Source organism: Lathyrus oleraceus, chromosome 6, assembly GCF_024323335.1.
Source record: "Lathyrus oleraceus cultivar Zhongwan6 chromosome 6, CAAS_Psat_ZW6_1.0, whole genome shotgun sequence".
In the NCBI taxonomy this organism is placed as follows: Eukaryota; Viridiplantae; Streptophyta; class Magnoliopsida; order Fabales; family Fabaceae; genus Lathyrus; species Lathyrus oleraceus.
Genome location: NC_066584.1, coordinates 306,713,039 through 306,785,127, shown reverse-complemented (window position 1 = coordinate 306,785,127; position 72,089 = coordinate 306,713,039). Strand labels below are relative to the sequence as shown.

Sequence of the window (72,089 nt, the reverse complement as noted above, 5' to 3'; positions counted from 1 at the left end):
ATGCATGATTTTGACCAGTTATACCAATAGTATCTCGTTTCACTCTCATTATACTTTCTTTGAAAGCCTCATATTTTTGCTTAACCATACTCTTATCTGTAACAAACTCAACATTCTCTGAAAAATCTTCCCTTTCATTCTCCGAATCGGAAAAGTACGCCTCGGGACACCTACACAAAATTCTGTATCTTGTGCAGAAAGGAAGCCACCACTTTGCAAATCTCCAAGCCTCCTTCATACCATTCAATGTAATAGACGAACCACCATCATCAGAAACATAGACATGAAGTTTCTCATGTGGATAATCCATTGCCATAGCTGATAAAACAGTGTTCATAACATCTAAAGTAGGTTCCTTAGTTGGGTCTGCAGTGCATATGAAGACATCAATGTTAGGAAGCTTGTTGTTTTCTGGTAGTCTTTCCGGAAAGACGGATCGTGTGATCGGGTTCCATCGAAAGGCTTGATCAAGAAACCAAATGAAAGAGAGAATGATTTCGGATGAGAACACTAGAAAGTAAGGTAGAAATGGAGTTTGTATTGTTTTTGAGTGTTGAAAGAAGAAAGTGAGTCTATAGTAGAATAAGAAAGAGAGAGCAATGGAATGGAAGAGTGTGTGTAACCTGTTGATGAAAAGTAAAGATTTGTTGACATGGATGACACTTAGAGGAAGAGACTCTTCCATTGAGCTCACAGTAGAGTTAATGGTTTATGATGGAGTGTATATTGAATCTTGTTACTCTTATATTTATATAAGTGAAGTAAGAGTTGGAATAGTTGATGCTGTGTTTGTGGTTCTCCTTGAAGCCGCCTATGATCATTTGGTCTTTTCAAATTTTATTGTTCTTTCAAAGGAAAAGTTCAAATTTCGTATTCCCCAAGTCTAAGATAAGTAGTCAAGAAATGAGTTCATTTTATTGGTAGATATTTTTAATTTTTTTATTTATAAATTCTTTGATTCTCTTGAGTCTAATATTCATTTAAAATTTATATTTATTTTCAAATAAGCTCATATAACAAAGTCACATGATATTGAAATGATGAATATATCTTTAACTAAACTCCTTAGAGCAGATACTCAGCAATATATATTTTTATAATGAATGTGTATAACTTTAACTTATTAAACTAAAAATGAAATAATATTAAGGGTATAAATATGTTTTTAATCTCTTCAAATATATTATCACCTTTTATTTTTAGATCTAAAAAATTTCTTTAAATTTTAGTTTTTTAAATTTGTTGTGTTATCAATTTTAGTCTCCGATTTTATATAAAATTAGTCGTTATTCAAATTATTTGTAAAAAATTAGTTCGATTGTGACAAACGCCGCATTAGAAATAAATAAAAAATTATTAGAAAGATTGAGTTTCTTGAACAAACATAAGAAACATTTTAAGTTTTATGAAAAAGAGAGACGAGGGAAGAAGAATAAGAATTTGTTAAAACCGTTTTTCTATTCACTTTTTTTTAATAAGGGCAAAAAAGATAATAAGTGAATGACAACAATCAACGTGTAACACTCTTACAACAACATGAGAGATCAACCTATTTATAGACTACAAGCTAACTTAAGCACTAAGTTAACTTAAACAACAAGCTAACTTATACAACTGCATGCTTGAACAGACTTCAACTACAACATGCATAACTTTTGTCGAAACATGAAGTTATCCCTGTCGAGACTAGAGTTTGATCCAAAATACCACAAATCTCCACCTAGGAACAAACTCTACAACATTAAGGAAACATATTAGCTTTCATCATGCAACTTCATTAACTACATACATTGGAAGAACTTGCTACTTGGCAATGACTTGGTGATCATATATGTAGCATTGTGATCCATCAAAACCTTCATCACTTTGACTTCTCCACTTTAGATTTTCTCTCTGACGAAATGCAGCCTAATATCAATGTGATTTGTTCCCTCATGATAGATTGGATTTTTTGACAGATGTATGACACTTTGACTATCACATTTAATAGTGATAGGTTGACCTTGGAGTTTCAGTTCCTTGACAAACCCTTCAAACCACAATGCTTCTTTCATAGCTTCACTGAGGGCAATATATTCAGCTTCAGTGGTTGATAAGGCAACGACCTTCTGAAGAGAAGTTTTCCAACTAATTATTGTACCAAACATAGTGGAAACATATCCAGAAAGAGATTTTCTGGTATCCATACATCATGCATAGTTAGAGTCCACAAATCCTCTAACTTCGGATTCGCCATCACTCAGGGATCCTTTTATGTATCTCAGAATCCACTTCAGAGCTTGCTAGTGTTCCTTCCCAGGATTGGCCACATACCTGCTTACAAGGCTCACTCCGTACGCTATGTATGACCTCGTATAGACCATAACATACATCAAAGAACCTATTATACTAGCATACAAAATACTATTCATATATTCTCTTTTGAATTCAGTACTAAGACTTTGAGTCGTACTCAGCTTGAATTGAGGATTTGTTGGTGTTACAACGGGCTTTAAATTCGACATACCAAATTTATTGAGAATCTTCTTCAGGTATGTCTCTTGATATAAGCATAATCTTGACTGATTTTTATCTCTCTGGATGTCAATCCCAATAATCCTGGTGACAACTTCCATATCCTTCATATCAAACTTCTTATCGAGTTCAACCTTTATCTTTATAACATCTTTGACGCTGTTGTTTTCTATGAGGATGTCATCCACATAAAGTTACTGGCTCCTAATGAAACCTATGTATGTCATGAACTTGTCGAATATCATATTCCATTATGGAGGAGATTGTTTCAGGCCATAAAATGACCTATTCAACTTGCAAACATAATCTTCCTTTCCTCTCTCTGCATGCCCTTCATGCTGCCTCATTAGGATTGTTTTCATATGGATCACCATTCAAGAAGGCTGTCTTCACATCCATTTATTCAAGTTTTAGGTCGAAATTTTCCATCATGGCTAACAACATTCTAATGGATTTGTGCTTTATAACAGGTGAGAACACATCATTAAAGCTGACTCCTTCTTTCCTGAGTGAACCCCCTAGCAACCAACTTTGCTTTAAATCTCTTCGACATCACTCATTTGATTCCTCCCTTAACCTTGAAAATCCACTTACAGATGACTAATCTGACACTTGTAGGTTTCTCGATCAGCTCTTAAGTATGGCTATCATGAAGAGATTTCATCTCATCATCCATGGCTTTCAGTCATCCAGTCTTGTTTCGACTCCTCACAACTTCCTTATTGCCTCTAGGTTTTTCATCAAGAACCTCACTTGCAGATATTAAAGGGAATGCTATAAGATCTACATAACCAAGTTTATGAGGTGGCTTTATGACTCTTCTCGACCTGTCTCTTGCTAGCAGGTAGTCGTTATCAGTCTCCTCATCTTCATCAGCACTTATGCTTCTTCTTCAACTTCATTTGGGTTATACAACTCAACATCAATATGCTCCACCTGAACATGAATCTCTTCTTGTTTCAACTCTTCTTTAGAGATCTTGGCATTTCGACTAGCACCATCAATTTTCTTGAACTCTATTTATGCTTCATTTAAAACTACATCACGACTTGTGATACACCTTCTGTGACCTGGTTCTAGGCACCACAACCTATAAGCTTTAACTCCCACAGGATACCCAAGGAACATGCATCTGAAAGCTCTAGGTTTGACTTTGTCTTGCCTAATGTGAGAATAAGTTACACAACCAAATACTCTAAGTCTGTCGAGATTAGATGAATGTCACGACCAAACTTAGTTAGGTGTTTTCATCCTCAGGGAAGTCGAGGGACACCTATTTATCAGGTATGTTGCAGTCACTGCAGCCTTAGCCAAAAACACCTTTTTCAATCATGCACTAACCAACATGCATCTAACCCTTTCAAGGATTGTTCGATTGAATCTCTTAGCGAGGCCATTTTGTTGAGGATTACCTACAATAGTCTTGTGCATTACAATACCAGACATACTATAGTAACTACCAAAAGCTTCATTGCATAACTTAAGGCCATTATCAATTCTCAACCTCTTGACCTTTTCGCCAGTCTAATTTTCGACAAGAGTCTTCCAACTTTTGAAATTTTCAAAAGTTTCATCCTTAATCTTCTGGATGAACACCTATAACTTTATGGAATAATCATTAATTATGGATAAAAAATACTTTGCACCTGTGTGTGAAGGATTCTTTACATACCCCCAAAGATCAACATGAATGTAATCAAGGGATCCATATGTTCTTTGTTTGCCTTTGTTAAACTTCACTCTGTAGGATTTACCAAACACACTAGGTTCACAGAATTCCAGCTTTTTGACTTTGTCACCACCTAGTAAATTATGTTTCCCCAGTTCAACAAGACCTATTTCACTAACGCGGCCCAATCTCATGTGCCACAATTATGTCTTTGAAACAAGTTTCGTGGAGGCAAAATATGTTGATCCACTTACAACCTCAACCTCAAGGGTATACAAGCCTTGTTTCTTCATGCCTCTCAAGACTTCCTTGGACCCTTTCACGAATCTCAAGATACCTTGCTCTCCCTTGAACACATATCCTTTCTTGTCGAATTCACCAAGAGAAATCAAATTTCTCTTAAGGTCAGGTACATACCTGATATCCGTCAATATCCTTATTCATATTCCTATATTTTTGTAGGCTTTGTTGTTTCCCAACAATATCCTTATAAGACTTCTGCTGACCTCTACCATTCTTATTGTCAAACCTGCCATCTATCTTCGAGAATTTCCCTTTAACGGATAAGCCTTTACCAACAGATGATGGCTTATGCTCCTTTCATTTGTTCAAATCCTTAGAGTACAAATTGAACTTGTTCAAAGGTCAGGAAATCTCTTTCATACAAGAGAGTTTCTTTGAAATAAGCATGAGACTCTGGTAAAGAACATAACAATCATAATGCTTGATCTTCATAATCAATATTAAACTCGATATTCTCTAGATCAAGAATTAACTTCTTTAACATATCCAACTGCTCAATCAAGACTCTATCTTCACTCATCTTGAATGAATGCAAACTTGCTTTAGGTACAAACGATTTACTCGGAATTTAGTCATGTACAACTCTTCGAGTTTGCTCCATACACCTACTATCGTTTTCAACTTCAAGACCTTCCAAAGAACCTTATCATCAAAGCTCAATATAATGGCATTGTGAGCTTTCTCAATCATAGTTGTCTTCTTATTCTCTATTAGGGCAACATTCATCTTCTTTGATCCTTTCAACGCTTATAATAAACCCTATTGAACCAGTAGAGCTTGCATTTTCAAGCGCCACAAACCAAAATCATTCACATCAATGAATTTCTCAATCTCATACTTGATGGCATCTTGATCCACGTTCATTGCACCAGTTTGTTGTGACAAACTCCGCACCAGGAACAAATAAAAAACTATGAGAAAGATTGAGTTTCTTGAACAAACACAAGAAACCCTTTTAGTTTTACGAAAGAGGGAGAATATGGAAGAAGAAGAATAATAAGAATTGGTTAAAACCGTTTTTCTATGCACTTTTCCATTTAGGGTAAAAAAGGTTACAAGTGAATATCAACAACCAACCATTAATCCCCTCTCAACGACCTGAGAGAGCAGCGTATTTATAAACTACAAGCTAACTTAAACCCTAAGATAACTTAAGCACTAAGCTAACTTAAGGAACAAGCTAACTTATACAATTGCATGCTTGAACAAACTTCGACTATAACATGCACAACTTCTATCAAAACTTGAAGTTATCATTGTTGAGACTAGAGTTCAATCCAAAATACCACAAGTTCTATAAATAGTATTAATATGTAAAATAATCTTCACATTATTTCTCAACCTATTTCGTTCTATACAAAGTGTTATCATATTCTATTCAATATCCAACTTCTATTCACATGGATCTTTCCAATCCTTCCCACATTGCAAATAATCAACCATACCCTTCTCATTTTACGATCAAATCCATCAAATTCACCTTGATCAAGATTCATTTTCTTCTTTGGTCTTCTGGGATCTTTTTTATAATTTGATGGTTGAACATCAAGGTAATATGCCTTAACCCATAAATTTGATCCATTGACAGGATAAATGCCAAGGTTGTATACTACCCGATATCTAGACTTTTGTTTTGTATATTTCAAAGATGAACTCATCCACTCTAAGGTTCATACTCTTCATTTATGTAATTGCATGAATCCATGTCAAGGCTGTGAGATGCCATTTTCTTCTACATGAGCATACAAATTCCTTGAAGTTGATTGAAAACTTGTCTCTTGAATTTTCAATGTGCCTCACCTTAAACATGTGCTCAGTTGATATCCTATAACAGGTTACATTGAATCAAATTATAGGACAAAAATGTTGACAGTAACATATGAGAAACAAGTAATGAACAATGACTTGTTTCTCATATGTTACTTTTGATATTTTTAATGTCAAAAGTTTGGAAAACCCATCCTATTAGTCTCCCACCTTTCCATTACGTAATGTTCTGGTTTCATCTAACATAGTCATCAATGACTTAGCCATTGCTTCAAGAATCTCACTATTAAGTGCTTCTGACATGTTGTTAAGTAAAGAGTCACATTTTGTCTATGTTTTAAATTGTGATTTACTTCAGAACCTGGGAAGAGTCTTCATCATATGTTTAAGCATCTTCATTCACCATTCTTATTCCTCTATTTCTCTTTCCCGAGCCTGTGGGTAATTTGATATTGCTACCTTCCAAATTATTTCCTTCAACTTTCCTATATATTTCTTCCTAAAGTTGATGTACAATTAACACACACAAAACCTTTCCTTGACATTAGGTAGAAGCTCATCAATAGTGGGTAATAGACCCTATAATACAACACAAATACAACATAGATACAAGATTAAAGTGAATACAACATAAATAAAAAACAATCACCTTTTGTTAGTATGACATGAAACTGTAGGTATGACACTCAATCCTACCTCCAAGATCATCAATCAGAAGTTCCAAAAACCATGTCAAGTTATCCTTTGTTTCCCCTTCAACAACAACAAAAGCTATTGGAAGCATTTGATCATTATGATTTATTCCTATGAGTGCCAATATTTTTCCTCCATAAAGACCCTTTAAAAAACACCCATCAAGATCGATCAAAAGTGTACAAAGCTTGAAACTATCCTTACATGTTGCATATCACATGTACAATATTTTGAAATGAGGCCTTTTATCAACAACTTCTTCTTGTAAAGGTTGAACATTTACTTGTCTGTTCAAGATTTGTTTATAGAATTTCATGACAATAGTCATAAATTCTATTATAATGCTCTTGGATGAACAATGTACCATGTCTCTAGCTGCACATATTGCCCTAATTTCCTTTATCTTGTGTACCTCTACATTCCATTTCCTTTGATACTTTTCCTTTATATTCTTAATCTTCATCTTAGGATTATTTTTTAAGGAATTTTTATTCCTCTTACACAACCACTTTGTATTCATCATCCCAACATTATAATCTCTACTACAATTATGGTTGTCAAATACTTTCCTCTATTTCTAAGGCCCTTCTTTGGAAACTTGGCACAATTAGATTCACACTCAGAACCATATTTACATATAACCCTAACCCTTTGTTTGTCATTTTAATGAACTTTTGGATCCTACCGAATTGGACAACATAATTTGTTATTGCTTTCTTAAAATCATAATTGGTAGTAAAATATGTTCCTAACTTCCATTTAAAATTTGCCTTGTCTTTATGTGACTTGAAAACTGGATACTTCTTCCAGTTTGTTCCACTAGTGTCATCAGTTTCACATCCACTTTCCAACTCCTCACTATCATTTTCACTTTCATTAATTTCCCATTAGTGTTTCTAGTTTTTGCTAGTATCCTTTTAAGCATTGTCAAAGTTAAGCATATTATCCATTTCCTCTTCCATAAAATTATCACTATCATCAAATGCAATATCTAATGCATTATAATAATTGAAACTCACATCCTCACTCACTTAACCAACCATATCATCCTCATTCATCACATATATATTACCCTCATGATTTTCCATTCTATCTTGCATCTCACCGTCTTGGACCTCCCCATTTTGCACCCCACCATCTTGCATCTCACCATCCTGAACCTTAACACCCTGAACCTCACCATCATCCCTATATACTTATTGATAAAGTTTAGAAATAAAATATTATTCCTCAAGATTTACAATATCCTCAGGATTTAACTCTTCTCCCTCAATAGGATCATCATAATACTTGGTCTGAGACAATGGATCTTGTTCATAAACATAAACACCCAAGTGCATCTTACATAAATCTGCAATATCTAGTTCACCTTTGTCATTAATCAAAACATGCATCCCAAATATTGGGTCGCTGTACCATATAGTATCTCTTTTCCTACATCCTAGTTCCTTAACTATACATACCAACTCAAAATAACTCAACTTATCAACATCATATTTTTATTTGGTAATTGTTCCTTCATATATAGTTAGTTCATTATCCACAAATAACCTATCATGATGAATAAACAAATGAAATAATTCTTTCATTTTTACTTATGTTCAACAAGACCTAAATTAGAAAGGGGAGAAAATGGGAGACAAACTAAAATGACCTTTGTAAAAATCCTAAATCCTAAAACAAATGTATGCAAAACCCCTAAAACCTAAATTAGAAAGGAGCAAGAAATTACTAACATCGTGAAATTTATACTTTTTCTAAGCTTCAATTTCACATACGCACTTGTGTTCTCCATGGTCTTCATCGTCTTCTCCATTAGCGCTCGTGTCTTATGGTGTTTTGAATGGAAAAATGCAAATGGTATAAAATGTATTCTCCCTAAACCTTTATTCAAATGTGTTTTTTTTATAACTTAATTTTCACATCAATACCATGTGGATAATAAATGGCCATTAGATTTGATTTTAACTAAAAAAGCTAATACAAAGGACAAACATGACATGATTTGAATAAATAACAGACCAAAATCATTTTTCAAAAGTTAAAGGACCAAAATGTACATTGAATTAAAGATAATATATTGTTAATTAACCATTAGATTATATTCAATTTAAAGATTATAATTTGGAGTAAACTAAAAAAACTTACTCTTGGAGTAAGTTGATATATATATATATATATATATATATTATATATATATATATATATATATATATATATATATATATATATATATATATATATATATATATATATATATATATATATATATATATATTCTATAAGATTTAAATTTAAGTTATTATTAACTAATTATTAAATTAAAATACTTTTGTATTTGCAAGACTTTGAACTAATGAGTTCTAATAGAGATAAACCGTGTGTTTTATCTTTTTGAAAAGTACAGATAATTGTTTAGAATTGTCACATATAAATATTTTGGACGTGACAAAGTTTGTATGATATGGACCAAGAGGTGACACAAAAATCCGCGTTTTTAATTTAATATATAATAAATAGATTGAATTGTGGCTACAATTGATCACCAAAAATGAAACAACATTAGTCTTCTTAATGATTTTTGTTTTTCTTAAAATTAATTTTAAATATTCTGATTTTTTTAAAAGTTGTCGATTTATAAAAATATAAATATTTTTTTTACTTGTTTACATTTACATAAACATAAATAAATGATTCCATTAAGAATTAAATCTTAAACGAGTCATTTACCTACATTTAACTCAACTAACACTTGACAACAATATTCTAAAAATCGGATCGGAGATCGAACCGGTGAAACTTTCAGTTTAAGGGTTAATTGGTTCAACCGATTAAACCTACAGTCAAACCGTTTATTAAATAAACTAATAATATGAAACTAAATTTCATAGATATGTCACACATAACCATACGTTCATAACTTAATAAAATAAATACTTCAAAAATCTATCACAAAATTAATACAACAATATCGATAATACATATAATAACATAGCATAGATATACACTTCAATTCAACCTTCATTTAAGAATAATTTGACCAAATTAAAGAATTACAATAAAATAAGTTAAACTAATTCAAACCAATATTAAAATAATAGAATATAATAACTAAAATAAGGTTTAAATAATTAAGAATACCTAAATTAAATAAGATAGAATACTAAAGATAAATAACACATTATACTTCATTAAACAAACAAAAAAAAACGAATTTGAGTTGAATTACGACAAATAAGTTTTAATTGACAACAACAATCAATATTGACTTGAGCGACAATCAATATTATGTTGGATATCTCTATGTTTAAAAGAGACGGCATGATGATGATGGAGTGTGGTTGAAAGAAAAACTATAATAGAGTGACATAATTTAGATGTTTGTGTGGTTGTAAAAAAAACATGAATTTTGTGTGTGTGTTTGGGAAATTATGTTAAATTTTGATATTGAAATATTAAAATTTTAAAAAAATTAACAAAATGGTTAATTTGATGCATTTTTTTAACCGAACGGTTTTACAAAACCGGCTCCGGTTCTTTGGTTCGAATGGTTTTGGAAGGTTCAATCTGGTTTTTCCGGTTTTACTCCGGTTTTGACCCACTAACGATTTTGAAAAGTTCATCCAACCAAATTTATCTCCGGTTCCTGGTCCAACCGGTTGAACCGTCCGGTTCGGTCTGGTTTTTAAAACATTGCTTGATAGTTTAGCAATATTTTTATAGAATAACCAATATTTTCAATTTTTTTACCACAATATATCAAACTACTTATGTTTCAAACAAATAAATTTCGTAGCAAAGAGGATGCGACACACACACACTGACGCATGCACTAAAAAAAGCATATAGGTGCTGCACCCACTGGTGCATGCACCACCAATGCGCCAATATGCCCGTCGCATGTGTTGTAGGCGAACTAGGAGGCGTTAATAGGTCTGTGCCTATGTGTACTTGCATTTTTTTATAAATAATTCCTTCATTCCCCACCATTTTCTGCATATCTTCTCATTTAATTCTTAAGTTTTTCTTCAATTCTTTTAACATGATTATTAAAAGAGATATGTATGTTTGTTATTCGATTCTCAAGTCTCTGTTGAAGATCAGGCTTTGGAACACCCAGACTTTCGAGCATCTTGAGAGGAGCTTGATCTGTTGGTTAGACAGAGAGATTAAATCCAGTGAAAAAATTAGAAGATCTGATAGGCTTGTTTCGGTGTTCAACATTACAGATATGAATAACGAAGCAAATCATGCGTGAGAGTCATTTAAAGTTGACAATGATGTCTGTGTTATGATACGCATACTAGAGGATATTGTTTTGATGGTTGTAATCTCTTATATATGTTGCAGTGTTAAGTCCTTTTATTTGTTCTTTAGTTTCTTTTTTTATGTGTATTCGTGTTTGTTTTGTTGTAACCGAAAGTTGTATTAAATATTAAATTTCATGGTTACAAAAAAACACACATATCAAGAGTGCATACAATAATTATGTTGTGGAGCTTGTTCCATGATTGGAGCAATGTTCCCGTGTGTGTCCGGGATGACGACATACCACATAATTTTACCATTTTGTCAGCCAAATCCATTTGGTTCTAATACGCGTGGTATTAGGGTGACCTTTTTTCTTCTTTCATATATTTTCGTTGTCCCAAACTATGTCCCCTTTTTCTTCCTTAACATGATAACCAACCCACCTACACCAACAACATTACCAAACCACATACACTCAACAACCGACCAAACATAATTACCAAACCACATACACCCAAACTCATGATCAATTCATGCCACACACCAAAACATAACACAAAGAACATGGCACATACCACCAACAAACATATGTTGCCACCACATCTTACCATTGCACCAATTAGGCATATGATACCACTACATCCTACCATAGAAAGATATACCCAAACATCACACCACCAAAGCACCCAAACATCATATCACCAAAGCACCCAACCAACACATACCCGTCAAAACACAACGAAACCATTACTTCATTTCTAAAATGAATCAATGTTCCAATTCAACTAAACATCCCACCCAACCAACACGATCAAACTACGACGATATGAGTACCAAACTCGATTACGACAACACGTCCTAATATATCTGACATGAGATGCTTGATTTCATGGATAACACTAATATCCCATGAACCTCACATCGAACACCTCAGGCGAATCCTATGAGACATGAAACACCTCAAAGAAATCGTAGAAGGCTTAAACAGAAAAGGACAACGCCGAGGTGTGGAACCGATGACTGTTATGATTAAGCGGGTCGCTAAAATATATTTACAAAATTTTCCCGCATGTAATTCTATTTAAATTAAGTAATATTAGTATTTACTATTTTCATTTCCTAATTTTTAAAAATTATTTTATTGTAAATTTAATTTAAAATTTAAAAAAATACAAATACACATAAATGTCAAACCTATTAACGCTTCACCTTTGACCTATGAAATTCTGGTATGCAGATATCAGATGTCCTATGAGATGTCAAGACACCGATATCTGAACAATAACAGGACAACTTACATATAGAGGGACATAAAATAACAGAACACACAAAGTTGTTAACCCAGTTCGGTGTGCAACTACACCTATATCTGGGGGCTACCAAGCCATGGAGGAAATTCACTAAATAATATTAGTTTATAGGCCTTCTGCAAACTATCTCCAATTTACAGAAAACAATCTAATCACTACCCGTGCCTAACATCTACCTAAGACACTCCTAGGTGTGAGACCCTTCTCACCCCCTATCAATCACAACAGTGATATTTAAACACTTACAAGAAATTCAGAAGACGCACTTCAAGGACACACAATCACTCAATGCTTAAAAACTTATGAGTACTTGACAATGCTTACAACCAATTAACACAATCCTACTCATATATCAAGGTGATATTTGAGAGGCTCACAAATTACATAAACACTCAAACCCTAATGCAGTCAACTATCTTCTCTTCTTCGTAAGTAATTAGGTTTTGAGAAATTCTATTTATAGCCATAGAATGCATTGGATTTGGGCCTTATATTCCACGAGCACCAGTTGCACAACATTAGGTTATCAATCAAAAGTTTCCTAAAATGTCTTAACATTTAGGAAACAGGGTCTGTTAACCACAATTCGAATCTCTGATTCCTCAATCACGAACGTAACACGAGAATGCTTAATATTCCTAGAATATTCTGTAGACAGTTAACCCTGCAAACGTTACCAATGTAAAAACGTGTTTCAGACAATATGTCACAACCACATGTTAGGACATCTTGTTCAACATGTTGTAGTTAAGTTAGTTTTACCAAAATTACTGTCAATCAAAACAACCAGGAATTAATAATCTCCCCCTTTGGAAAATTTTGGCTAAAATAACCAAGTACACCTTGCACACATGCACCATAGTTTAGGTTAAAACCATGGGACTGAAACATTAACATAACAAAATCAAACACACATATATATTATAGGGATACTCAGGCAATCACATCAGTTAGAGTCAGTAGTCAGTACTCCCCCTGTTTTACATAATCAGGACTCCCCCTCAAGGGAACATCCACAACAAAATGAATTATCCAAGTTCACACATCAAATGCTTATGTAGCAGAAGAACAACAAGCTACACAAATAAGCGAAACCAAGGATCTCCAAAAAAACTGCAGACAAGATGTTAAAACATTTGGTTTGACATTAGCACAAGCACCAGTAGTAGTAGCAACATCCACTAAAGCACAAATCAGGCATGACAATAAATCATGCACACACATCCTATTTTACCTCACATATCAGAGGCATATGCAGTGGTCAAAACCACTCCCTTAGTCAAGTTGATGTCACAACACCTTGTTAGACATCACAACACCTGTAACTCATATCTTCTTAAGCGGTCATGCAGTGGTTAGTGGTTAGCACATAACAATACTCCCCTTTTTTAGCCATAATCTGACAAAGGTAAGCATCTAACCAGAAACAAAAACAAAATCATATTCATAAAGTGAGAGATCCCACACAAGGGGGCACACAAGGGTGACCAAAAACCACAAAAAAATAAACAGAACAAAACAAGACTGCAATCAGATATCTTCCTGACTATCTGAGTTAGTTATTTCATACTCTCCTCCTTCATCTTCTTTCTCTGCATCAGTATCATCTTCACCATCATAATCTTCATCACCAGTTGCTTCATTAGCATCACCACCCTGTAAAACTTCCTTCTTCTCCTCTTCCATCATCACCTTCATCAAAGTCTCCAGTTTAATCTTTGTTGCAATGCTAGATCTGATGGAGTCCTCCAGTTCTTTACAAGTTTCCTTCAGCTGAGCAATGACACTCTTCTTGGGTGTGGCAGGGCCAGAAGCCTGAGAGGATGTCATAACAATGTCTGGGAAATGAGTTCCTTCAAAGAGTCTGTAGTGGAGTGACAAGGGAGAATCCTTTTTCTTCACATTATCAATGGGCAGCAAAATCCAGGATGTTGATTTAGGATGATTCCACAAATGAGAGATGGAAAGCAAGTGTGCATTTTTACAGCAGTATAGAAGGCTTGTTTCAACACTTGTTCAAAGATGTATTTTCCAAAGTCAAATTCTCTTTTTGAACCAACAAAAATTTTTTTTACCAAGACTAGTAGAGATTGTTGACGTATGATTAGTGGGCACCCAATTAGCAGTACCAATCCTATGTAGGATGGCATATTTTACACTCAACTTACCAACATACATCTTCCCTTTGGTTGGCCAATGTCTAAACTGCTTAGTCGTGATCTCTTTGCACACCTGATCATCAGTGACTTCCAGTTGAGCCTGAGGTTCATCTGGTCTTCCTAGGAATTTATTGATCACATCTGGGGAGAATGATACGACATTTCCTCTCACATATACCTTTCCATAGTCAGAACTCTTCGTATCATTACATCCATCAGGATAGTCACCACAAACTCCTTTACTAAGTTTTCATAGCATGGTCCGAAATGTGTGACAGTTTTCATCAGCCCTACAACTTCTATCAGTTCCATTACCTCCTTACACTTAAGGGCATCTTTCCCCAATTCCCTTTCTAGGGCTACCCTCCTCTGAATGACATACTTCCACCTTTCTGAATTCTTCACATAATGTAAAGAAGCATTGTCCAATGGAGCTTTGGACCTAGAATCACGAGGTTTCTTGTTGGTAGATCTTTTAATAGGGATGATGTCCTGGACATCCTGTGCAACATCAAACTCAGATTCACTAGAGGAGACAACTTTCCTCTTTCTAGTAGGGGTAATAACTTTACTCTAGGGGTGGACATAAACCGCCCACCCGGCCCAACCCGGTGAAACCCGGAAAAAAAAGAATTTGGGCGAGTTGGATCGGGCCAACGGGTCAACCGGGTTACCAAACCGGGTTACAGGGGGTTCAAAAGAACGGGCCGGGTACCAAAAATGGACCCACGGGTACCCAGACCCGCCCATCCACGAAACACCGCTCTTTCCTTTCCATATTCTCACTTCTCTCACTCTCGTTTTTCCTTTCCATCTCTTGTTCTCACTTCTCTCACTCTCGTTTTTCCTTTCCATATTCCCTCACTCTCCCGTTCCCTCACTCCACTCGTTCCAGATCTTTCACTCTTTCATTCCAGTTAGTAAGTCTTAGTTTCACACACTCTCCGTTAAATCACTCTTAGTTAGAATTTTTTTAATTAGGGTTTCTGAATCTAAGGTTTTTAATTTAGGGTTTATGATGATTGTTGTTGTTACAGGTGATTAAAGGCTTTGGACCAGTTCTCTCACTCTACAGGTGATTAGAGTTTGTGTTTTTTTTGTTTATATTGTTGTTGTTTCGATGAATCTGTTTGTTCTCTCTAACTCTCTAACTTAAAAACTTGATTTGTGCATAATATTTGATTACTTTGGGTTGATCTTTGGAAACTGGAATGTGACTTTTGCTACCCCTGCATGAACCGTGATTTTTGGAACTTAGGTAAAGACACAACTCATGATTTTGCTCTGTTTTCACTCTGTTCCTTCATCTCTTTCCCGCAACATAAGCTATTATACATTATGCTTTGTTATTTGTTTGAAATATTGAGTTTTATGTCGGTTTCTTTTTTGGTTTATGTTAGAAATATTGAGTTTTATGTCAGTTTTTTTTCCTGCTATGTTATCTGATATTGAGTTGAAAATAGACGAATTAAATTAAGAATTTTTCACTTTATTATAACTATATAATAATTTTGATTTAATTGAATAATTAAATTTACCTGCTTGTTTAGGCAAAGAACTCCAGCATCCATGGCCATATTTTGTTATATGCCTTAGTAATTTTTCATCTTCTTCTGGTGACCATAGTCCTTTCCTAAGCTTCTGCTTGTAGCAGCAAGAGTGTCTTCCCATTTGTGAGTTTTCAAGTTTGTTTAATGAAGCAATGATTTAGTGATAGAGAGAATTGAAGGAAGGAAAATGAAGTGGCAACTAAGAAAATGAGTTGAGTTAATATAGGAGAGTGAGTGAGAAAGAAAGAGAGACAAGTCATAGTCAATAAGGTTCTTCCAATTTTCTTTATTCTTTATTTTTTTATTTAATATTTTACATATAAATAACACTGATATTTCTGAAAAAAGACGTATTTATTGTGTTAATTTCAGACATTTATATCGATATTTATAATTACGTTTAATTTATTTATTTATTTAAAATTATCACTGATATTGTCTGCTGGTGAAGTTTTTTTTTTTTAATTTTAAGTGTGTCGGTTTTCATAGTATATGATATAGTATATATGTGAGCAGTTGATCTAAGTGATAGAGATTGGGCAATGAGAAATAGGATTTGATATTGTATAAAGTGTTTGAGTTGAAAATAAGAGGGAAGGTGAGAAAATGGATTTCATAATGATGTTATAAATTTTACATTAATACATTGATGGCAACAATATGTATTACCTAATGATGTTATTGATGTTATTGATATTTGATTTGGATAGATGGATCAACGTCAAAGTAGCACGGAAAGAGTCTTAGAGCAAGAGCAATGCAATTGTAAGTGTATTTGACTTCGTGTATTTTACTGTTCTGTTATGTATTGTTATTTACTGTTCTGTTATATATTGGTATGGCATTAGGAGATTTGCATAGATTTGCTATTTACTGTTATGTTATGCGTTTTTATATTGTTAAGTCACTGTTTTGTAAATTAATTATTTATAAAAAAAAAGTGGATTCATGTGGATACTGTTCTGTTATGTATACTGCTATGTATACTGTTCTTTTATGCATAACTGCTATTTACTGCTATGTATAACTGCTATGCATAACTGCTATTTACTGCTATTTACTGTTATGCATAACTGCTATAACTGCTATTGCTATGACATTGCTATAACTGCTATTTGCCAGCACTGTGCTATCACTGCTATTTGCCAGCACTTCTATTGTTGTCTCTGTTTTATGAATTGGAACCGTTATTTGTTGATTGGTAGTTCTTGATTGGCTTCTTCATTATTTCAGTGACTGGTGAGCCTAATCAAAATCTACCAATTAATGAAGTAGGTTCAGCTATGCAACCTATCAAGAAGAGGAAATCTAGTGCAAGTGGTTCTAGGCAAACATCTGCTTGTTGGGAACATTTTATTAGATTACCCGATGACCTAGTTGATGCACCCACTGCAGCCTGCAAACACTGCCATAAAAAATACTTATGTGACCCTAGGACTCACGGCACCACTAATTTGAACCACCATATTTTAAAATGTTCTAAGAAGCCCCTTGTCGTGTCAACTGACTCCACACAAACTATTCTAACATACCCAAGTGTAGATGGTAAACTGGTTCAAGTTAGCTCTAGATTTGACAAGAAAGCTTGTAGAAATGCTTTGTCAGTTTTTGTAGTTCTAGATGAGCAGCCATTTAGTGCAGTAGAGGGTGAAGGGTTTAAATTTTATTCCAAAGTAATGCAGCCCCAATTTACCATCCCATCTAGGCGTACGGTAGCTAGGGAATATTTTCAGCTATACTTGGATGAAAAACAAAAGTTAAAGGCCTTTTTTAAGTCTGATTGCAATAGGGTAGCACTTACTACTGATTGCTGAACTTCTATACAAAATCTCAACTACTTGACCCTTACGGCACACTTTGTGGATAACGAATGGAAGTATCAAAAAAGAATTATAAGCTTTACCGTAATTCCAAACCACAAAGGTGAAACTGTAGGTAGGAAGATTGAAGAAGTGTTAAGGGATTGGGGAATTAGGAATGTGTCAACCATAACTGTTGATAATGCCACTTCAAATGATGTTGTTGTGACATATCTAAAGAGAAAAATAGAAAATATGAATGGGTTAATGGGGGATGGAGAGTGTTTTCATATGAGGTGTTCAGCTCACATTTTGAACTTGGTGGTAAATGAGGGTTTGAAAGATAAACATTTATCTGTAACTAGTGTTAGAGATGCTGTTAGATTTGTTAAGTCCTCACCTCATAGGGCAGCCAAGTTTAAAGAATGCATTGAATTTGCTGGAATAACTTGCAAAAAATTAGTATGTCTTGATGTTTCAACTCGTTGGAATGCGACATATTTAATGCTAGAGGTTGCGGAGAAGTTTCAACTCACTTTTGAAAAGCTTGAGGATGAAGAGTCGAGCTATAGGGAGTTATTTGGAAAAGCTAATCCCCCTAGTAATGATGATTGGGACATTGCTAGGGCTTTTAGCGCTTTCCTAAAGTTATTCTATGAAGCAACTAAGACTTTTTCCACCTCTCAAAATGTGAGTTTGCATACTTGTTTTCACCAAGTGTCTGCCATTTATTGTGAGTTAAAGCAAGCCACTTTGAACTTAAATGATTTTTTTGCAAGTGTGGGTGGAGATATGATGGAAAAATATAATAGATATTGGGGAAGTCTTGATAAGATGAACAAGATGATATATTTTGGTATTATTCTTGATCCAAGATACAAGTTGAGTTACATTGAGTGGGCGTTTAAGGACATGTATGGAGTTGGATCAAAGTTTGGTAGTGACTTGGTAAAATCTATAAAAGAGAATTTACAAAAGTTGTATGATTGGTATAAGCAAGCTTATGACCAAGAGCATAATTCCATACATCCTCTTGGTAGTGGTGGAAATAATGTCTCCAATGATGAAACAAATGCATCTGTTGCCCGTTCACCACTTATGGCTAGAGCCGATGCTTTTGAGCAACATTTAGAGGAGCAAGACTCGATTGATCAACAAAATGAGCTTGAGGTGTATAATTCTAGTAAGTGTGTCAAAAGGGATCCTAACTTTGACATTCTTGTGTGGTGGAAACGTAATTCAATCGAATATCCTATTTTATCTACAATGGCTAAAGATATTTTAGCCACACCAGTGTCTACTGTTGCTTCTGAAAGTGCTTTTAGCACAGGAGGGAGGGTCATAGAAACCTATAGGAGTTCTCTAACTGCTGAAATGGCCGAGGCTTTAATTTGCACCCAGAATTGGTTAAGGCCTTCTTTTACCTATTTCAAAGATATGAATCTCATGGAAGATTTTGAGCTTTCAGAAGATATTGTAACATGTGAATTTATTACTGAATTTCTAATAAATATGATGTAATGTTGTATAATTATGCCTTATTAAAAATTGTTTATTTAATTATTTTAGAGTTTCAACAAATGTCTTTAGCAGCAAAAGGAGTATCAGGTGTCTCATCATCACAGTCTCAGCCACAACCTTCGGGTTGTGCTTGAAATGGATGTATGTATATCATTATTTACTTATTACTTTATTATTATTTTTGTTAACTAATGTTTATGTTGTCCAATTTTCTAGGTCAACTATGTTTTTTGATTTTTTGGAGTCATGCATGATTTTTTGTTGATGGTGATTCTCCACCTGTTTTACTTCAAATTGAAATATTTCATTTGTTGATATTTGTTTATTAATTAAGGCCTTCTTTTAACTAATGTTTATGTTGTCCAATTTCTCAGGTCAACTATGATTTTTGATTTTTTGGAGTCATGCATGACCTATATATATGAGTTTTTAGCCAGTAAGTACCATTGATCTAACTTACTGAAGTGATGAAACGGTTTATTAATCAAAGAGTTTTGTTCTCTCTCTTTTGCCAATGGATTTCCATCTGTCAGTAATGCAGTCCTATGTGCTAAAGCTTCAATGCTATTACAAGTAAGCTTGGTTTTCAAATTTCACAGAATTTTCATTAAATTAGTGAAAAAAGTATCAGACAAAAAATTGTGTTTTATTGCGATATGATTTTAGACAGATAAATCTCAAACTCCTATTATATTGTAAGCATATATTTCAGTATCCACTGCATATTCTTGATTTTGGCATGATTTGTTAGGGGACATATAAGAACTTCTTTGGTCATTGATTGATATTCTAATATGCAGTTCCTGAACATGCCTTGGTTAATACTGATTTGCATTTCTTTTATGTGCTCAGGCTCAGGCTCGTCTGACCAAGGCAGCTGTAGATGCTGTGAAACAGTTGCTGCCTGCTTATGCGAATAATGATCTGTCAAGTGTTTGTACATGGGCTGATCGCGTCAAGTTTGCTCTTCGTTGGACGTCTGCTTTGCATTTCAAGAAACTTGCATTGAAGGTATGACATTGAACTTAATTCAGAAGCAACTATGTTCAGAGTCTTCTTTTTTTGGTTCTTAATGTTGTTGAAGGGTGCTTAATTCTCTTTTGGTTGCTGCACATTTGTTTACTCATTCTGGAATATGTCGTAGAAATAATATTATGGAATTGCTTTTGTTTGTTCTGTCATATCTATGAGCCTCTTTTGCTTTCACTCAAGTCGTATCTCACTAGATGGGTTGAGCTACATGGATCTAATGCCACCATTAGGATGTATAAAAACCAATAAATTCATGTGTTGGTTTCTCGTATAGTTTTCTTTGGTATAAACATGCACTAAAGATTAACACATTCAGACCAGTCTATTGTGTTGGCATAAAAAAACTGGCATATTGAACGTAAACTTTACGGATACTGCTGTCATTCTGGAATCTTAGATGATTACAGCATGTTTTGTTTTTCATCATGTGCATGAGTACTCTGAACATTCTATGAGTTACATGTTCTGGCTTATCTTTTTGGGGTATTTCTCCATTACCAATTTAGTGGAAATTTCTCTAGGTTATGGCTGAAAATCTATCAGAAGAAGAGATTAAAGGTCTCAAGGCAATGTTTGCAAACATGGACACTAATGGTAGTGGCACCATCACCTATGAAGAATTGAAGACAGGTTTGGCTCGAATTAGATCAAGACTGTCCGAGACTGAAGTGAAGCAACTTATGGAAGCTGTAAGTCGTTACAAATCCATTACAAAAGCATAACTAGTTGAACGCATGACTATTATATTAAACTCAACAAGAATTGTCTTTTCGTGTATAATGTTTCTCAGGCCGATGTTGATGGAAATGGGTCGATTGACTATCTTGAATTCATACCGTCCACAATGCATAAGCACAGACTTGAACGGGATGAGCATCTTTACAAGGCATTTCAGTATTTTGATAAGGACAATAGCGGGTGAGTATTGCAAGATAGATGGTATATTATTACCAATATTTTGAAAAAATCTAATCATTTTTGTTTGAACATCTAAATAACGACTTTTTTTCTTTAAAATGACACATCTTTTTTATATTTTCACTGTTATATCACTGCCATTATTGTAGTTGAGTTCTTCAATGAATGTTGGTGACAAACTTTCTATGAGAATTTTGTTTTTATGTTGTTTCTAATTTCACAAACAGGCATATTACTAGAGAAGAATTAGAGACTGCCATGACAAAGCATGGAATAGTTGATGAAGCAACAATAAAGGATATAATTTCTGAGGTGGATACAGATAATGTAAGTTAGTCCTAATTTAATCAGGGTAGCTCTGTTGCAGACTTAATAATGTATGAGGATGTGCAAACTTAATAATGTATTTTGTTCATGTGTTAAATTTGAGCTTTGATTTGTAAGTCATGCCCATGATCTGATGCACTAGCTGTGAGTCACACTTCTGCATAAAACTAGATTTATTAGATTTTATGACTGTCATGAAACAATGTCTTGCAGATGATTACTTTCTATCATGTTTGCCTATCATCAGTTTGCGATTAGCTCAAGGAGGAGTTTGATTGGCGGCAACCCTCAATCGTATTTTTCAGTGATGCAATGCAACAACATTTTCTATTGTAATCTTTTGAATGCATGGTTTTATAGCTTAATAGAACTGGAAGTTTGACGACACTTTGATGGGCTTTATGTAGTTGGTTTGTGTGTTTTGCAACATCACTTTGTTTGCTATTATGCTTGAAGTTAAAGCTTGTTCATGCGAAGGTGTAACTGAATTTGCTTTGTCAGAGGTCTTGAATATATAACTTATATTATCTGAAACTTCTTTTTGTAGCCATTTTGCCAATAGGCCGGCTTATGACAAAAACGTTCATGCCACATCACTTTGTTTGATCGACCTATTGACTCAATATTCGTTTGACTACTGTGTTTATGTTTTAATATTTGTTTTAAATGGATTACTTAGTTTTGTCCTCTGCAGTCTGCATATATAAGTTTGTTTTTAACCCGAATAAACCGCTAAAACAAACCCGTAATCTGCACAAACCGAACCCGTCCAAACCGTGTTGATACTGGGCGGAAATGGGCCTTCATATTTGAACCGTGGGTTGGACTGGGTGAGGGTTTTGGGCCCGAAACCGCCCGGCCCGACCCGTTGTCCAGCCCTACTTTACTCTATGACCTAGTGGGTCCAACATGATATTTTCCTGTGGAGCTTCTAGAAGGAGTACCTTTCAACCCATCAACTTTTCTCTTTACTTCCTTTGAGGGAGAATCTTCAAAAAGCAACAGCCTTTACTTTACGTCTCCGCAGTCTCTTGGCAATACTAGGAGTAACAATGTTTGTAAGGGGTTATTCATCATAAGTAAGTTCTTCAACATTGACAACAAGCTCAACTTTCTTTTTGCTTCTTCTCTCAAGAGCAATATGATCAGGAACATTTTCCTCAATTTTTTCACTTGAGTCATTGTCAGGGCATGAATCTTTTGCCAAAGATGTTTGAACATTTGGCAAAACATCAGAGTTTATTTCCTTTAAAACAAATGCAACAAACTTCCTGAGTTCCTTATCAGTGATACTTCTTTATGCTTCAGTGAGATTTTCAAAGCCTTCAACATGCATACTAGGGTTTCTTAATTCAGACCCTTTAAATCTAGATTCTTCTTTAACGACATTTTCATCTGTACTCGGGATTATAGGTTCAGAAGACTTACCAGAAGTTTAGACAATTTTAGACATAAATGGTGTAGCTTTCTTCTGGGGGGGGGGGGGTGAACCGTGGACAAAGGAGCAACATCTAGAATCAGATCTGCCAGGTTGATCATTTGAAATGATGCGTTTGCCCTAGACGATGGTGAGGAAGATCCACTAGTTTCAGCTGGGACATGCATATAAGTGGATGAAGAATATTGAGGCATGTTGGTAGACGCTTGAGGCAGATGGAATGGGGAAAGGTCTTTGAGAGAGAGAGAGAGAGAGAGAGAGAGAGAGAGAGAGAGAGAGAGAGAGAGAGAGAGAGAGAGAGAGAGTCTAGATGATTGTAAGAGAATGAGGCGTTTGAGTGTAAAAGGTAGTAAAGTTTTGTCCAAACAGGTACACAATGAGGTAAGGGTTTTAGGTAAGCGTATCCAGTGTAATGATGAGAGATATGCTCTTGTCTAACACTTAATTAGTTATAATTTCTCTAAATGCTCATTAACATAAATCCCAAGTTTTCCTCTTAGTTTTTCAAATTTACTTGCATCTAAGGCTTTGGTAAAAATATCTGCAAGCTGATTCTCCATGCTGACATGCTCAAGTGTTATGACATTGTCTTTAACAAGTTCTCTGATAAAATGATGCCTGATGTCAATATATTTCGTTCTACTATGTTGAATAGGATTTTTAGAGATATTAATAGCACTCAAGTTGTCACAGGATAATGTCATGACATCTTGTGTGACATTATATTTTGTCAACATTTGTTTCATCCACATTAGTTGAGAGCAGTTGCTGCCTGATGCTATGTACTCAACTTCAGCAGTGGATATGGATACACAATTTTGTTTCTTGCTAAACCATGAAATCAAATTATTTCCCAAGAAGGAACATCCTCCAGAGGTACTTTTCCTATCATCAACACTCCCAGCCCAATCAACATCATAATATCCAACTAACATAGAATTTGAATCATGGGAGTATAACATTTCATACTCACTTATGCCATTCACATACTTTAGAATCCTCTTTACTTGATTGATGTGACTTACTTTGGGTTTAACTTGATATCTAACACACACACCAACAACAAAAGTTATATCTGGTCTGCTTGCAGTAAGATATAGAAGGCTGTCAATCATGCTTCTATATAAGCTATGGTCAACACTTAAGCCTTTTTCATCTTTAGATAACTTCAAGTGGGTAGGTGCAGGAGTTCTTTTGTGACTAGCATTCTCCAATCCAAATTTCTTCACAATAATCTTAGCATATTTGCTTTGTCACAGAAAGATGGAGTCTTCCATCTGTTTGACTTGGAGCCCAAGAAAGTATGTCAGTTCTCCTACCAAACTCATTTCAAACTCAGATTGCATTTGCTTGACAAAATGTTGGACCATCTCATCTAACATCCCTCCAAACACAATGTCATCCACATGAACCTGTGCTATCATAATTTTTCCATCCTTTTCTTTGACAAAGAGGGTTTTATCAATTCCACCCTTTCTATATCCATGATTGATGAGAAACTCAGTCAACCTTTCATACCAAGCTCTTGGGGCTTGCTTTAAACGACACAATGCCTTTTTTTTAATTTGTACACATGATTTGGGAATGTAGGATCAATAAATTATTTTGTCTGTTCAACATACACATCTTCATTTAAATAGCCATTTAGGAAGGCACTTTTAACATCCATTTGGAATAATTTGAACTTTAAAAGACATGCCATTCCAAGTAACAATCTGATAGACTCCAAGCGAGCAACTGGAGCAAAGGTTTCATCAAAGTTTACTCCTTCCATTTGAGTGTATCCTTGAGCAACAAGTCTGGATTTGTTTCTAGTGACAACCCCTTGTTCATCAGACTTGTTCTTATATAGCCATCTAGTGCCAATAACATTTGTTCCTACAGGTCTAGGAACCAAATCCCACACCTCATTTCTTTTGAATTGACCAAGTTCATCTTGCATAGCATTAATCCATAATTCATCAGTCAAAGCTTCCTTGATAGTCTTAGGTTCAAATATAGAGACAAAACAGGCACTTGATACAACTTCCCTTGATCTGGTGATAATTCCTTCATTTATATTTCCTATAATAAGCTCCTTAGGGTGATCTTTCTGAATTCTGATGGTGGACCCTTTGTTAGTTGAATCATTCTCTGTAGGTTCAGTATTAGTGTTTGTGTCTGCAACATCTTATGGGACATCATTGATTGATGTTTCAACATCATTTGTGACATCAACTTCGTTAGTTGAGTCCTTCACTACAATGTTTATGGATTCCATCATTACCTTGGTTCTGGAGTTGAAGACTCTGTAAGCTTTGCTGTTTGTAGAGTACCCTAGAAAGATTCCCTCATCACTTTTAGGATCCATCTTTCTCCTCTGCTCACGATCTGCCAGAATATAACATTTACTTCCAAATACATTGAAATATTTCACAGTTGGCTTTCTTCCTTTCCATAGCTCATACAGTGTGGCAAAAGTCCCAGATCTGATAGTTACTCTATTAAGAATATAGCAGGCAATGTTCATGGCTTCAGCCCAAAAATGATATGGGAGTTTCTTAGCATGCAGCATGACCCTGGCACATTCTTGAATGGTTCTATTTTTATGCTCAACCAAACCATTTTGTTATGGGGTGATGGGTGAAGAGAACTCATGAATAATTCCTTCAGAGATGCAGAATTCCTCAAACTTGCTTTTCTCAAATTCCTTCCCATGATCACTTCTAATCCTGATAATACCACAATCCTTCTCTCTTTGAATCTTTTGACAGAGTTCTTTAAACACTTCTGATTTTTCTTTAATGAAGTTCACCCATGTGAACCTAAAGAAGTCATCAACAACAACATAAGTATACCTCTTTCCTCCTAGAATTTCAACTTGCATAGGTCCCATCAAGTCCATATGAAGTAGCTCCAATTTTTTTGAGGTGGTCAGATGTTGAAACTTCTTGTGGGACATCTTTGTTTGTTTCCCAATTTGACATTCACCGCAGATTCTTCCTTCATCAATTTTCAGTTTGGGAATTCCTCTGTCTGCTTCCTTTGACATCATTTTCTTCATACCTTTCAGATGTAAGTGACCAAGCTTTCGATGCTATAACTTAGTCTCTTCTTCTTTTGACATTAGGCAAGTGGGGAGACAATCAATTTCTTGAGGAGTCCACAAATATCATTTATCTTTTGATCTGGCTCCCTTCATGATAGCTTCATCCTTCTCATTTTTTACCATACATTCAAATTTATTCAAGTTTACCTTTATACCTTGGTCACAGAGTTGGCTAATACTTATAAGATTAGTAGTCAGTCTTTTAACAAATAGAACATCATCTAGACTAGAAAATCCTGGATAGTCCAGCTTACCAATCCCTTTTATTTCTCCTTTTGATCCATCTCCAAAGGTGACATAGCTAGTGGAATAATACTTAATAGTCACCAAAAGTTTCTTGACACCAGTCATGTGTCTAGAGAAGCCACTATCACAATACCAGTCCTCTCTGGATGATGCTCTGAGGGAGGTGTGAGCTATGAGACATGACATACCATTTTTGGGAATCCATCTTTTCTTTGGCTTCACCATGGTTTGCTTTCTTCTGAGTTGTGAAGCAGGTTTAGGATAGCCATGCAATTTATAGCAGTAAGGTTTTATACGGCCAAAGTTCCCACAATGATGACACTTCCATCTTTTGATCTTGCTTCCTGGATAAACCTCTTGACACCCTTGTTGATGTTAGGACATTTGATTTGACATATGTTATTTCAATTGTCCTTTGGATGGAACAAAGTTCATTGCAAGACCTTTTCCTTTGTTCATTCCTCCTTGATAGTCATAACCTAAACCTTGAACATTTCTAGTATTCTTGTGAAGGCAAGCCTCTAAATGGTTTTGATGAAGACAACATTATTCATTCAAGATGTTATGCATGCTCAAAAAGGAAATGGATCAAGACATTGAAGCGAGAACAAGATTTCATATTATTTAAAGTCTTGAAGGTATATCTTGGATTGTTAAAAGAGAAGAGCTTCAAAGATAATTCAAGCATCAAAGTGATCAAGCCACATATGCATGAGGAACTTTTTGATCAAGCTTCTTTTTCAAGTCAACCGTTTGCAAGATTGTTGATTCACTTCTTAGGTATATCTAACTCACTCTTAGATTAGTATACAAGTGTTCAACAATCATGATCTGCATTTGCATTTTTTAAACATAACCATTTGTTAACACATTGAAATGCAAGACACAATTTTCTTAAAGTATTTTTCTGCATTTCAACAGTGTTAACCGGTTAACCATATGGGTTAACCGGTTAACAGTCCAATTTTCTGAAATCCTGTGTTAACGTTGTATGCGTTAACCAGTTAACCCATATGGTTAACCGGTTAACACTGTTCGTTGCAGTGAAAATGTTTTTGAAAAAATATATCTTTTCATCAATGTTCATGAGGAAAATGATACCTCTTTGAAAAGGTGTTTTGGCAATATAAATTCTTGAATTTTCAAAATGAATTTTCACCTCCAAGAATTTTCATACAAACTTCAAATAATCACTCTTTCATATTTTCCTTCAATATTTTTCAAAAAGTGTTCATAATAAAAGTTTCATCTCATTCTATTTTTGAACACTTGTATATTATCTTTTGAGTGAATTATTTATCTAAGGAGAAGATCAATCAAGAGAAGATTGATAATACTACACTTTGTTAAAATCATTCATAGGAATTATTTCTATTTGACTTGTGATCCAGGATTGTTGGACACAAGGGTTGGTGTTGAAGAGGATTGTTCTTCATACACTTGTTTACCTATAGGTTAGATAGTAGGCATCACCGTTTGTGTGAATAGGCTGTACCATAATTCTAACTATAGTGAAATCTCTTTCGTGTGGAAAGGGGAGTGGATGTACCTTCGGATTGTGAAGGGAACCACTATAATTTCCGGTGTCTTTTTACTTTCCGCAATTTATTTTTCCGCACTTAAACGAAAAATAATCAAAAACCGGAAACAAGATCGAAGAATCTTTAACCACCTAATTCACCCCCCCCCCTCTTAGGCGCATTTATAACTTACAATTCTTACCAGTTTGAAGAATTTCATCCAGTACATCTAAACTACTGTTAAGCATTCTCACAGACTTAGTCATATTGTCAATTCTAGAATTGAGCAGTACAACTTCCTCCTTCAGATCAAAGATGATAGAGAGATGCTCCACTTTCTCATCCTATAGTTGAGCAATAGTTTTCTTTTGATCTTCTCCCAGTTTACAGACTTCTTTACTTCTCATGCACAATTCTTTGTAGGATTCAACGAGTTCTTCAAAGGTTAGTTCCTCACTATCAGAGTCTTCATCTGAGTCACAAATTCTAGTCAGGGCAGTAACCTGTTTGGTAGGTTCCACTTCTGGATCACTTTAAGAATCATCTTCTAACCAAGAGACACATAGACCCTTCTTCTGCTTTTTGAGAAATACGGGGCATTCAGCCCTTATGTGACCAGACCCTTCACATCCATGGCACTGTATTCCTTTTCCTTGGTTGGTTTTTTCTTCAGTTTTGGACCTTCTGCCAAACTCCTAATTTTTGGAGCTATCAAATGACTTGTTCTTGACATTATCTCTTGTCTTCCAGTCCATCTTCTTCACCACTTTGTTGAATTGTATCCCAAGTAAGACAATGTCATTAAATATCCCTTCATCAGTATCCAGGTCACAATCATCTTTAAGGTCTTCAATATTAGAAATAAAGGCTATACTTTTCTTCTTTTCTGAATTTTCACCGATTCTTAACTCAAAGGTTTAAAGGGATCCCATCAGTTCATCAACTTTCATGTTGTTGTTATTTTGAGCTTCTTCAATGCTAGTAACTGTCGCATCCGCGAAAAAACAACCGGCGGGCTAAAACGAAAAAAAACAAACACAGAGCCGCCACCGTGCGTTATTTATCCCAAAGGAGGGAAAGGAAACACTCAGAGTAAACCTGGGAAAAGCAAGGTCTCGCGACCAAAGAGAAAGGGTAAGGGAGTCGGTTACGCGAGGGGAAGGTATTAGCACCCCTCACGTCCGTCGTACTCGACGGGATCCACGCTCTAAAGAAAGAAAAAGGTTGCTAAACAAACACATCACACACACACACCGAAACAACACAGGTGGGGTTAAGAGGAAGAGAGCTCGATAGGATGTCGCATCCTATGCCTACGTATCTCGTCTGGAACGAGAATCAGAGCTGCCGTAGTTCGGCTCACGCACGCCAAACAAGACACACACAAACACAGGCAAACATGGAGCCTGAATGCCAACCACTGGACTTACATCAGCATCCGAACCAAACACACGCACACTGGAACCCGAATGCCACTCGATGGACTTACATCATCTTCCAAGCACACAACAACCAAACAAGCTAATAGGGAGTCGGGAACTCGAGCCTATAACCGTCAAGCACACACACAAAAAGAAAAAAAAGTGCCCGGAGAGACCTCGCACGGTCTCCTGCCTACATACCTCGTCTGGCGCGAGGATCAGGGCGATGTAGTTCCCCTGAAAGGGAAAGAAATTCTAGCCAAAAACCAAGGGGAGACACACTACCAGGGAGATGTACTCGAGCCTAGTGTTATCATGCATCATTGCCCTATGTTGTGGTTTCTACCTACTTGCACAACAGCAAGCTAATCCTATCCAGGAAGAAAGCAAGCATGCAAGCATCAATCAAAATAAAACAAACATTTCACATAGCACACACTATATCCAGTCAAGTGAGGCTCAAACAAGGGTGCGACTGCCGAAGCAAGTCATCTGTACAAGGTATCGTTCGCTCTTAACCTTGCCATTGAGAGGCTAAGGTGAAGCTGATGAAAGGTGAGTGAAGATTAGACTTCACAGCTCTTATCCCTGGCCAGGGAGAGCTTCAGACAAAGGAGCGTGGGTCCATAATGGAGGGACCCTTCTACGCTCAAGACTCTAACTCGACTGTGCAACAGCACAAGATCTTGGGTTTGTGTCCCAATGCATCAACACAGTGGTGTGAGCAGAGGGACGACTCAACAGAATAGCGGGGAATAGATTGCATATCCCTTGGGTTCCGCCAATTGCCTCATAGAGGTCTTTACCTGCTTGGCACAAAAGTAAACAATCACAAACATCGCCTCTTAAGGAGGACTTCAGACAGTTGTCTGGCTAAATAACAAGCCAGGTCTTCCAGACTACATGGAGACAAGAGAGTCTACCTCAACTGGTTTATACAACCAAGCAGCAGCAAGCAAGTTCTTAAAGAACTGTAAGCAACTTAATGTACCTGAAATCAATCAAGTATCATCAGTACTCAGACAAACCAACAGTAAACAACAAATGTTAATCTGTACAGTCAAACACAAATTAATGCACACAAGTGCAAGCCATGAGCCCAAGCTCAAGCATCAAACCCTACAACACAAAACAAGTTAGTTTACAACATCAAACAAAACTCAATTTAATCAGCTTGCAATTTTCTCCTTAAGGCTTTTGCATTTCAACCTGAAAATCCAAACCAAATGTGAGAAACTAGACCACTAGGCCAAGCCTAGGGTCCAAAGGGGATGAAAAAATCAAAACAGCAAGTGAAAATTATCCAAAATCACATTCAAACAATTTAGAAACAAATGCAATTGGTTCCATGCTCATATCAATCACCATTATCATTTTATGCACAAAATAGCATCCAACATGCAATTTGCAACTTCAAAAGACCAAACAGAACTATCTCAATCAAAAGCATACCAAAACAATTCAATTAATTCCACAAAAATTCACACCTAAACAGAACATATTCAATGGATAGCATGTCAATTTTCAGCTCAATTGGACAAGAGGAAGTAGGTTAATGAAAATCAAGAAGTCCAGACACATTTATACAAGCCAAAACAAGGCATCCACACAAACATCAACTTCCAAAAATCATAAAACAGTGACAACAATTAAGAAATGAATGGGATCAAAACCACAATGACCTGTAATGTGTCTACAATCCACATACCAAATTTCACATTCATCCAGTACAATATGAGAATTTCACAAACAAAATGCCAACATGTGTCACACAATGTTACCAAATGAGCACACAGGGAAGAAAATATTCAATCAATTATAAAATGCAACCAATAAATCCAGCAAAATTCACATGTAATCTTAACATACAAATGATCATTCACACAAAATTTCAGCTCAAATCAACATCCCTAAGCATTTTAAATAAAATCATGAAGTTGACCTAGCTTGGTGTGACACAAATTGTCACACCTCTAATCAAAAATTCATATCTAATCAACCAAGTATCCAAAAATCACAAATTCTACATGAAAATCACCATCAACATGTCCAGAACAAGCACAAAAAATTTCATTCATTTATTTGAAGGCATCATCATTTCATGAGAGATATGGCATGGTATACACAAATGTGACACATACAATCAATCCCTAAGCCAATTAATTTTCTACACATGAAAAAATTCCACAAAAATCATGATTAAATTCTACACATCATCAGGAGTATCATGAAAAAAATCTCACCAAAATTGGATAAAAAATGAGTGAGTTAGGGATTTTACAAGTTCATGTATCAAAATGAAATAAAATAAGAAAAAGAAAATGAAATAATAATAAATTAAATACAACAATGGCACGGTCGTAATTTTAAAGCATCTGGCCAAAACGACGCCGTTCTGAATAGAAGCCTTGGCGTGTTTTGATTGGCCAGTGGAGGCGCCAAAAAACATTCAAACTCTGGCCAGGCAATTGTTGGATCAAACACGAGTTTCAGCGTGTTCTTCATCAAGAACAAACTCAACAATTCCAGAAAATGAAAATCCACAAATCTTAACCAAAATTGATAAACCATATATCATGAGAACCGTATGAACGTGTACATTGTAACACCCCGATAAAAATAAGATAATTATTTAATTTAAGTTAATATTATATTTATTAATTTAATTAAATAATTGGAATTTTTGGATTATTATTATTATTATTATTATTGGAATAATAATTATTGGAAAATATATAAGTTGGAAATAAGGAAAAAGAGTTCTATTTTGGTAAAAAGAGCTTTCACGTGAAAACAGAGAAGCGGCTCAAAAAGAGGAAAAGGGCAAAGAGGCAGAGCAAGAGGAAGAAGGTTGGAGAAGAGAAGAGCTTGAGGCTAAAGGATTGCCGGATTAACTCAGGTAAGGGGGGTTTATCGTCGTTTAATGGGTATTATGGGTTAACATGTAATGGGTAGTGATAAACCGTTGAATTGACCCTAATTGGGATGATGAGTGCTGAAAAATTGTGATGAATAAATTGTGTTAAAGCCGTAATTGAATCTGTAATTAGATGGGTAGTGATTTTCCGAACGTATAGCTTTTTACGGAATCGGAATCGGAGGTCCGGAAGTCCTCCAACGGCGGAAAATGCGGAGAATTCTGCATTCTGCTTCGTGTTAGCGCAGGAACAGCTTTCTGTCTTGCGTTAACCGGTTAACCCAGGGTGTTAACCGGTTAACACTGTTAGGAACTATGAAGTATTGCTGTTTTGCTTGCGTTAACCGGCTAACCCAGGGCGTTAACCGGTTAACACTGTTGTGATTTCTGAGAAATTGCTGTTCTGTCTGCGTTAACCCAGGGCGTTAACCGGTTAACACTGTTAAAATTGGCCAGGAAGCGTGTTCTGTCCTGCGTTAACCGGTTAACCCAGGGCGTTAACCGGTTAACACTGTTGGAAATTGGAAAAATTGATATTTTAATGTTGTGAACATAATTGGTGATTGACCTATATCGGTGTGTGATATAGTAGGGATTATTTCCCGTTGTTTTGAGTAGGATAGGTGTTAGTAGAGTGTGCTAATACTGTGACTGAATTATTTGGCATGACATAATATGATTATGTGATAAATATGCTGATGATGTGTGAAAATATGCATAATGTTGTGAATGTATATATTATGTACGTAATTGTGGATGGACTGTTTTATGGCTTAGAGTGTGAGCATATGTCCATCGTGGATTGTTGTTGATGTTGCATGCTAGGTGATTTGGCATAGCATAATGTGGCCTTTATGGTGGTAGCTAATTCCCATGGTGAGGAATTAGTGATGTTAGTCATTTTGGACTGTTGTTGATGTTTGCATGCTAGGTGATAGCGTGCATAGCATGGCCCTCGGGGTGGTAGCTAATTCCCATGGTGAGGAATTAGTGATGTGAGTCACTAGGTCTCAAATGAGTGGGACTAGTGAGCTTGGTAGCCGTACCTGGATTTGGTCGGTGAAGTTGAACTATATGTTCACGAATAGTCGGTACCGCATGCATGGAGTCTCATTGCATAATGTATGTATGGCGTATAATATGAATGGATGTATTCCAATATTATACGTGTGTTTTGTGTTGGTGTTGAGTATGAATTGAGATTATACGTGTGCTTTATGTTGGTGTTGAGTATGAATTGAGATTATACGTGTGCTTTATGTTGGTGTTGAGTATGATGTTTGAGTTGATGTGCCGTTACTGAATGTGTGTTATGATTAGGGTGATGAAATGTGTTAAATTACTTAACATTGCATGATATTTTATAATGCTTATTATATCGATTGAGGAACTCACCCTTACAACTATTTTTTCAGGTAACGAGCAGTGATTGAGTAGGAGCTAGTGCTTGAAGTCTAGTGTAGTTCCTTAGTGGGTCATGCTCTGGTAGATGTAACATCGGGATGGGATGTTTTAAATGTTTTATTGTTGGTTGTGAACCAGTTTACATGTAATATGCTACATGTTTTGCATGATTGAATTAATCTCTATCCGCTGCGTATTGTGCAAATGCTTTATGTCTTGAATTAATAAAAGAGCATGACAGTTATCATGGTGAATGGTGTGAAGTGTTTGTGTGACACCCTTAATTGCATATCTACTCTGATTGATATATGTTGTTATTTTAATTAAATATTTGGGGTATTTTAGAAGGGTGTTACATTAGTGGTATCAGAGCATAGTCGGTCGAGTCGAGTCGTAATTATTCTGTTTCCCTGTACGTGATAGGTGTTGTGCAACCCTATCAGTACTTATTGTTTTAGCTTGTTGGGTTTTCAGAATAGAGATGGCTGGAAGAGGTAGAGATGATGCTGCGATTGCTGAGGCTCTGGGTATGCTAGCTGGAGTACTTGGAGGGAATCCGAATGTTGTGGGAATGGGAGCTGCTCGTCAACTGAGTGAGTTCCAGAAGAACAATCCTCCAATGTTCAAGGGAGCATACGATCCAGATGGTGCTCAAAAGTGGTTGAAGGAGATTGAGAGGATCTTCCGAGTGACTGAGTGTGCCGATAACCAGAAGGTCAGGTTCGGTACGCATATGCTGTCAGAGGAAGCAGATGATTGGTGGGTTGCTATCCGCACTGAGTTGGAATCTGCTGGGAATGCTGAGATCACTTGGGCTGTGTTCAGAGAGAGATTCCTGAGGAAGTATTTTCCAGAGGATGTTAGAGGAAAGAAAGAGATAGAGTTCTTAGAATTGAAGCAGGGCAACCGGTCTGTTACTGAGTATGCTGCTAAGTTCACAGAGCTGTCGAAGTATTACACTCCCTATGATGAGGCTACTGGGGAATTTTCGAAATGTGTGAAGTTTGAGAACGGGTTGCGTCCCGAGATCAAGCAGGCTATTGGATATCAGCGGATTAGAGTGTTTTCTGATTTGGTTGACTGTTGCAGGATTTTTGAACAGGATACCAAAGCCAGAGCAGAGAGCTATCAGCAGAGGGTTGATAGGAAAGGCAAGAATCAGAATGATCGTGGGAAACCGTATGCAGCTGGCAAAGGTTTCCAGAGACAGAGTGGGATGAAGAGGCCTAGTGGGGGAGACTCCAGTGCCCCTGCTAAGTGTTACAGATGTGGTCAGGCTGGACATCGTTTCCATGAGTGTACCAGTGCTGAGAAGAAGTGTTTCAAGTGTGGCAAAGGTGGTCACTTGGCTGCAGAGTGCCGGTTGAAGACTATGACTTGTTTCAACTGTGGAGAGGTGGGTCATATTAGCCCACAGTGTCCTAAGCCGAAGAAAGAGAACCAGTCGAGAGGCAAGGTCTTTGCTTTATCGGGTTCTGAGACTTTTGCAGATGATCGTTTGATCCGAGGTACGTGTTATATTAATGGCTTTCCTCTTGTAGCTATTATTGACACAGGTGCGACTCATTCCTTTATATCTTTGGATTGTGCTGTGAAACTTAAGTTAGAGATATCTGAGATGCATGGAAGTATGGTGATTGATACTCCTGCGAAGGGTTCAGTGACTACTACTTCAGTTTGTTTAAATTGTACTTTGAGTATTTTTGGTAGAGACTTTGGGATGGACCTAGTGTGTCTTCCACTAGTGCAGATTGATGTTATCTTGGGTATGAACTGGTTGGTGTTTAACCGAGTTTATATCAACTGTTTTGATAAGACTGTGATCTTTCCTGAGATTGAGGAAGGAAAGAGTTTGTTTCTATCAGCAAGGCAGGTGAATGAGGCAGTAGCAGATGGGGCAGAGTTGTTTATGCTGTTAGCGACTTTGGAGGCTAAAGATAAACTGGTGATTTGCGATCTAGCCGTGGTGTGTGATTTTCCTGATGTGTTTCCTGAAGAAGTGAATGAATTACCGCCAGAGCGTGAAGTTGAGTTCTCGATTGATTTGGTACCTGGTACTAGGCCGATATCGATGGCTCCGTACCGTATGTCTGCTGTTGAGTTAACTGAATTGAAGAGCCAGTTGGAAGATCTGTTGGATAAGAAATTTATTCGTCCGAGTGTGTCACCGTGGGGTGCACCAGTGTTATTGGTTAAGAAGAAAGAAGGTACTATGAGGTTGTGTGTGGACTACAGGCAACTGAATAAAGTGACGATCAATAATCGGTATCCTTTGCCGAGGATTGATGATTTGATGGATCAGTTGGTTGGTGCGAGTGTGTTCAGCAAAATAGATTTGAGATCGGGGTATCATCAGATACGTGTGAAAACTGAGGATATTCAGAAGACTGCTTTCAGAACAAGGTATGGACATTATGAGTATTCTGTAATGCCTTTTGGTGTGACTAATGCGCCTGGAATATTTATGGAGTATATGAATAGGATTTTCCATCCGTACCTAGATCAGTTTGTTGTGGTGTTTATTGACGATATTTTGGAGTATTCGAAATCTGAAGAAGAGCATGCTGAACATTTGAGAGTGGTTTTAGAAGTTCTACGAGAAAAGAAGTTATTTGCTAAGCTGTCTAAGTGTGAATTTTGGTTAGAAGAGGTTAGCTTTCTTGGTCATGTGATTTCAAGAGGTGGTGTTGCTGTTGACCCTTCTAAGATAGAAGCGGTATCTAAGTGGGAAGCTCCGAAGTCAGTTTCTGAGATAAGGAGTTTTCTTGGACTTGCAGGATATTATAGGAAGTTCATTGAGGGATTTTCTAAGTTGGCGTTACCGTTGACGATGTTGACTAGAAAGGGGCAAACGTTTGTTTGGGACTCAAAATGTGAAGAAGGTTTCCAAGAGTTAAAGAGAAGGTTAACTATTGCTCCTGTTCTGATATTACCAAGTCCGTCAGATTTATTTGAGGTTTTCTGTGATGCTTCATTGTTGGGTTTGGGTGGTGTGTTGATGCAGAATAAGCAGGTTATAGCTTATGCTTCGAGACAGCTGAGGGTTCATGAGAGGAACTATCCGACACACGATTTAGAGTTGGCAGCTGTGGTATTTGTTCTGAAGTTATGGAGGCATTACTTGTACGGGTCAAGATTTGAGGTTTTCAGTGACCATAAAAGTTTAAAGTATTTGTTTGATCAGAAAGAGCTGAATATGAGACAGAGGAGATGGTTAGAGTTTCTGAAGGATTATGACTTTGGTTTGAATTACCATCCGGGTAAAGCAAACGTAGTGGCTGATGCATTGAGTCGGAAATCATTGCATATGTCTATGTTAATGGTTAGAGAATTGGATTTAATTGAGCAGTTTAGAGACTTGAGTTTGGTGTGTGAGAGTACTCACAATAGTGTTAAATTGGGAATGTTGAAGTTAACGAGTGGTATTCTGGATGAGATTAGAGAGGGTCAGAAATCCGATGTGCTTTTGGTTGATAAGTTGACTCTAGTGAATCAAGGTCAAGGTGGTGAATTCAGAGTTGATGAGAATGGTGTTTTGAAATTTGGTAATCGGGTGTGTATTCCGGATGTTACCGAGCTTAAGAAGAGTATTCTTGAGGAAGGACATCGTAGTGGCCTGAGTATTCATCCTGGGGCTACGAAGATGTATCATGATTTGAAAAAGTTATTTTGGTGGCCGGGAATGAAAAGAGAAATTGCGAGTTTTGTTTATTCTTGTTTGACTTGTCAGAAGTCAAAGATTGAGCATCAGAAGCCGTCTGGGCTAATGCAACCGTTGGCTATTCCAGAGTGGAAGTGGGATAGTATCAGTATGGATTTTGTTTCTGGTTTACTGAGGACAATTAAGAATTTTGAAGCTATTTGGGTGATTGTCGACAGATTGACAAAATCGGCTCATTTCATTCCGATCAGAATGGATTATCCGTTAGAGAGATTAGCCGAGTTGTATATTGAGAAGATTGTAAGTTTGCATGGTATTCCGTCGAGTATTGTTTCAGACAAAGATCCTAGATTTACATCGAAGTTCTGGGAAGGTTTGCAGAGGGCTTTGGGAACTAAGCTGAGATTGAGTTCTGCATATCATCCGCAGACTGATGGTCAGACTGAGAGGACGATTCAGTCACTGGAGGATCTTTTGAGAGCATGTGTTTTGGAAAAGGGAGGTGCTTGGGATTGTTATTTGCCTTTGATTGAGTTTACCTACAACAATAGTTTTCATTCGAGCATTGGTATGGCACCGTTTGAAGCTTTGTATGGTAGGAGATGTCGGACACCTTTATGTTGGTATGAGTCCGGTGAGAGTGCTGTAGTTGGATCGGAGATTGTTCAACAAACTACGGAAAAGATTAAGATGATTCAGGAGAAGATGAGGATTGCTCAGAGTCGTCAGAAGAGTTATCACGACAAGAGGAGGAAGGCACTTGAGTTCCAAGAGGGAGATCATGTGTTTCTTCGTGTTACTCCGATAACTGGGGTTGGTCGAGCTTTGAAGTCGAAGAAGTTGACACCTCGATTTGTTGGTCCTTATCAGATTTTGGAGAGGATAGGGGAGGTAGCCTATCGTATCGCTTTACCGCCGTCACTTGCAAATTTGCATGAGGTCTTCCATGTGTCTCAGTTGAGGAGGTACATTCCTGATCCGTCGCATGTGGTCCAAATAGATGATGTACAGGTGAGAGATAACCTGACTGTTGAAACATCACCTATGAGGATCGAGGATCGAGAGTTGAAGCAGTTGCGGGGTAAAGAGATTGCCTTGGTGAAGGTAGCTTGGGGAGGACCAGCAGGTGGCAATGTGACTTGGGAACTTGAGAGTCAGATGAAGGAGTCTTATCCGGAGTTATTCGCTTGAGGTATGTTTTCGAGGACGAAAACTCTTTTAGTGGGGGAGAGTTGTAACACCCCGATAAAAATAAGATAATTATTTAATTTAAGTTAATATTATATTTATTAATTTAATTAAATAATTGGAATTTTTGGATTATTATTATTATTATTATTATTGGAATAATAATTATTGGAAAATATATAAGTTGGAAATAAGGAAAAAGAGTTCTATTTTGGTAAAAAGAGCTTTCACGTGAAAACAGAGAAGCGGCTCAAAAAGAGGAAAAGGGCAAAGAGGCAGAGCAAGAGGAAGAAGGTTGGAGAAGAGAAGAGCTTGAGGCTAAAGGATTGCCGGATTAACTCAGGTAAGGGGGGTTTATCGTCGTTTAATGGGTATTATGGGTTAACATGTAATGGGTAGTGATAAACCGTTGAATTGACCCTAATTGGGATGATGAGTGCTGAAAAATTGTGATGAATAAATTGTGTTAAAGCCGTAATTGAATCTGTAATTAGATGGGTAGTGATTTTCCGAACGTATAGCTTTTTACGGAATCGGAATCGGAGGTCCGGAAGTCCTCCAACGGCGGAAAATGCGGAGAATTCTGCATTCTGCTTCGTGTTAGCGCAGGAACAGCTTTCTGTCTTGCGTTAACCGGTTAACCCAGGGTGTTAACCGGTTAACACTGTTAGGAACTATGAAGTATTGCTGTTTTGATTGCGTTAACCGGTTAACCCAGGGCGTTAACCGGTTAACACTGTTGTGATTTCTGAGAAATTGCTGTTCTGTCTGCGTTAACCGGTTAACCCAGGGCGTTAACCGGTTAACACTGTTAAAATTGGCCAGGAAGCGTGTTCTGTCCTGCGTTAACCAGTTAACCCAGGGCGTTAACCGGTTAACACTGTTGGAAATTGGAAAAATTGATATTTTAATGTTGTGAACATAATTGGTGATTGGCCTATATCGGTGTGTGTTATAGTAGGGATTATTTCCCGTTGTTTTGAGTAGGATAGGTGTTAGTAGAGTGTGCTAATACTGTGACTGAATTATTTGGCATGACATAATATGATTATGTGATAAATATGCTGATGATGTGTGAAAATATGCATAATGTTGTGAATGTATATATTATGTACGTAATTGTGGATGGACTGTTTTATGGCTTAGAGTGTGAGCATATGTCCATCGTGGATTGTTGTTGATGTTGCATGCTAGGTGATTTGGCATAGCATAATGTGGCCTTTATGGTGGTAGCTAATTCCCATGGTGAGGAATTAGTGATGTTAGTCATTTTGGACTGTTGTTGATGTTTGCATGCTAGGTGATTAGCGTGCATAGCATGGCCCTCCCATGGTGAGGAATTAGTGATGTGAGTCACTAGGTCTCAAATGAGTGGGACTAGTGAGCTTGGTAGCCGTACCTGGATTTGGTCGGTGAAGTTGAACTATATGTTCACGAATAGTCGGTACCGCATGCATGGAGTCTCATTGCATAATGTATGTATGGCGTATAATATGAATGGATGTATTCCAATATTATACGTGTGTTTTGTGTTGGTGTTGAGTATGAATTGAGATTATACGTGTGCTTTATGTTGGTGTTGAGTATGAATTGAGATTATACGTGTGCTTTATGTTGGTGTTGAGTATGATGTTTGAGTTGATGTGCCGTTACTGAATGTGTGTTATGATTAGGGTGATGAAATGTGTTAAATTACTTAACATTGCATGATATTTTATAATGCTTATTATATCGATTGAGGAACTCACCCTTACAACTATTTTTTCAGGTAACGAGCAGTGATTGAGTAGGAGCTAGTGCTTGAAGTCTAGTGTAGTTCCTTAGTGGGTCATGCTCTGGTAGATGTAACATCGGGATGGGATGTTTTAAATGTTTTATTGTTGGTTGTGAACCAGTTTACATGTAATATGCTACATGTTTTGCATGATTGAATTAATCTCTATCCGCTGCGTATTATGCAAATGCTTTATGTCTTGAATTAATAAAAGAGCATGACAGTTATCATGGTGAATGGTGTGAAGTGTTTGTGTGACACCCTTAATTGCATATCTACTCTGATTGATATATGTTGTTATTTTAATTAAATATTTGGGGTATTTTAGAAGGGTGTTACATACATGACGAATACATAACTATTTTAACCTAATTCCTAACATACAAACGGGATCGAGCAAAAAACAAAATGCGCATCAAACTTTAAATCGTGATTTCTCTCACCACAGTTAACCAATTCACAAACTATTCATATCATGATGATCTACATTGAATGAACTACAAGAACCACCTAATAACTTAAGCAAAGGAGAGTTTCGAATTTTGCACCTTATGATGAAGCAGTGATGAATCTGGATGTTTCCTCGAGCAAAAGCCAAAAACAGATGATGATTATGGATAAGGAAGTTGATTGGAACTCGTACTTTAGCTCAAGATCGCTTCAATTGCAAGAATTATCAAATCACCATTGATGAGCACAACATGAACAGTCACGATTCTCGAGGTTTTTGGCAATGGCTTGGCAAAACAGTTGTAGATCTTGGCTTGTGGATCACGAATCAAAAAGAATCAAGCAATTTGATGAAGAAATGATGGAGAAATCTTGAAAAATGCTTGATGAAGATTGAAGAGAATTTGAGAAAATGGAGGGAAATTTTGTTGCAATTCTTGGGAAATGAAATGTAATTAACAAATTCTGTTACAGTTAACCATTTATACCTCACACTAATCCATCTCTTAATCTCAATTATCCAAATTTGAAGTGATTAGCATAATTGCCTTTTATGTGAAAGTCCAAAAATGACCTTTGTGAATTGGCAATGTAACAGTGCATTAACAGCTCACACAACTTCTATTTTGCATTTGGAGTGTGTTGGCATTGGTCTCATGTCCAAATTCCAAGTAAATCTCAATTTCACTATCTCACACCAAAAATGCACTTAAATCCACTTGAAATTTGACTTTTTGCATTGACCATTTTTGATGAATTTGGACCATACACCATGAAAGTACATGTGAAATGGGGTTTGCTCATAAAAAGATCATCCATTTTGGACATTCCATGTGAAAGTTATGCCACTTTAATTATAGGTATTTTTGGAAAATGAATGGATCATAACTTGTCAACCATACATGAGAATTTCAAGTTCTTGGACTTTTTAGAAAGGTGAAAGCAAGATCTACAACTTTCATGTTGGACAAATTTTCATTTGAAGCTTTTTTGGACACGTAATTTTGTGGTGAAAAACTTTCCATTTTTGGAAACTTCCATTACAAGTCACTTTCTATTTTTGGCAATTCTTGTCCTGACTTTATTTTCTTCATTCTTGAGCTTTGAAATGTCAAATGAAGCTTGTTTCAACATGAATGAAGTGTATCCAACTCTCTCCCACCTCCAAATCCATAAAATCAAGCACAGTTGATCACAGTTGACTTTTTTCAACTGATAGATGAATTTGGCAATGCACTGATCAATCTGAGCCCCAATCTTCTGATGAAATGGCTCAATGGTGAAACCCTAGCCTCCATAAGCTCAATATAATCACATGATGATCCCCATATCCAGTGTAGACCCCATCTCCTTGCCATGCCCTGATTGGCCCAATGCAACTGATTAGGGTTGACCAGTGGTCAAAACCCTAATCCCAAGGTATATGATCAATCTTCTGAATCTCTTGGATGATATCAAGACCATGATGATGATGGTGTATCATTTCAACCAAGATCAAGACCAATCTCCTTGAGAAACCCTAATTTGGACCACAACCCTCAGACAGTTAATGATCCAGTCCAATGAAACCCTAGCTTGCACCATGACCTCTTCATCTTCTGATCAAGACTTAGGAGGATGCCTTGCACAATGTAACCACATGATATGCAATATGCAATGCCTAATGACCTAAAAATGATATGCAATATGTTAAGCCAGTCCCAAGAGAGGAGGGCAAATTTTGAGGTGTTACAGTAACCTTCATGTCAAATCTCTTTTGAAGAGACCTGAGGATTTTTCTGACCAGCTTGGCTTCTGACATCTTCTCCCCTAGATCACTTGAGGCATTGGCTATCTCAATGACATTCATGTGAAAGTCATGGATGCTCTCATCCTCCTTCATTCTTAAGTTCTCAAACTTAGTGATCAGAATTTGAAATCTTGACATCTTAACCTTGGAGGTTCCTTCATGAGTAGTCTTCAAGATCTCCCAAGCATCTTTAGCAACAATGCGATTGTTTATTAGTCTAAAGATGTTCGTGTCCACTCCATTGAATATAGCATTCAAAGCTTTGAAGTTTCCCTGAGCTAATTTGTCATCTTCATCATCCCAGTCTTCCTCAGGCTTCAACTCTTTAGTGATCTTACCATCTTTATCTCTAATCATTGGTTGATCCCATTCTTTGACCACAGATTTCCAAGCCTTGCTGTCCATGGATTTGATGAAAGCTGTAACACCCCTTTTTCTACCCCAAAATACTTAACATATAATCAGAGTAAATAAGCACGCATATAAACAAAAAGGCGTCACATCGACGTTTTCAAAAACTAAAAGCTTTCAAAAACCAACTTTCATTCATCATCGATATACAATACACCTGGTCATTTAAAATAACATATTTCAATTATCATGAATATTCAGGAATATGCGTTCGCAGCGGAAAATAATGAATACTCATGTATTTCATAAAATGATCCATGTCCCATACCATGATCATCTCTCAATAATCTCCTCAAGATAAGATAAAACCATATCCAGAATATTTGACACTATGGCCTCTCAACCAGCAAATGCAATTAAACATGTTCGCAAGTAATAACATAATACATATCCAAATAAGATATGAGTTCAATACTACTAATCTACCCCGTGTTACATGACCAGAGCATTGACTCACTACCTAGTCTCTAAAACCAAAACACAGAAATTCTCCGGCTAAATCTCGAGTGAGCTACCGTCCACTTACTTCAGCAATACTACTCTTGAATATCTGCATGATGCCCATGTAAAGGCAACATTCAAACAGAAGGGTGAGAATTCAAATCATTATGAAGAAGTATAATAAGGCACAATGATTAAATCAACAATTAACGAAATTCATCACACCCTGTATAACCATGTCAATAATATTAACCAACATTTATTTCACATGTTTCAAACATCCATCACAACTCAAGGAGTACAATATTAAAATCCAATACTCTATTCCCAAATATACACATAACTACAATTATCACACAATCACATATTTTGCCAAGTTATGTATCCAAACATCACCAAATTCAATTACCATATCCCATACACACCTCACAATCACATCAATGCATACATTCAATTATCACATAACTCTAATGTGACTCAATGCAAGACATGTGACTCTATGCATGTGGTACCGTAATGTGAACCCAACGTTTCACCGCTTTCTGATTCAATATCTAGAACCCAAGCCACGCTTTCGACCCGGACAAGATCAAAGCCACTACGTCTATTTCCAATTAAGGATCAACGTCTGCTACGCCTATTTCCAATTAAGGATCAACGTCTATGTGAACCCACAGTTTCACCGCTTTCCGATTAAATATCTAGAATCCAAGCCACTACGTCTATTTCCAATTAAGGATCAACGTCTGCTACGCCTATTTCCAATTAAGGATCAACGTCTATGTGAACCCACAGTTTTACCGCTTTCCGATTCAATATTTAGAATCCAAGCCACTACATCTATTTCCAATTAAGGATCAACGTCTACTACGCCTATTTCCAATTAAGGATCAACGTCTATTAACATGTGAACCCACAGTTTCACCGCTTCCCATAAAGCCGACCATGCCATGAATGAATGTACAAATACCAACACATATGCAATTAAGATAATCTCTACCATCTTAACATTCCACATATCACCATAATTCAACTCTATGAATTATCCACCAATGGTACATATACACATTCATAACAATATATCATTCACAAATATAGGCTAATTATCAAATACGCACACTTCGATTTCATTTCAAACTGAATACAACCTTTAAAGTCTCAATTTTTCATTTTTCAACAGTGTTAACCGGTTAACGCTTTGAGGTAACCGGTTAACGCGAAACAGAATGCACTTCCTGGTAGATTTTCAACAGTGTTAACCGGTTAACGGTTTTGGTTAACCGGTTAACACAAAACAGAATGGACTTTCTGCGCAGATTTTAACAAGTAACCGGTTAACGCTTTTGGTTAACCGGTTAACACAAAACAGAATGCAGAATTTACTGCGCTTTTCATCGTTGGAGGCCTTTCGGACCTCCGATTTCGATTCCGTAAAAAGCCAAACGCTCAGAAAATTATAACTCATACAATACTCTAAGTGTATAAAGTTAATTTACATTTTTAACACAATCAAATCACCATAAATCAAGAATACTCATAAAAACCTAACAATTCCAAAAACCATGAAATTTAGGGATTTCAACCTAAACATATTTCTACCCATTGACCCAATCATACTAACCCATAATAATAAGGATTCTCCCCCTTACCTCTTCAATTTTCTGAAAACCTTAGCTTCTCTCTTGTTCTTCCCCTCTTCTCCTTACTTTTCCTCTTTTCTTTCTCTGTTGCCGTCAAATAACCAAATGAATCCTACTTCTCACTCTCCTACCTCTTACTATTCTAGTATTATATTTGGGCTTAAATAATGATACCTCTAATTTAATTAATAGGCCCAATAAGACATAGTATTATAATATCTCTATTTAATTCAAATAAATTAAACCAACACAGTATACACACCAAGTTAATTAATTCAATTATTCAATTATATCTCATATCAACTAAATAATTGATTAACACACCAAATTAATCAATATAATCAATTATTACACTTCCTAACAACCAATTAATTAATTAACACTCCAAATAAATAAAATAAAATATAATAATAATAGTATAAGAAATAAATACTAAAATTGGGTTGTTACAAAAGCTACCATACATGCTTTCTAGTAGTCATAGCTAGTTCCATCAAGAATGGGTGGTCTGTTCACAAAGCCTCCTTCCTTGTCCATTGCACCAGAAAGTATCTTCCTTGAATCTCACCCAGAAATAGAGTAGGATGCCTGCTCTGATACCAATTGAAATTCTGGTATGTAGATATCAGATGTCCTATGAGATGTCAAGACACTGATATCTGAACAATAACATGACAACTTACATATAGAGGAACATAAAATAAACAAACACACAAAGTTGCTAACCAAATTTGGTGTGCAACTATACCTACATCTGGGGGCTACCAAATCAGGGAGGAAATTCACTAAATAATATTAGTTTCTAGACCTTCTGCAAACTATCTCCAATTTACAGAAAACAACCTAATCACTACTCGTGCCTAACTTCTACCTAAGACACTCCTAGGTGTGAGACCCTTCTCACCTCCCTATCAATCACAACAGTGATATTTAAACACTTACAAGAAATTCAGAAGACACACTTCAAGGATACACAATCACTCAATGCTTAAAAGCTTATGAGTGTTTGACAATGCTTAGAACCAATCAACACAGTCCTACGCATATATCAAGATGATATTTGAGAGGCGCACAAATTACACAAACACTCAAACTTTAATGCGGTCAACTATCTTCTCTTCTTCGTAAGTAATTAGGTTTTGAGACATTAGATTTATAACCATAGAATGCATTGGATTTGAGCTATGTATTCCACGAACACCAACTGCATAACATTAGGTTATCAATCAAAAGTTTCCTAAAATGTCTTAACATTTAGGAAACATAATCTGTTAACCACAATTCGAATCTCTGATTCCTCAATCACGAACGTCACAAGGGAATGCTTAATATTCCTAAAATATTCTGTAGACAGTTAACCCTACAAACGTTACCAAGATGAAAACATTTTTCAGACAAGATGTCACAACCACATGTTAGAACATCTTGTTCGACATGTTGCAGCTAAGTTAGTTTTATCAAAATTACTACCAATCAAAACAACCAGGAATTAACAACCTACAACACATGCGCCAGACCTATAGGTGTGTTGGTGATGCATGTGCAAGTGAAATAGACACCTACATATTTTTTGAATGCATACGCTTTTGAATGCATACACTAGTGGGTGTGACATCTCATCTGTTGCGAATATTTATTTGTTTGAAAAATAAATATATTTTAGTATATTATGGAGACATTAAAAGATAATTATCTAAGTTCTGTATATTAGTTTCTAAAAATATTTTAAATATTTTATTAAACAAAAAATAACAGAACAAAATGGTTGGATTATGGAAGAACCATAAATTTCCTTATATAATACTAACAATAATTAATTTGGAGACCTTTTTCTTGCAAATTTGAAAATATTTGATAAAAAAATGAACATGAAAAGTGCAAAGTAAAAAACAAGGAAATATTTATATTGTTTCCTAGAAAAAAGCGAAAAAAAACATGCAAGAAATCGATAGCTTTTCTGTTTTAGCAAGGAGGATACAGTACATTACATGTCCACCACACCATCTCTCGTATTCTTCGCTAACAACAACAACGTTGGCAAACCTATGAAACTGCTGTCAACGTTAACTGTATATCATGCAACTCTCTCCTCCTTTTTAAAACCAAACACCATGCATTTCTCCCTCTCTCACTCTCTTGCCCCAGATATTCTTTGATTTCAAAATCAAAAATCGCCACCACCAGCACCGGTTATCCTGACCCTCCGGCGAATGGGTCAGCATAGCCGCCGCGAGTCCTATCCTTCCGTCTCATCCTCGCGTCTCGACTTCCTCCAACGCCGTCTCGATACGGTCATCGAGGAGGACCTCGAATGGCCGTTCGGGAAGTTGGAGGGGTTGAACGCTGACGATGTAAGGGAAACAGCGTACGAGATTTTTTTCACGTCATGCCGATCAACGCCGGGCTTCGGTGGACGTCACGCGCTGACGTTTCATTCGAATCACGAGAATAATGGAGGAAACGGGGATGGTGGAAAATTGAACCAGGTGGTGACGAAACCAACGAGTAGGGTGAAGAGAGCGCTTGGTTTGAGGCTTATTAAGAGATCGCCGTCCAAAAGAATGAATAGCGGAGGTGTATCTTCATTGCCTTCGTCTCCGGTCGGTGGAGCTGTTAGTCCTCTTTCAAACACGGTGCCTCCTTTTAGGCCGCGACGACCAATGACCGCCGCGGAGATAATGAGACAGCAGATGAGGGTGACGGAACATGATGATAATAAGTTGCGCAAGACCCTTATGAGAACCGTTGTTGGTCAAGTATGTTTTTTTTTCTTTCTATTTTCTATTTTCTATTTTCTATGCTTCATGTTCATTCATGTCATACAATTTTAGATCTTATTTTTGGGAACAAGACAATGAAGACGTGCAAATAATTAACCAAAATTACAAAAACATCATTAAATGTGTCTCATGTAAAGGTTTTAAAAATCGTTGGCTAAAGGTTTTTCTAATTTCAGTTGATACATGTATCACAACACTAATTGCAGTTGTTCCAGTGTCAATTATTCATAATTTATTCTTCAAAATGAAAATGATAAACAATGGTATCGATATCGGGAACTGTAGCTATCGTTTTGTCGCAGCCATTTTCGCTGTCGCAAACCGTTTTTTAAATGTTCTTGAATGTATTTCAATTTGTTAATAGAGAAAATAGGTTAGGTGGTGCACCGTCGGTGTAAAAGTGCCAAAACCAATAACCGACAAGTATCATGTCAAATCACAAAAATATTTAAAATTACTTCCATGACATGGCAGACTGGTTTCTTATTAGACGATAGTGTTAAATTTACATTGTCTGTCGGGTGTATATTCATTAAACTCTTGTTAATATGGATCTAATTGCAAGTTCAATGCATGAAAAATTTCAGGTGGGAAAGAGAGCCGAAACTATAATTCTACCATTGGAACTGCTTCGACACCTAAAGCCATCAGAATTCAGTGATTCAAATGAGTATCATATGTGGCAAAAGAGACAGCTCAAAATCCTTGAAGCAGGACTCCTCTTAAACCCATCACTCCCTTTAGAAAACAACAACACATTTGCTTCACGTCTTCGAGACATCATAAACAGCGGCGAGTCCAAACCAATAGACATTGGCAAAAACTCAGACACAATGAGAACTCTTTGTAATTCTGTTGTTTCTTTGTCATGGAGAAGTAACAACGGTACTCCCACCGATGTTTGTCATTGGGCGGATGGATTCCCTTTCAATATTCACCTCTATACTGCTCTTCTTCACTCGATTTTCGATATCCGGGATGAAACATTAGTCCTTGATGAAGTTGATGAGCTTCTTGAACTCATAAAGAAAACATGGTCAACATTAGGAATCACATTGCCTATTCATAACATATGCTTCACTTGGGTTCTGTTTCAGCAGTATATAGCTACCGGACAGATTGAACCTGATCTTCTTTCTGCATCGTATGTTATGTTGAATGAGGTTGCAAATGATGCTAAGAGGGAGAAGGAGTCTTTGTATGTTAAGATTCTTTCCTCGGTGTTGAATTCGATGCAGGGTTGGGCTGAGAAGAGGTTGCTTAATTATCATGAATATTTCCAAAGAGGGAACATTTCTCAAATCGAACACCTTGTTCCTGTCGCATTGTTGGTCTCGAAGATTTCAGGAGAAGATCTTACAATCACAGACGGAGAAAAGGGCGAGAGAAGAGACATTACCATTGTGGATTCATCCGGCGACCGTGTTGATAACTATATCCGTTCATCCATGAAAAATGCATTTGAAAAGGTAAGGTTTGCATATAAGTTAAAGAGTTTAATTTTGATGTACCGTACTATCGTCAGCGTAAAATGTTTTCCAGTGTCAGAAAATCACAAACATTCATAATGTTTTTCTTTTATTCATGAAGGTATTGGAGGCAGTGAATGCAAAATATAGTGAATATGAAAGAAAGAAAGAATTGAGTGAACTTCTGCTACAACTAGCTCTCGAGACGGAAGTTTTGGTGATGAAAGAAAGACAACATTTCAGTCCAATACTAAGGAAATGGCATCCAACATCAGGTGCAGTTGCAGCAATGATGTTGCACACATGCTATGGCCAAGTTCTAAGGCAGTATGTAGGTGAAGTGACCTCATTGACATCTGAATCAGTTCAAGTATTGCAAAGGGCTGGCAAGCTAGAAAAGCTAATTGTCCAAATAGTTGTTGAAGATTCTAATGATTGCGATGACGGTGGAAAAACCGTTGTGAGACAGATGGCTCCCTTTGATGTTGATTCAGTCATGTTAAGTCTTCTTGGAAAATGGATTGATGATTCACTCAATAAAGGCAAAGAGAGTTTGCAAAGGGCAAAAGAGACTGAAGTAAGTTTTGGCTTTATGATGACACTTGTTTATGTGTTTAACTTATTGTTATATTTTACCATAAATTATATGGTTACAATTCATTTTTGTTGCAGACATGGAATCCAAAGTCTAAAACAGAACTCTATGCACAATCAGCTTCTGAGCTAATGAAATTGGCCGCAACCACCGTGGACGAATTCTTCCAAGTTCCAATAGCAATTACAGAAGATTTAGTTCAAGATCTTGTTGATGGATTAGAAAACCTCTTCATGGATTACATGAAATTTGTTGCAGCATGTGGTAAAAAACTGATTTTGGATTCACCTATAGAGGAAAAAAAACTTGTTAGACTAATAACATAACAGAAAATTGCTTCATTACTTTAATATACAAGAAAAGTGTGCTATGTTCATAGCTTTTCTTTTGACCTCGGTTTCTTTTTTTCAGGTTCAAAACAAAGTTACATTCCTTTACTTCCTCCATTGACAAGGTGCAATCGGGACTCGAAATTCATCAAGATGTGGAAGAGAGCTTCTCCATGCGGCTCTGGTTTTGAAGATAGTTATCAAATTAATGGAGCAAACGAAGGTCACAATCCTCGTCCTTCAACTAGCCGAGGAACACAGCGTCTCTATGTTCGTCTCAACACCTTGCATTATCTCCTCAGTACCATCCACTCCCTTGAAAAATCGCTTTCAACGAACCCCGGTATTGTACCTTCTAACCGCCTTCGGTTTGCAAATAACCGAAGGGCACAAACCAGCAACGCTTCGTATTTTGAAACCGTTAACATGTCTATTCTAGCATCATGCCAAAACGTCTCGGAAGTTGCCGCATACCGTCTTGTATTCCTCGACTCGAGTTCTGTTTTCTACGACAGGCTCTACGTCGGCGGCGTAACACGGGGACACATTAGGCCTGTGTTGAGAATCCTGAAACAGAATGTGATACTGATGTCAACAATTCTAACAGATAGAGCTCAACCATTGGCAATGAAGGAAGTAATGAAGTCTTCGTTCGACGCATTCCTTATGGTTTTGCTTGCTGGTGGAAGTACAAGGGTGTTTCACAGATACGATCACGACGCACTCCAAGAGGATTTCATGAACTTGAAGAGAGTTTTCAGCAACAATGTGGAAGGTTTGATAGGCGAAAACGTTGTGGATGGAGAGGCTGCAGTGGTGGAAGGAGTAATTGCATTGATGGGACAAAGTACTGAACAGTTGATAGAAGATTTCAGCATTGCGACATGTGAATCAAGTGGGATAGGTGTGATGGGAAATGGACAAAAGTTACCAATGCCTCCTACTACATGCAAGTGGAATAGAGCAGATCCTAATACAATATTGAGGGTATTGTGCTATAGAAATGATAGTTCTGCAAATCAGTTCTTGAAGAGAACATTTCAGTTAGCTAAGAGAAGCTAATAACCAAAAATGAAGGACAAGATAGAGAACTGATTTGTCAATGCAATTTTGTTGTGTGATTCTTATGATCTTGAGAGAAAGAACAAGTGGAGAAGTTATGCAACTTTAGGGTGGGAAAGGGTTGTTTGTATTTGTTCATTTTTTATAGTAATGGCAGAGGGAGAAAGCACGTGTGTATTTGAAAAGGACATAAGTTATGGAATGAAGAAAGAAAAAAGAAAAAAAAAAGAATCAAGAAAGCAAATGTTTTGTTTCATTATTTGATTTGTACAGACTGCACAGAAAAGTGGCGAATTGTATTTATTCAAGTAATATCAAAAAGGTATATCAATGACTCAAAGTGACCATAAAAGTATAAAACTGATTTATTCACATATTTGGATGATTAAAGTAGAAATGTTTGTCTTCAAATGTAATTTATTATTTTCAAAATTGTTTTTCAGCTAAATTTAACGAGTATCTAAATATAAATCAGTTTTATAAAATTTATTTATTTATAATGTTTACATGTTCTAGAAAATAAATAAGTTAGGATTGCATATATTTGAGATATTTAAGGTATCTGTGAAAGGTATCGATTACTGTGTGGACACATGATGAAGACATAAACGATTTTTTCATTACAACATGGTTACATCAAGTTTAAACCATTTTAATTTTGAATGCATTCACGGAACACATCCAACTGTTAACACTGAGATGCATGTTTTTCTTTTTGCATATGATATAACCCTGCTTGGAGAGTCGAATTATGATTTAAATGAGATGTTGGAGACGAATATTAGAAACCCATGACTTTTACTTAAGCAGAGGTATGACGAAGTATATCTAATGTAAGCAAAAGGAGAAGCGTTTTAAAGCTAGATGTGAGAGATGAAGACCATATCATCTTACAAGTCACGTAGTTTAAATATTGAGTTCGTAAAAAAAATATTGGAGAAATATAAGGGAATGTAAACCACTAAATTCAAATTGGGGTGCTGAAATGGAGGAGAGCTTCAAAGATTTTATGTGACGGGCTCAAGTTGAAGGAAAGATTATATCGAACTATGGTAACTATTTGGAAACAAGTGTGAGTTGTCTTGAGAAATAAGTGTGAGTTTTAAGTCCCACGTTACTTAGAAAAATGAAGGTTATACCCCTATCACCTTAAGGTTTAAGGAACATGTGGTGTCTCTCTCACTTGTTTGGGGTGAGAATGTTTCTCCGGGGACATCCGATAAAAATAAGGAATATGTGGTGTCTCTCTCACTTGTTTGAGGTGAGAATGTTTCTTCGGAGTCATCCGATAAAAATAGAACGATTAAGAGAAGATTAGTGTGACCCCTGCCCAAGGATGACACACACAAATTGAGAAATGATCCGTTGTTGGGAAAATAACTAAACAAATTAAATTTCTATGCACAGGGTATCATACTCACAAAAAGAAAAAGAGCAACAAATTCAAAACTAAAACTCACAAAATCATAATTCAACTTGTAATTCTTTTGTAATTTTTATAGAGAAAATTACAAACCTGTTGGGGGAGTGTCAATTACTGGCGCCGTCTCTCCAACGGAACATTTCTTATTCACCATTATGGCGTCGTTGACTTTCAATACAACTAACTCAATCCCTTTCTAAAACCAAATGCTCGTGATACCATTTGTTGGGGGGGTTTTTCACTAGGAAGCATTGAATATTATAAGACTTCTTCTTTTGGAGCAACAACTTTGTGAGAGACACACCACATATTCACACAAAATCTTAAGGTGATAGGTGAATGACTTCTCTCACTTATAAATGCTCAAGTCTCCATATTTCCAACCAATGTGAGACTATTATCCACACTACTCACACTTGAATTCTCAACAAAATCCACCAAATTATAATTTTTGAACAAAAAAATAGGAAACTCTCACAACAAACTATTTTTGAACGGAAAAATAAAAAACTTCTATAAAGACACAACAACCAAAATCCATAATACATCCAAAAGATTACATTTTATTTTTGTGAAAAACTAAAACTAACTAACTCTATTTATATTAATATTCAAATTCTATTTTCTTCCTACTACCCGATGTGGGACTTGGATGAATATATTATTTGACCCAACAAATCTTCCCTTCATCCAAAATCTCACATATCTTTGTTGAGAATGTAGCAAGTGTGAGTAGTATGAATAATAGTTTCATATTAGTTGAAAATATGGATACTTGAGCATTTATAAATGAGAGAACTCACTCACCTATCACCTTAAGGTTTTGGGTGAATATGTAGCGTGTGTCTCACAAAGGTGTTACTCTAAAAGAAGAAGTTTCACAATGTTCAATGCTTCATAGTAAAAAATTCCTTGTAGCTTAATTGTACCGAAAATCAACTATGCCACAAGGGTGGTGAGTAAGAAACGGTCCGTTGAAGAGTGTCAACGACGCCACAAAGGTGGTGAGTAAGAAACATTTCGTTTGAGTGTGGATAATAGTCTCACATTGGTTGGAAATATAGAGACTTGAGAATTTATAAATGAGAGAATCCACGTTCAATGCTCCCTAGTAAAAAAATCCCCCAACAATCTTCACTTTTTCTTTAACTTCATATTCAAAATGATCATTATAATTATAATGATAGGCACATTTGTAAAATTATTACTCTTCAATCTTTTTGTTTCCTTTCTTCCTTGATCAGAATTTTTTGTTACTCTTCCTTCCTCCTTTGAATAAATAAAAAATTATAAATGACACGAAAGCATTATAATTGTAATATCAGTTGTTGGGAAAATAAATAAAAAATTAAATTTTTATACACACGGAAGCATACCCCCCAAAAAAAAGAGCAATAAATTCAAAAATAAAACTCATAAAATCATAATTCAACTTGTAATTTTTTAAAAGGACAAAACTACAAATTCTCCCATACAATTGTAATTTTTAAGGAGAAAATTGCAAATCCGTCATATTATAATTTTTGAATGGAAAATTGTAAACCCTCTCTCAATTACAATTTTTGGACGGAAAAATTACAAGCCATCTCTCAACTGTAATTTTTGGATGGAAAAATTGTAAACCTTCTCAACAAACTATTTTGAACGGAAAAATAGAAAACCCTCTCAACAAACTATTTTTGAACGAAAAATAGAAAAACCTTTTAACAAATTATTTTTGAACGGAAAAATAGGAAACATTCTCTAAACACACAACTACCGAAATCCCCAATACACCCAAAATACTATATTTTGTTATTGTGAAAAACTAAAACTAACTATCTCTATTTATATTAATACTCAAATTCTATTTTCTTCCTACTACCCGATGTGAGAATTGAATGAATATATTATTTGATCCAAGAGTAAAACCTGCGATGTTATACATGATTGAATGTTTGACGGTTAAAATAATCATGATAATAAAGTAAGTGTAAAATAGATGAGAATGTTATGTTGAATGTGTGGTAAAATTAGACAATATAAGATTATAAATGCCAATATTAGAGAGTGATGGGGTGCCACTTATAGTAGAAAAGATGGCGGAAAATTGATTTAGGTGGTTTTGACATGTAGAAAGAAGACTTATAGATTTTGCGGTAAGGAGAATAGATCAGACGGGGATGAGTCAAACAACCGATGGTAGAGGAAGACCTAGAAAAACTATAAATGTATTACTTATATTTTGGAAACTATGTCAGTGTGTTACTTATAACACATGGTACAAAGATCGTTTAGGAGTGAAATTTGTATCATTAGAAAGTAGACAAATTTTTTTCACGAGTTAGTAACTGAAATGAGTTAAATTGGTTAGGTATGATATCATATATGTTATGTACATAAACCAAAATTGTGATTGGTTTATGATGATGGACTCCTAATATGGTGATATGGATCTCTTACACGACAACGCGGAGGTAGACCTGCAAGTTTAGCACTCAAATGTCCAAGTCAGTTATAAAGTCCAAAATAAGCAAAGTGTAAGCTTGGAAAGAGAGTCTGTATGTGTACCTTATGTCTTACGTATGCCAGTTATATATGATGAACAATTTTATTGGGCTTCGTCTCATTGGGCTTATCCCTTAGATCTTACCTGCATATGGCCATTGGCTGGCTCAAAATAGTTGCCTCCAAGGTTTGTCGGGTGTTTTATTAGCTGAAAAGCCTTTCAAGTTTTCGAATTCGAGACTGACATATCATTATTACGCCAAACATAAGTAGAAGTAGGAAAACCATAAGGAAGTTGTAGAAGTAGTGGGAAACAGGCCCATTAATTCTCACCGTTGAGACATTTCATGGATTTTCAGCCATGTGGCCTTAGGTACACAGGTTAAGGTGTTGCGCTCACCCAGGGCCGTCCCAAACAATTTTGAGGCCCTGTTCTATTTTGAAATTAGGTCTTTAATAGATGAAAACACAACAAATTAAAAAATTATATTTCATTTAAATTGTAAATAAAAATAAATATATAGAGAAAAAATGATATAGAAATATTGTGTTGAAATTTAACTCATCGAAGTTTAGTTTTTCATATTTCTCTCCTCTTACAATCATTGAACTTTAGTTTTTCACATTTCTCTATTCTTATAATCCTCAATTTATTGAAAAGCTTATATCATTTAATGAAGAAATAATTCTTTGAACAATTTCGACAATGTTAATAACGAAATCATGGGTGCGGTCATTTCTACGATCAAAACAATGTCAACATCAAAAGTGGCACAAAAACTACCAACATGACAAACTTCCTCATTTTTAAATATTCCTTCACAAGTAGTTGAAGGAAGAGCACCCTAGCTAAACCATCTTTATTACACTTAATCCACCCCATATGAGAAGGAATCCAAAACACTTCTTTGGCCACTAAAGGCTTGCTAAGATGAATCAAAATGTTAAAGTTCTTTAATATAGTAAAGTTAGCAATGGAAAAATTTGGCGTTTTATGGGTGAGATTGTCCACCAACTTGACTTGAGCAGAAATGATGGAGATGCATTGTCTCCCATGCATCTTCTTGTCTTCAAATCTAGACTCATTCTTGGTCTTCCAAGCATGATAGAAGATGTTGACAATACAAAAAATAACCAAATTCATATATATAAATACAGAGTTGATATAGTAAAATAAAAATTTAAATTGGCGGATAAGTTTGTAAAAAAGTTAGGGTAAAATAAGTTAAAAAATATTTTAAATCTATTAACTTAATTTACTATCTATTTAATAATATTTTAAATAAAATAATAATAATAAATTAACTAAAATTTTAAAACATTATTAAAAAATAAAATTAAGCAATGCAACTTAAAAAAATTATACATGTATATATATAAAGGTAAACAATACAATACTATTATATAATATTTTATCATAAAAATATTAATAACAAATTAATTAGTCATATAATAAATATTTAATTAGAATATCTGTTAAAATGTCATTATTTAAAATAAATTTGAAGAAATTGAAAGAAAATAAAATTTAAAAGATTTAGTTGTAGGATGATGGATAGGATATAGGAAATTTATTTCAATGTCTATATATTTGTAGGGTAATGCTAACTTGTGTCCTAGGGGCACAAGTTAAGAACTAAAGAAGGTAATGTTATGTTGAAAATTATGCTTTGATTTTAATAAAAATATAAAATTAATTTTTTAATTGTTTTTTCCAATACAAATTTTCTATAACTAGGTTTCTTAACTTGTACCCCTGCATTACCCATATTTGTATTATGTAATAATTGTGGGCTAATAATAATTTTAAAAAATGATTCTATGCGGTAGAAAAAAATCAACGTAAAATTTAGAAAAAGGGATTCAAACCCCCGTAATGCTGCTGCAAAATTGCTCTCGCCACCGCTTGGCAATATTAACAAACATGATAATTATTGAAAGTATATTTATATAATATTTAATTTTATATTTAATTAAGCTCATGTGTTAAATTTGAGGCCCTTAAAATTTGGAGGCCATGTGTGACGACACTTCACGCACACCCACAGGGCCGATCATGCGCTCATCTCTAGGACTTTTGACACGGTGCAAGCGTACGACAACGTCGCAATAATGAAAAGATTGTCGAACCATAAAGACCAACTGAATGACTACTGAATTCTATCTTATCGGTACATAGCTAAAACGATCAAAAATTGGTTTGTGAATGATTTTTACGATTGCAAATAGAATAATTAAAGCAAACAGCGTTTAAGACGTTGATTCATGCCTTTAATCCTCTTACAAACCCTAGTTTTTTTTACGAGAATAGATATATTTTTTTAGAAAATGGAAAAGGTAGACAACACCCACTTTCGTCGGCGTGTTGTCTTGCTCTGATAAAATACGCTATCCACTTTCGTCGACATGTTGTCTTGCTCTGATAAAATGTGCTACCCACTTTCGTCGACGCATTGTATTTGTTCAGAGTTTGTTTTCAGAGCAAACATGAATAAAGATGCTTTCTATGTTGAAATTTTGAAACACTTTTTTCGCCTCAATCCGGCAGTTCAGTGTTTCTAATTCTGATATTGCACTACACCCTTTTAGCGTATACTCGATATCCATTACATCCTTACTCTCACAACAAAGTTGAATATTTTAAGGATAAAAAATATTGAAACTAATTTTTGCTAAGTTCTCATAACAAATTATTCGGAAATCTGCATGAGGGTTATTATAAGACAATCCTCATTGACTTAAAGTCCTAATCGACTACTCTGACATAGTAATCACAATAACAACTAAAACATACATTGCATACATGATGATGATGATGATAATAATAATAATAATAATAATAATAATAATAATAAAAGCGATAAAATTAAGAACCTATAATAAAAGTAAGAAATTTGAATTAAGAAAAAGCTTCAATAGAGTCTTGAGTTTAACAACACTTGCAATGGAAATAAAACTTTCCGAAAAATAAACTTGTTGAAGAAATAAAATTTCAAAATGAAAATAAACTTGAATTCTAGGTCATAAGGTGTGTTTTTCTCTTCCTATCTACGAGTTTATATAAGCTAAGCCCTTATTACAAGTAGTAAATTTTGTGTCTCTTTGGTGCTAGGAACTTCAATACAATTAGAAACAACCGGGACCACCAAAAGGCAAGAGAAAGTGACAAGAAAAACATGAAGATTTTGTAATCGCTCCCCTGCTATGGGTCGTAGTGTCTATTACGAGCACCCATAGCAAGTCTTTGTCTTTTGTATGGGAAATGGGGGTTGGGCTACTGCGACCCGTAGAAACTTCTACGACCACCCATAGTAGCTCTCTGGATTTTGTACCCATATTCTGACGCATTTTGTTCCTTTTGATTCTTCTTTCATCTGAGCCACTCTTTTGATATTGAAAACAACAAAAACGAACTATCGAGCATAAAGAGCGACAAAAATGATGCAAAAACTACTGGTCAACTTTCGAATGCATTCAACTTCACATATATTTCCATGGTAAAATCTATCCATTAATTCTAACTTTACCTCTTATTTCTGATCTAACCCACTGTTCACTTTCTCTATATAAAGGTATCCTAGTTCTTTGGGTGAAATTTTTGCAACTTCCTCAAACTGAAACTCAGTTTCACCCTTGCGAGAGCCATTTTTCCCGCCCCTTCAGAAATCTTTGTCCGAGGTGTTTACTTTCTCTTTGGAATAGGATATTCTTCAGCTTGCATTTAACATCTGATTTGGTGGTCTCCCATCTCCAGTATGGGGATGAAACGATTATTTTGGAAGATGCTTCCTTAGATAATCTTTGGGCCATCAAAAATATTCTCTGTGGGTTTAAGCTCGCTTTGGCCCTTCTGGCTAATATTTCCAAAAGCTCCCTCATTGGAGTGAATTATAGTCCCGCCTTCTTAGATATTTATTTATTTTAAGTTCCTTCACTACACGAAGAAGTATTTCCCTTTTAAGTATCTTAGGTTGTCGGTTGAGGCTAACCCCCGCCTAGAATCTACGTAAGAGCCTCTCGTTAACCTCATATCTAGAAGCCTTAAGTCGTGGAAGCACATGTATATTTCCCTAGATGAGGGAATCGTTCTTCTTAACTTTGTTCTTAATTCCATTCATATATTCTACCTATTGTTCCTAAATATGCATGTCAATGTTTGAAAGAAGATAATGAGGATTCAAAGGAGGTTCCTTTAGGGTGGAGTGAAAGGGGAATCCAAGATCTCCTTGGTCAAATGGGAGGATATAAGTAAGCCTAAGAAGTTAGGGGACCTCAGAGTCCACGATCTTAGATTGGTTAACTTGGCTCTATTGGGTAAGTGGAAGTGGCAATTAATTTTAGGAGTTTCAGGTCTTTGGCGTGATATTCACTGTCAGGTACGGTGTCACCCATACTACCTCTATCTTGGGCGGGAGAGCCTGCAATTTTTAATCAACTTCGTCATGGTGGAAACGAGTTTCACTCCTTCGAGCCAAAGTTGAGACACCTTTGATTGGTTTTGAGAGGGCTTTTCTTTGTGAGTGGGTTCTGGTCTCCATACTTATTTTTAGGAAGACCCCTGGGTTGGTAGCACTCCTCTTAGAAATAGATTTCCTAGGCTATTTTCTATATTTGATCAGACCACTAAGTCTGTGGGGGAGGTTGGTAGATGGGAGGGTTAGAGTTGAGTGTGAAAGCTTAAGTGGAGGATAATCTTTCTCTTTGACCACGAGTTGAATCTTATTGGTGAACTTATGACCATGATGATAAAGTTTTCTCCTTCTATAGATACTAATGTGGGGAGGTGGTTTCATACTAGTGATAGCTCTTATTCTCTGGCATCCACCTATTCTTACCTTTTGCACCAAGAATACCCCTTTGATTGTCAGATCAATTCTATGAAGTTACCCCTTTATTCTATTTGGAGTAGTTAGGTCCATTCTAAAGTTATAGTTTTCTCTTGGAAGCTTCTTCAGGATCAAATTCCCACTAGAGAGAACTTGCTTAAGAGGGGGTTCTCCTCAGCTCGGGTCCCTATTCTTGCTCTTTCTGTTTGACGTCCATTGAGACGTCTTCTCATATCTTTGTGACTTGTGAGGTTGTTTATGTTGTTTTGTATATGATTTTCATATGCTTAGGGGTTATGTGTAGTTTTACATAGAGAGACTTTGACTCTTTTCCAAATGTTTATCCCTTTGAGTTTAGTGGCCAGGATTAGGGGATTTTTTTAATGATTTTCCCACCGTGGTTTGATCGATTTGGAAATCTGTGAATGGTATAGTGTTCTCTGGTTCACATGTGATAGTGAAAGACGTGGAAGACAACTATATCTTTTTGACTTGTAAATGGTATCTTGGTAGGTCTATGGGCAATTCTTGTACTTTCTCGGCTTGCCTTGAGAAACCTATCCCACTTTTGAGCCAATAGCAGTTTGAGTGGCTTCGCCCCTTGAATGTGTTTTTGTTGTGTTTTATGAGATTGTGATGGGGAAGTTGTTCTAGAGAGCTCTAGCATCTTCCTTAACTTTGGTTGCTATCGTTTGCTCTATTCTTGGATCTTTCTCCCTTTAGTTTGAGGTGGTTGTGTTTATTTGTATTTTTTTCCTGGCCTTGAGTTAGGTACCTCTTGTAATGCTTCTCTGCATTTTTTTGTTAATTTTGTTGCACTTTAGCCTTCGGTTCCTTTTAAATAATTGAAAAAAAATTATGATTGTCACATTGTTAACTTGAACCTTTTTGATCTTGACAAATATAATAATATAATTAAATACTTTTTTGGTGTGATACAATGTATTTCCTTGATATTTTCTCATTCCACGAAGTATTGGAAAGTTTTTAGAGATAATTAGACCGTTAAGCCATTGTCACGTTAAGCCATTGTCATAACTAAGTTAGAAAAGTAAGGTAAATAATATTTTTGCTATTAAAATTAGGACTTTAAATATAGGGCAAGCTTTAATTCAACTTGCAAAACAAGATAACTATCCAAAAATTAAGATTGAAGATGAACATTTAACAAGTGATTGCTTGAAAAATTAGGGTTTCAAGACGAATGAAAAGAAGAAGAAAGAAAGAAAAAGAAGAGAGAAAACTGCGTTGTGAAAAGGGAAAATTCTATTAACTGTAAATCTGTAATTCTTGTTAAACTTATTACAACAACATGCCTATTTATAGGCAACCAAAGCCAAGGCCCAAAATATACAAGATATGCTTCAACTTCCTTGAATTTAACATAACTATATGTTGTATTTGACTTTATCTAATACAACTAACTCCTACTAGACTTCCTACTTCGACTAGGTCGAACACATTTCAGTCGAATACACAATTCTATAAAACATTGAATTACAACATCTAACACACCACCGAATTCATGTTTTCAAGACTTCTCATCCCAATGTTTCTCTTTAACTCATCGAATCTGACTTTCTTCAAGGGTTTGGTGAGTATGTCAACTAGTTGCCATTTTGTCTTGCAATGCTCAAGTTGAAGTTATCCTTTGTTAACTTGATCCCTCAGAAAATGATACGACCTTTCTATATGCTTACTTTGACCATGACACATAAGATAATTGGCTAGGTCGATAGTTGACTTTTTATCAAAAAACAACTTCATTTTCTTAGGTTCCATTAACTTTAGCACTTCGAGCAATATCTCTATCCATGCTGATTGGCATGCTGCATATGATGCATCCACGTACTCCACTTTATAAGATGACAAAACCATAATTTGTTGATATCTTAAAGTCCATGAGATTGGCGCACCTTCAATCATGAATATGTAGCACACATTATTCTTTTTCTCGTCTTGATCTCCACTGAAACCTAAATCAGTGTAACATTGCACTTCGACATCTGTGTTGGTATTCTTTTTCCTCGGCCTCAACACACCAAGATCAGTCGTACCTTTGACGTATCTTATTAGGGTATTCTTTATGATTTGGCACGTTGTGGTTTGATCGATTCGAAAATCTCTAAATGGTATAGTGTTCTCTGGTTCACATCTGACAATGATGGAAGTGAAAGACAAGAGTATCTTTTTCGCTTGGAAATGGTAGTTTGATAGGTCTGTGAGCAACTCTTGTGCTTTCTCGGCTTGACTTGAGAAACATATCATACTTTTGAGCCAATAGCGGTTTGAGTGGCTTCAATCCTTGAATGTGTTTTTGTTGTGTTTTATAAGATTGTGATGGTGAAGTTGTTCTAGAGAGCTCTAACTTTTGCCTTGATTTTGGCTGCTACTGTTTGCTCGTTTCTTGGATCTTTCTCCCTTTGGTTTGAGGTGGTTGATGTTGATTTGTATTTTTTTTCATGGCGCTGAGTTAGGTACCTCTTGTATTGCTTCTCTGCCTTTTTTTGTTAATTTTGTTGTACTTTATCCTTCAGTTCCATTCAAAATAAATTTTATATATATATATATATATATATATATATATATATATATATATATATATATATATATATAATATATATATATATATATATATATATATAATATATATATATATATATATATATATATATATATATATATATATATATCTTTAAAAAAATTGAAAACACATTATGGTTGTCACATTGTTAACTTGAACCTTTTTGATCTTGGCAAATATAGTACTATAATTAATTACTTTTTGGTGTGGTACAATGTATTTCCTTGATATTTTCTCATTCCAAAAAGCATTGGAAAGTTTTAAGAGATAACTAGACCGTTAAGTCATTGTCACATTAAGCCATTGTTATAAGTAAGTTGGAAAAGTAATGTAAATAGTATTTTTGCTATTAAAATTTAGACTTTAAATATAAGACAAACTTTATTTCAACTTGCAAAACAAGATAACTATCCAAAAATTAAGATTGAAAATGAATCTTTAACAAGTGATTGTTGGAAAAATTAGGGTTTCAAGACGAATGAAAAGAAGAAGAAGAAGGAGAAAGAAAGAGAATAGAGAAAACTGTATTTTGAAAAGGGAAAATTCTAATAATTGTAAATTTGTAACTCTTGTTAAACTTATTAGAACGACATGCCTATTTATAGGCAACCAAAGCCCAAGCCCAAAACATACAAGATAAGCTTCGACTTCCTTGACTTTGATACAACAAATATATATTATATTTGACTCTATCGAATACAACTAACTCCTACTAGACTTCCTACTTCAACTAGGTCGAACACACCTCAGTCGAATACAACTTTCTATAAAACACAAAGTTACAACTTCTGACACACCACCTAATTCATGTTTTTGAGACTTCTCGTCCCAATGTTTCTATTCAACTCATTGAACCTGACTTTTTTTTGGGGGGGGGGGGGTGGTGAGTATGTCAGCTAGTCGTCATTCTGTCTTCCAATGCTCAAGTTCAAGCTTTTCTTTGTTAACTTGATCCCTCGGAAAATGATACCTCCTTTGTATGTGCTTACTTTGACCATGACACATAGGCTGGTTGGCTAGGTCGATAGTTGAATTGTTGTCGACAAACAACTTTATTTTCTTAGGTTCCATTAACTTTAGCTCTTCGAGCAACACCTCTATGCATGATGCTTGACATGTTGTATATGATGCAACCATGTACTCAGCTTCACAAGATGACAAATCCATGATTCTTTGATTTCTTAAACTCCATGAGATTTGCGTACCTCCAATCATGAATGTGTAACCTGCATTACTCTTCTTCTTGTCTTGATCTCCACTAGAATCTAAATCAGTGTGACATTACACTTCGGCATCTGTTTTGGTATTATTTTGCCTTGGCCTCAATACATAACGATTAATCATACCTTTAATGTAGCTTATTATATTTTTTTATGATTTGGCACACCATGGTTTGATCGATTTGGAAATCTCTTAATGGTATTGTGTTCTCTGGTTCTCTAGTGACAATGAAATACTTGGAAGACAAGAGTATCTTTTTGGCTTAGAAATGGTATCTTGGTAGGTCAGTGGGAAATTCTTGTGCTTTCTCGGCTTGGCTTGATAAACCTATCCTACTTTTGAGCTAATATCGGTTTGAGTGGCTTTGCCCCCCGATTGTTCTTTTTTTGAGGTGGTTGATGTAGATTCGTATTTTTGTCCTAGAGATGAGTCAGATACCTCTTGTATTGCTTCTATGCCTTATGTTGCAAAGATACCTCAAGGATCCAATGATTTATTTGTTCACTATTGCACTTACAAAATCATCATTTGTTTCTTTTCTCAACTTTTCTCCAGTCTCTAATGGTGTGACAACTGCATTACAATTACTCATCTTGAACTTGTTCAAGATATCCTGGGCATACTTCGTTTGGTGTAGAAACACTTCTTCACTTGTGTCTTTAAATTCCATTCCTAAGAATTATGGCAAGTTTCCTAGGTCGTACATTTCAAACTCCTGCATTAGCTTCGACTTGAAACCTTTGATTTCAGCCTCATATGCACATGTAATAAGAAAATCATCCACATACAAGCATATGGTTACTCGACTAAACCTGCTTGCATTGTTGACATACACTCCATGTTCTGAGACACATTTTGAGAAACTTGCTTTGTCGAGGAAGCTATCTATTCTCTTATTCCAAGCTCTTGGGGCTTGCTTCAAACCATATAGAGCCTTCCTCAATTTGTACACCTTTGAATTCCACCCTTTGATTTTGAATCCTGGTGGTTGACTGACATAGACTTCTTCTTCCAAAGATCCATTGAGAAATGCTAATTTTACATCTAGTTGATGTATCTTCCATCCTTTGTATGCTACAGTCAACACTACAATTCAGATGGTTTCTAAACTTTCCATAGGTGCATAATCTTTGTCGAAATCAATACCATGTTTTTCATAAAACCTCTCGCCACTAGTCTTGCCTTATGCTTGAAAGTTTCACCGTTTGTCCTCTATTTCACCTTGTAGACCCACTTCAAATCAATTGGCTTCTTGATTTCCTTTTAGACAAGGTCCTAGGTCTTATTATTCTCGATTGTCTTGAATTCCTCTTGCATGGCTGCTAACCAATTTGAACCATTAATGGCTTGATCAAAATCATTTGGTTCTGATTCAGCCACCATCTGCATCGACTGCTTGATATGGTGACCTAATCGACCCAGTTCTTGTTCAAGTCGATCTCCTAACATTCTGCTCAGGTGGCTCTTCATTTTGATTGGTCGGGACTTCACTTTGTTGTTCTTCTTCAAATGCAGTTATGATTGTATCTTGCTCCTTTTGAACTGACCCTTGACTCCAATCCCACTCTTTGCTTTCATCCATTATAACATCTTGACTGATCATAAGTTTATCATCATTTGGTGAATACAACTTATATGCACCAGTCGAATGATAGTCTATGAATATTATAGCCTGACTTAAATTATCTAACATCTTCCTCAATTGTCCAGGAACATGCATGAAACACATTGATCCAGAAACTCTAAGATGACTAACATTTGGCTTTTGCCAAGCCTCATAAGGTGTCTTCTCGACTATTTTGGACATTTATTTAGAATGTATACTGATGTCAAAGTTGCTTCACCCCAAAATCTCTTTGTCATATCTTTCGCTTTCAACATGCTCAGTGTCATGTTCAATATACTTCTATTTCTCTTATCGGTTATACCATTATGATGAGGTGTATAAGGTGTATTGACTTCATGTTATATACCTTCATTAGTACAAAATCTTGCAAATTCTCTAGATGTTTATTCACCACCACCATCAGTTCTCAGTTTCTTTAACTTCCATCCACTTTGTTTCTCGACATGCAATTTAAACTTCTAGAACTGTCTGAATGGCTCACTCTTCCTTTAAATAAGGTATATATATATATATATATATATATATATATATATATATATATATATATATATATATATATATATATATATATATATATATATATATATATATATATATATATATATATATATATATATATATATATATATATATATATATATATATATATATATATATATATATATATATATATATATATATATATATATATATATCACTACTACAAAATAGACATTTCATAACACCAATTTTACAACGATCTTCCTGTTAATAAAAAAATTTGGACGCCTTTTTGTTGTATTTACTAAAAGACATTTCACAACGGTCATATGTAACAATTGTGGTGAAAAATGGCGTCTGATCATACGTTTGAATCCTAGCACCTACAATTTTGTTTTTTATTTATTTTTAAACCACTTTTTACCATGGTTGAAACTTCAAATTATGGTGAAAAATGGCGTCTTTTTGTTGTATTTACTAAAAGACATTTCACAACGGTCATATGTAACAATTGTGGTGAAAAATGGCGTCTGATCATACGTTTGAATCCTAGCACCTATAATTTTGTTTTTTATTTATTTTTAAACCACTTTTTACCATGGTTGAAACTTCAAATTATGGTGAAAAATGGCGTCTGGTCATGAGTTTGAATCCTAACACCACTATAAAAAATAAACTATTTTACAACACATAAATTATGACCCTTATGTAAACTGTCCTGATTTCCAATCCGCGACGGCTAACCCCAGATGCCTCAAAATTTTTAACAAAGACAAATAAACTTTCTTACAAAATGTCTAACTAAAAAAAACATAACACGTGATTGCGACAAGTTTGAGATTTCACCTGCCTCAACACGTCGTCAGCGGCGGATAAGAAACCACCTTGTCTGCATCCGCGATGGTTGGAATCGCCCTTCATCATGCTATCACTTGTGATTTCCTATTTTCCATCAACAGTAATTTATGAGTTGCCTTGTTCTACTGTGTGCTTCTCATCCCCATTTACTCACTCACCCTTGATTTTTCGCTCTCCTCATTTTTGGATGAAATTAGAGTAGGTGCGAGTTTGAGAACTTATCCTCTCCCATTCACTTAATTTCTTTCTCGGAGAAGTAGGTTCTCTCTCACACACATTCCCTCAATCTCTCTCTCGCACGCATTTCCTCAGTTTCTCTCTCGTAGAAGTAGCGTCACTGTATTCACTAAGTTTCTATCTTGCATCGCATTCAACTTCTCAGCTTAGAAGACATCACATGTTGGCTCTTCTTCCTTCTACTTATCCAATTTCTTTAGGGTTTTGGGTGATTGATTTGTGGTTTGTTCCTTCCATTGATATGGGTTTAATTTTTTTTAGGATTTTAAGTGATTGTTTTGTGGTTTATTTCTAGAAATTAATTTAGGGTTTTAGGTGATTGATTTTTTCATTATGTGTTTTTTAACCTATTCTTGGAAGACGTTATCTTGGAAGCATCTGAAATGTACGGTTAATGCAATGATATCTCAACTGAATGCTCAAGGAATGAAGCTTGTCTTTCCATCTCTTTTGAAGGTGATTGGCATTGCTTGTCATTATGAATAAAAAATTAGTGGTAGTCATGGTGTATGGACTCTAAGATATTGGAATCTGTATGGAGCTTGGGAACCTGTTTTCTGGTTTATATTTGTAGCTCTGCCACTATGAACTAATTTTGATGGTATTGATCAAGACTATTTGTTTGAGATTATAGGTTTAGCTTATATGTAAATCATTTGTTCGTATATTTATAGGAGCCTCAATTTGTTGAGTGGTAGTACTGCTATACTTTAATGCATTATACTCCCTCCGTCTCATAAAACGTGTCTCATTTGCATTTTTTCTTTTCTCAAAATAATTGTCTTTTTACAATATTAATACAATATTTATTATTAATTTTCCACTATCATACACCTATTTATTAACTTTCACTTTATCCAACCACTCTTTTAACTACAATTAATAGGGGTATTCTAGTAAATGGTATTAGTTTTACCTTCAAAACTAGGGGTGACAAAACGGGTCGGGGCAGGGCCGTGCACCCGCCAAAAAATGGCGGGCTGGATTGAGATTTTGAGCCCGCCTACCCATATCTCCCGCCCCACCAAAACAAAAATACCCGCGGGTGAAATACATAATGGGGCGGGGATGGCCCGCTAGCCCGTTAAAAAAATTGAAAAAAAACTACCTAAAAAATGTCCATGACCCATTTTGGAAAAAAAAGGCATATGGCCCAATAATAATATCCATTAAAAAGAATGTTCAACTTGTTCTAAGAGTGCATCTAATATTCTTGACCTTGATAATTAGAATTTAGTTTTAGAATGCTTCACTCTTATTTTGTTAGGCAATGTTATTATGGTTTTGGTTGGTTAAACTTAAACTTTGATGTTGTACTTAATACTTATTATGGTTTTGGTTGGTTGAACTTAAACTTTGGTTGCTTGATAGTTAAAAGTTAATGGTTGCTTGATGGTTTAACTTAAATATTTATTTTGGTTGGTTGAAACTTGAAAATTAATATTTGTTGATGATTCTACTTCTATTTTAGGTAAATACTTGTTGAAGGTTCTATTTTTGATTGAAGGGTAATACTTTGATGGTTTTAGTCTTTTTCCATTTATACTTTCTAATTGTTGGTTTGATGTTTTCTTATTTAAATGTAAAAAAAATTGCCTTTTAATTTCTTTAAAAAATGAAAATAAAATAAAATAAAATAAGGTGGGCAAGCCCGCCGACCGCCACCTTGGCGGAGCGAACTAGATTTTCATGCCCATTTCAACTTGGCGGGCATGCCCACCCTGTTTCTTTTTGGGCGGGCTTTAGGAGGGGTGGGGCGGGTGGCCTGTTTTGTCACCCCTAATCAAAACTAACACATCCAATCATTTCCTTAAGAACCGTGAATTGTTCAAATATGATATTTTTTATGAGACAAAGGGAGTATTGTGTAGGAGCCTCAATTTGTTAGATGACAGTCCTACCATATACTTTAAGTAGCCTTTTCATATTATCACTAGTTTTTGATCTATTTTTTAATGTTATTTTTATAAGAACTAGTTTTCAATCTGTTAGTCTATTAGTCTAGTGCATACTTTGTGCCAATACTACTATACTTTAAGTAGTATATTCATATACTAAAGTGAAATCATAAAAGATTTCATCATTATATTATAAAATATTCATTAGGTTGGGTAACAAATAAATATAATTCTTTTTAATTTTAAAAATATATAAGTTGTGGACTTACCTGTGGATTTAACATTTCAAGCAAATTTACTTACGGATTTTCATGTGAAAATACCTGCGCTTTTGCCTGTGGATTTCAAGTAATAACAAATCATAAAATTAATGACGGTTAAAACCGTAGCAATTATGTTGTTAAGGAAGTTCTAAAACTGTCGCAATTATTAAAGGCGGGTGGAGCGACGGTTTCTCAAACCGTCACGGAATAGGCTGCCGACACACGGTTCTGCAATAGTTGTTAAAATACCGCAGCTTGCAAATTCTAGCGGTTAAAACCGTCGCAACAACACAAAAAACCCGCCGGAAATGCCTTTTTTTCCCTCTTGTAGTGCATCTACAATTTTGTTTTTATTTATTTATTAAAATACATAAAATAAGTAACCGTTGTGATATGTTGAGATATACAACCGCGGTTGTTTAAAGTACCTTTTGTGATAGGTTGGAACCTGTAATTTTATTTTTATTTATTTTTAAGCTACTTTATATAAGCGTGTTTATAGAGTTTCTTCACCGTTCTTAAACAAATCTTTATCGTCTATTTAGTGAGTATCAATGCTTAAGACATTATCATTAGTGATATGCATGAAACCTAAAACTTATATGAACTTCCAACATAGACGAACTTCATCTTCTACCTTCAAACATCTTCTTCCATTTACGACACTCTATTTTCCACTAAACCAAACTCGAAAACATCATTTCTTCCATAAACAAAATCCGAAAATATCATTTATTTCATTAACAAATTTCAGAACTCCATCACCTCTTCTCCAAATTGAATGAGACAAGGAAAATATGGATTCAAGTTACCAACGTTAGTTGTTGTTGTTGTTGTTGTTGTTCTTTTTGTTATTATTGTTGTTGTTGTTGTTCATATTTTTGTTCTTGTTGTTGTCATTGTTGTTGTTGTTGTTGTTCTTATTCTTCTTCTCCTTCTTTTTCTTCTTCTAGTTATGTTGTTGTTTTTGTTCTTGCTATTGTTATAGTTCTTATTGTTCTTGTTGTTGTTGTTGTTGTTGTTCTTATTTCTTCCATAAGCAAAACCCGAAAACATCATTTATTTCATTAACAAATTTCAAAACTTCATCACCTCTTCTCCAAATTGAATGAGACAAGGAAAACATGGATTCAAGTTACCAATGTTAGTTGTTGTTGTTGTTGTTCTTTTTGTTATTGTTACTGTTGTTGTTGTTGTTCATATTTTTGTTATTGTTGTTGTCATTGTTGTTGTTGTTGTTGTTGTTCTTCTTCTTCTTCTAATTATTATTGTTGTTGTTTTTGTTCTTGTTCTTGTTATAGTTCTCATTGTTCTTTTTGTTCCTGTTGTTCTTATTGTTCTTGTTGTTGTTCTTGCTGCTGATGATGATGTTATTGTTGTTGTTGTTCTATTGTTGTATTTTTTTATTTTATTAAAAGAAATATAACAACGGTTGTTTAAGGTAACTGTTGTGGTAGGTAGCGGGCTACTTGACTTATAATCACAGTGCATGACCTTGGTGGAAAGCATCATACATACAATCACACCTTACTTCACAACGGTTGGTCCATCATGGTGATATCCCTTTTCCAACCGTTGTGATAGGTGTTTTCCATAGTAGTGTATATCTAGTGAATTGTTCTATGAAAGTTAGGAAATAGCAGTTACCTTTATTTGAGATTACTTTAGAAGGTCCACACGCATCCGAGTGAACAACCTCTAGCCTTCATAGTATGCTTTTCTTTGCTACATTCTTCACATACTTGAGGTAAGCCATACACCATATTCTTTTGGTTGAGCATACCTAGTCCTTTGAAGTTTAAGTGTCCATACATGTGATGGCATATCCAGTTCTTGTCTTCAACAACATTCGAAGCAAGACACTTGTGATCAACCATATTGATCTCTACTTTGAAGGTCTTATTACCCGCTAATGGTGTTTTTATAATTAACATTCCTTCACCATCATGCACCTTCACCTAATAGTTTTCCAGCATCATGTTGTACCATTTTTCAAGTAATTTACCTATGCTTATTAAATTACTTGTCATTGAAGGTAGATACAACACATCAGTGATGATGGCTTTTCGACCATCCTTTATAACCACGAATATGTTTCCTTTTCCACCTGATGTGATGTGCCTGCTATCTACAAACTTGATTACTTTATTAAGTGATTTGTATAACTTGGTAAACTAGTTTTTATTACCATTCATGTGGTTACTGCATCCTGAATCCAGATACCACATGTTGGTTTGTTCATTGTTCAACTGAGTATCTACCATGAGTAACATGTCATCAGAGTCACTTTTTCCAGCATGTGCATATTACACTTTGTCATCATCTTTTCCTTTTGATTCCTTCTTTCTTCAACAATCTCAAGCATAATGATCAAATCTCTGACAATTGTAACATTGCACCTTCTTCATGTCAACTTTCTTCCCTGAATACTTATTTCCCGTGACTTTCTTGATTCAATCTGATTAATTCTTTAAATTCTTGCTTGACTTCTCATCACTTGCAAGATTCTTTTTCTTCTTCATCTTCTATTTACTAGATTTCTTGATGAATCTTGCTTGTAGTGCCTGTTCAGCCACTTTCTATCTTTCTGCGTTCCTATGCTTTAGTGTCATCTCATGAGCCTCCAATGAATCTTGAAGTTCTTCCACCTTCATCTCAGTCAGGTTCTTGGACTCTTCAATAGACACAACAATATATTCAAAGTTTGCAGTCAGAGATCTCAACACTTTCTTAATCTTTGTAAATCAAT

At 35.6% G+C, this 72,089-nt stretch overlaps 3 protein-coding genes, 1 long non-coding RNA gene and 1 other non-coding gene across 5 annotated transcripts in view; 4 read left to right on the top strand and 1 right to left on the bottom strand.

Annotated features, from left to right (window-relative positions):
* The window catches only part of LOC127096570 (cellulose synthase-like protein G2), a 3,254-nt gene extending 2,491 nt beyond the window's left edge, over positions 1–763 (bottom strand). Inside the window, exon 1 of the mRNA XM_051035119.1 lies at positions 1–763. This exon is cut by the window's left edge and continues 11 nt beyond it. Within this exon, the coding sequence (XP_050891076.1) occupies positions 1–685 (685 nt within the window). The 5' untranslated portion in view covers positions 686–763.
* Positions 764–18,270: 17,507 nt separating this feature from the next.
* Positions 18,271–19,456, top strand: LOC127095356 (zinc finger BED domain-containing protein RICESLEEPER 1-like). The gene is made up of 2 exons (XM_051034058.1): positions 18,271–19,353; positions 19,451–19,456. Exons 1-2 carry the CDS (start codon positions 18,271–18,273, stop codon positions 19,454–19,456), a joined length of 1,089 nt encoding a protein of 362 aa, XP_050890015.1.
* A 4-nt stretch (positions 19,457–19,460) lies between these two features.
* Positions 19,461–20,019, top strand: LOC127097092 (uncharacterized). The gene is made up of 3 exons (XR_007792916.1): positions 19,461–19,677; positions 19,753–19,803; positions 19,911–20,019. It is a non-coding gene; the product is annotated as an uncharacterized LOC127097092 (long non-coding RNA).
* A 27,129-nt stretch (positions 20,020–47,148) lies between these two features.
* On the top strand, positions 47,149–51,771 carry LOC127097515 (protein unc-13 homolog). Its single transcript, XM_051036014.1, has 5 exons — positions 47,149–47,957; positions 48,569–49,450; positions 49,572–50,027; positions 50,123–50,309; positions 50,457–51,771. Exons 1-5 carry the CDS (start codon positions 47,412–47,414, stop codon positions 51,434–51,436), a joined length of 3,051 nt encoding a protein of 1,016 aa, XP_050891971.1. The 5' UTR covers positions 47,149–47,411; the 3' UTR covers positions 51,437–51,771.
* Positions 51,772–52,705: 934 nt separating this feature from the next.
* On the top strand, positions 52,706–52,806 carry LOC127098712 (U6 spliceosomal RNA). The gene has a single exon (XR_007793414.1). It is a non-coding gene; the product is annotated as a U6 spliceosomal RNA (small nuclear RNA).
* Positions 52,807–72,089: the final 19,283 nt, after the last annotated feature.

What these genes read in the sequence shown, in the direction of transcription:
- LOC127097515 (XM_051036014.1), top strand. Translation starts at nt 47,412, where the DNA reads ATGGGTCAGCATAGCCGCCGCGAGTCCTATCCTTCCGTCTCATCCTCG. An exon ending in TGAGAACCGTTGTTGGTCAA is followed by an intron (nt 47,958 to 48,568) that starts GTATGTTTTTTT and finishes GAAAAATTTCAG; the next exon opens with GTGGGAAAGAGAGCCGAAAC. An exon ending in TGAAAAATGCATTTGAAAAG is followed by an intron (nt 49,451 to 49,571) that starts GTAAGGTTTGCA and finishes TTATTCATGAAG; the next exon opens with GTATTGGAGGCAGTGAATGC.
- LOC127095356 (XM_051034058.1), top strand. Translation starts at nt 18,271, where the DNA reads ATGAATGGGTTAATGGGGGATGGAGAGTGTTTTCATATGAGGTGTTCA.